The sequence below is a fragment of the Apium graveolens genome, chromosome 4, assembly GCF_009905375.1.
Source record: "Apium graveolens cultivar Ventura chromosome 4, ASM990537v1, whole genome shotgun sequence".
NCBI lineage: Eukaryota > Viridiplantae > Streptophyta > Magnoliopsida > Apiales > Apiaceae > Apium > Apium graveolens.
In genome coordinates this window covers 201,372,171-201,444,259 of record NC_133650.1, presented here as the reverse complement: position 1 = coordinate 201,444,259, position 72,089 = coordinate 201,372,171, and the positions used below count along the sequence as shown (strand labels likewise).

The window sequence follows — 72,089 nt, the reverse complement described above, 5'->3', positions numbered from 1 at the left end:
TCTTCTGAAGTTTAAAATTCTTTTCACTTTTTCTTTCAGCTTGTGAGGCCATTAATAATGTCAACAGGCCCAAGGAGGGGGAATCTGGCCGCCAGAAAAGGGCCAAGCTAAACAGGGATCCCAGGGGCAAGCCTGATACTCCCACCTTCTTTAGGCATCACGTCCCTGTTGTGGAGCTGGGGGATGACGTGGATCCTCCACTTAAGGCACACTCCTTCAGGCCTAACTGGGGCTTTAGGAGAAGTGACACGGTGGTTGGATCCACCAAGCATGCTAAGGATTGGTCGTACCATTCCATCACTCCCCATGACTTCACTGACATCGTTACGGGGAGTGACATTGAGACTATCGAGCTTCTGGGTTCTCAGGCCCAAGCTGCGGTAGCATTCTACTTTTTTTTAAAAATTCTAACTTTCTTGTTTTTCAATGAACTTGTGTTAACTCATGTTTCTTTGTGCAGAGTAACACCTACTTCCAGGCGACCCTCCATCAGGCTAGGTCTTGGAAGGGTAACTCCGATGAGTTTGAGAAGGAGATGAAGAAATGGGAGGAGAGAGCTAAGGTCCTGGAGAAGAAGCTAGACACAAAGAAGGAGGAACTAGCTAAGGCTCATTCCGAGCTGGTGAAACTTAGGAGTGATAAGGAAAAACTCATCGATGATTACATGGCTTCTGATAAATTTAAGAATCTCATGGAGATTCATGATGAGGGTCTTTATTCCCTACAGTTTACCCAGGGATGGGATGCGGCCGTGAAGGCGGTTTTTGAGAGGCATCCGACTTAATCGACCCTAAGGACTTTATAAGTCCTGAGCAGGCTGAGACAGAGGACAGCATAGATGCCCTCTTCAACTCCCCTCAACCGGATGATCGCATCTTGGATCCTAACACTACTTCTCCTCCTGCTTCTCCCGCGAAGAATGCTGAAAAGGATGGTGCTGAAAAGGAGCAGGAGAATGAAGGCTCCCACATGGAGGAGTAGCTTTTCTAGTTTGTAATTTTTATTCGTAACTTATTGTTGAACTTTATTTGTATCTGGTACTTATTACCCTTCGGGGTTAATTTATGATGCATACATTTCTCCTTTAACTTTCCAGCACTTATTATGCTTTTAACGTTAAATGACCTGAACTACTTAGCCCTTTGTGCGACAAGCACTCTTTATGATAGAAGAATTCTTAAAGTCTTCTTCTTTTAATGATCAAAACATGATCTTTGTTAAAATCACATGAAGTATTACCACAACTTAAATATCCAAAGGTTGAAATAATTTCAAACTTGCTAATATGAAGTCTGGTTTTCCAAAACCTTACATAGCATGGGTTCGACCCTTAACAATAATGACTCGATAATGTAAATTCTACTGGAATTAAAATATAAAATCCTACGCAAGCAAAGCTTCAAGGTGCTTTTAAACCTACTTGTCGTTTTGACAAGTGAGAATCGCACTCAACTGATTTACACATTGTAAACCTTCAGGTTTTGTGCATGACAAGTTCTCGGCACTTCAAAACCATCCATAGTCTCTAACTTATAGGTTCCCCTTCCTTGAACGCTCTTAACCTTGTACGGCCCTTCCCAATTCGGAGCGAGCTTTCCTTTCTGCCCAACGCCAGAGGCTTCCACCTTCCTCAAGACTAAGTCTCCTTGCTTGAATAAACTTTCCTTAACCCTTAGATTGTAGTAGAACGAAGCCTTTTTCTGATATTCTACTATCTTCGCATGTGCTTCATCTCGTACTTCATCAATTAGATCCAGGGCTAATCTTTGCCCTTCCTCATTTTCTTCAGCGTTAAAGGCTTGAATCCTGGGAGACGAATGTGATATCTCTACAGGAACAACCGCTTCAGCTCCATATGCCAACATGAAGGGAGTGGCTCCGGTAGTGACTTTGCAAGTAGTTCTATAAGCCCATAGTATTGGGAGTATTTGATCCACCCAGTTATTCCTCGACTTTTCAATCCTCTTCTTTAGTCCATCCAGGATTATTCGATTCGCCACTTCCGCTTGCCCATTGGCTTGTGGGTGAGCCACAGAGGTGAATCGTAACTCAATTTCATTCTCCTCACAATACTTCTTGAATTCCTCATTACTGAACTGTGTTCCATTGTCAGTGACTAGGATGCGGGGAATTCTATACCAGCACATGATATTTTCCCACAAGGAATTGTGCAACCTGCTTAGTTGTGATCTTGTCCAAAGGTTTGGCTTCAATCCACTTAGTAAAATAGTCAATGGCTACAATCAAAAACCTCCTCTGTGTCGGGGCCATGGGGAAGGGCCCTAGTATATCCATTCCCCACATAGCAAAGGGGATGGGTGAGTTGATGGAGGTCAACATCTCGGGGGATTGTCTAATGACAGGTGCATGCTTCTGATAGCGGTCACACTTCCTCACATACTCTTTGGCATCAGCCATCATTTCTGGCCAATAGAAGCCTAGACGAGTTATCTTATGAGCTAAGGCCCTGTCCCCCAAGTGTTGCCCACAAATACCTTCATGCACTTCTTCAAGACACAAACTGTAATAACCCCAATTTTTGGAAATTTTTGAAACCCTTATGAATAGTGTTTTTGCTGAATGAGAAAACTGTTCATGCCACGCTATGTAGGGGTTCTGTTATTGATCTTATGGGATATTATTATTACTCTATGAAGTATATAAGTGTATGTAAAGATCGTCAGAATCCAATTCCGAACACTTTGGTTTTTCCCGGAAATCCACAAGATACGGAGAGAATTGAGTATAAGGTAACAGGATAAAAAGGATTTAAATTAAAGGATTATAATAGAGGATCATAAAAAGGAATATAATGTATTGAGAAAGGTTAAGGGAACCTAAGTAATAAGATCCCGGGTGTGATCCTTCAAACGGTAAACGAGAACGAAAGTTAAGCGAACCGTATAACAGATCAGCGGTCATTAGGCAAACGATTAGGAAGTTAATCAAAGGGATTAGTGGGAATGATGTCATCCAACAATAGAAAGAGGACAAGGAAGGGAGGATGACATCATGAGGATGACACAAGCATGACAAGGGAAGGAAGAAGGTGTGGTTGAATGAGAACCACACAAATTCAAGGGCAAGAAGGTAATTGACTAAAGCAAATACAAAAACCTAGCAACTAAGCAAAACAAATCACAAAACACCAAATCCTCCATTTCTTCATGAAGCTCTCGGCTTCTTTCTTAAGAAATGGGAAGTCCAAGCTCCTCCACTTACTATTTAGCAAGGTAATTATCTAAGCTTCCCCATGGATAGTTACATACTTCCTATAAGTTTAAGCTTCTAATTCCAAGCCAATCTTTTTCTATAAATCATGAAAGAAGATGGTGAATAGTGTTTTCAAGAACTAAAATTTGTGTTCTTGAAGTTTTGTTTAGATTAAGCTTGGATAAGGGCTTTAAAGGTGATTCCAAGCCATTCTCTTGATTCTCCACTCTCCAAGGAAGGTATAAACTACAAACCCTAGCTTTAGTTTTGAGTAATTAGGATTGAATGTGTTTGATATAGCATATGTGAAGCATGATGCTTGATTGGTTGAAGTTTGGTTGAGTTTGTAGAGATTAGTTGGGTTTGTTGCATTGTTGGAGTTGTAAATCTTGGTAATTAGTTAAAGAACCTAAGTAAAGCTTTTAGTTCATGTGAGGAATAAGTATAAATGGTTAATGTGGATTTGTTGGGGCTGTTATGATGTGGTTTGGAGGGATATTGGTTGTATGATTGAATTGGGGTTGATTTGTGGTTGGTATTGAATGGTTTAAAATTTGGGAAATCGCGTAAACATAGCCGTCGTAACGTCCGATTTTCTGTAGACTGTTTTTGTGCATAACATTAGGACCCGAGAACCCCCTGCTAGATTATGACCACTGCCATGTTTAGATAGCTCATGTTACGAGCTTCGTTTTGATATGTAGTTCGTTCGATTCCGATGCACGGTTTAGGAGAAACGACCGTTTCAAGTAACGGCGTTTCGCGAACGAAACTTTTCCCCTCGCCTTACTTTGAAACATAGGTTAAAGACCAAAAAGGGTTAATTAATGTATGAAACATTTATGGTAAGTGTGTTAGGCAGTTGGTAAGACACTCGCGAAGGAATCGCTTTAAAACTCGTAAAGGTTAAATTATTAAAAATGGTGGAGCCGAGGGTACCCGAGTGACTTAAGCGAATCAGTGAGCGCAAAACAAGCGTTAGAGTCTAAGTTAGTTAAAGTATAGATTTACAAGTGATTTTGGTTTAATTCCAACTTACTTGTTGTTTATAGGTTACCAGACTCGTCCCGAGCCTTTTATCACCCCAAGTCGCTCAGGCAAGTTTTCTACCCGTTATACTGTTGTTGTGATGTAAATATATGTATATGCATTATCTTGTGATAAGTGCATGATTGTTATTAGCAATTCTTGCGATATATTGTAGCATGTGATATGGTATATATGCATGCCTGTTTCATATTCTTGAAATATATATCTGTTGGTTCAGTTGATAATACCTATGCTAGAGGATAGCGGTATCTTGCATATACCCTTAGTGTAGGGACCCAAAGGTGAAATTTTTTTTTTCTAAAACCGGGAGTCGAGGATCCCGAGTAGATTTTGTATATATATGGATATGGATATATATATATATATTTATATATATATATGGTTATAGTTTTCCAAACTATTAATCGAATAAGGTTTATTCGATAACTTTAAACTTTATTTTATTTAATGAATATTATTACGAATATTCATTCGAGGACTTATGACTCCTTTTATTTTATTATTTGAATATTATTTGAATATTCATTCGAGGACTTATGACTCAGTTTATATTATTTAATGAATATTATTTGAATATTCATTTGAGGATCTATGACTCCGATTATTTGCTGAGATATATTCTGTATTTTATTAAAGAATAATGTTTCGATAATCAAACTTATTTTCGGTTATTCAAATGAAGATAATACTTTCATATAAGTATATCTTTGGTTATTTAATACTCGTTTCAAGTATAAATTTTAATACTTCTACTTCAATTATTTTTATAAAGATTATTCTTTATGGGAATATTATTTAATTAATAATATTCAGTCATTTTCTAAATATTCTGGGGACTGATTTACTTCATTAAATCAGCTTTACTCCAAACACTCTATAAAGTGTTTTCGAGTCTTCAAAATGATTTTTAAAAGTTAGAGCGGATCCCAAAACTCATTTTTATATTTAAGATCTTCCTTTTTAAGGGGATTTAAATACTCGCTTAAAACCTGAGGGATCCGGCTCTGTGGTGTATTTTATATTCGCAACAAGGTTGCAGTTTTGGTAAATGAATTGATTACTTACCCAACGTTCGGGAAGTAAGTCCATCTATTGAGTCGGCATAAGCAACATGGGCTCAGTGGGCGTCCATGATAGTGTAAGTGGCTCAGTGGGAGTCCATCAAATGCATAAGTGGCTGAGTGGCAGTCCAGCATAGGTCCTAATGCGGCCAGGGTGATGACCAGTGGGGAATTCGTCCATCTACTAGTAGAAAAGGTTACTTATGGGTATCTTTGCCTGATCAGCAAGATATCTGGTTTATGCCAAAATTCTTTTCCTTTCCAAAATTCATTGGATGTTTCAAACTCTGTTCATACTTTACATAACAGAGGTTCCAGGAAATGTTTAAGAGATATATATATGTGGATATATATATATCGGGACTAAATAAAGTATCTCGTAACTTTATTTCATTCAATAATATTTCAAAGATTGAATCTATTCAAATCTTGTCTTGTAGTCTCATCTATGTGATGAACTTTTGAAACTGATTATAACTTGAACGGTGGTAGTTCAAGTAGTATTGGGAAAGATATAAGTATATTGGGGTATTTGGTAACCTCATCTTTTAAACTTATATCTAATTAATAATTGTCTTATGAATGACAAAGATTTTCAGAAAAACGTTGAGACAAGGTTAGATATATGAGATCACCTTGCAACGATATTTTTTTTATACAGTTATACACTGGGACTTTGTGTATATTATGCATGGAAGAGGACTTCCAATATTTTGAAAAGTATATATGTATATATACTGAATATTTTGCGACTTCATCGCATTAAGATATCAAACTTGGTTCATTTCTTTTGACCAAGACTTTCATGAGTATTATGAGTAGGCTCATATATTGTAAATCATTATACATATTATTTTGGTGGGCTTGCTGCTCACCCTTGCTTTATTTCTTCATCACACAACAACAGTTAGGAAAGATGGCCAGACTCCAGCAGACCCAGCGCAAGCGCGTGGGAAGCGTCCCGCGTCTTCCCGTTGATGTTGTAGCTGCTATAGCTGCAGAGGTAGATCTATTGTAGATCAGACCATCTACTTTTGAGAATCAATTATGTACAATTATAACTTGTGGCAGATAATGGCAATTAACTGTAAATTTATCAAGTAATCATTTTGGGTTGTAATAACTTTTAAATTGTGGATTCAAAGACTTGTACTTATTTAAATTTCATCTCTGAGACTATAACGGGTTATGGTGTGTGTTAGTGTGGGGTCACAGCATAAGGTTATTTATTATTAATTAAGTGAAGTGATATTGTGGAAAGAAAGACCGTGACGACCCGGATCCCCGACCCCGGATCTGGGGGTGTTACAGAAATGGTATCAGAGCTAAGCGTTATAAACCTCAGAGATGATGGGACGTTAAGATAATAAGTTCACTAAGATAATAAGAACTCTTGCCAAGTTCATAGTCGGGCTACCTAACGTAGTACTGACAGTTAAAACCCTTATGGGAACCCTTATAAATATCGTGATAGGAGCGTAGTTTGTTATCGTATATGGTAGCGGGACTCCGAACCCTGAGGTTGAGGAGCAACATGGCGATGATATTTTATTACTAATTGGAGATCGGATTGTGGATCCGATAGAGTGTCCTAATGCAGGACCGGATGATGTTGATATTGAGGATGTAGCGGTTGAGGATGTTGTCCTAGAAGGGATAGTTGTTGAGGAGGATCCCATGGAGGATCCTGACAAGATTGGATAAAGGACCACTGATGAATTGATGACCATGGTTAGGTCGACTACCAGAGGTAGGATTGGCCGGTCACTACCGGAGGTTCGTTCAAGTTTGTAAAGATAGTAATCCCTTTAACGCGGCTTACTCGTAAGACTGAGAAGTTCGAATGGACAGAGAAATGCGAGAACAGCTTTCAAGAACTGAAGCAGAGGTTGGTGATGGCCCCTATGCTGGCATTGCCGGATGGAAAAGGAGATTTTGTGAAGTGTAGTGACGCTTCGCACAAGGGCTTAGGGTGCGTGCTTATGCAGCACGGTAAGGTAATCGCGTACATGTCAAGACAATTAAGGTAATATGAAATTCGATATCCCCGCCCATGAGCTTAGGCTCGTGGCAATAGTTTTACCCTAAAGATTGGAGGCACTACTTGTATGGAGAGAAGTGCGAGAATTACCTAAGCCATAAGTGCTCTAGTACATTTTCACGTAGAAAGAGCTCAACATATGCCAGAGGAGGCAGTTAGAGCTAATCAAGAATTATGATTGGGAGATTCTTTATCATTCGGGGAAAGCCAATATGGTGGCTGATGCCCTTAGTAAAAAGGAGAGACTCAAGATGATAATGTCTTTTGGAGAGTTTATAAGAGATTTTGAGAAAATGGAGATAGAAGTGAAGGTAACCGGAGCCGGTACCGAAAAGCTGTTTGAGATTGCAATACAGCCCGAATTATTGGAAAAGATCATATTGTGCCAGAAAAAGTTATGAATGAAGGCAGAGAGCCAACAATTAGATAAAAGATTAATATCGAGAAAGATGATAAGGGAATAATGAGGTATTCCTATAGAATTTGGGTTCCGAAAGTTCAAGAGCGTAAGGATGAGAACTTAGATGAGAGCCATAGTTTGAGGAATAAGATTTAGAGCAAACCCTGAACGTGATAGTCAGGGAGGTCGCCATCAAGATAGAAGGAACCCATGACATAATGGAGTGGAAAATGAGGATTTTAAATTAAAAAAAAAAATGACCCCAATTATGGGGAGTAGGATGAAACATTTCATACTAAGGAAACTGAAAGTCGAGTAAGGAAAGGAGACCCGAGACGGTACTCCTATACGGCAATTCATGGACCTGTCTAGACAGAACTTAGACTATTATCCCCAACCACCACCTTGAGGAAACAATGCGATAGGAAATTCTTTCAGGACCTTTAAGTCTCTAAGCTCTCAGAGTTCCAAGGAACAGGTTGACCTAGTCGAGGCAAGAGCCTGGCTAAAGGAAATAGAGGAATCATTTGAGATTCTGAATGATTGACGAACCACAAAAGACTGTTTTTGTCACTTACCCTCCTAAGAGAGAGACCACCCGCTGGTGAAAGACCAAGAAAGCACGGAGCCAGAGGTTAGAATAAACTGATTAAAGTTCAGCCAATTGTTTTCGGGAAAGTAATTCCCAAGGTTATGGAATAGTGTAAAAGCTTTAGAGCCAGAACAAAGGCAGACGAGTATGACGAATTATGAATCTAAGTTGTAAAAGTTATCAAGATTCGTTCTGAAGACACGAATCCAGAATGACGGGATGTTTGAAATCAATGCTTATGTTGTGTTGGTTCATGAAATAACGATAAGAGAAAGGAATATAAAGGCAACAGAGTTTGAGGAATGATAAGGGAATTGGGTATGAGGAAACCCTAAAGACTCGTAGCAATAGAAATAGATAAATATGCATTCGTCAGGATGAGGGTGATTCACCATGAGTTAAAATTGATGGGTGAAGGCATAAGAGATGCATATATTTTATCCCCTTTAAGTTGGGAGGATTCGAGGAAACATTGAGATAGTTCGAAGGATAAATAGTGAGACGCGGATAGACTGAGGAGACAAGGAAGTAAGAAATTAGGAAAATTGGATGAAGGAAGTGACCTTCAAGAATGTGAAGTGTAAGACCGGTGGCATGATACCCAGGAAGGGAGACGCCAGGTATGAAAGATATCCCAACATTGAGATGACTGTTGAGATAAACAACAAAAGTAAATAAGGATTTATTAAGAAGAAGTTCACGTTGAACACGACCAATATCTTCCAGATCATCCATGTTATCATTACCAAATCAGGAAAGAAAAGCGGATGACCATTGTTATCTTTTGGAGGCCATATGGATTGACCTCAATTTGAATAAGGATGCTATTATGAAGTTAGGTATAGACTATCGAGGTGGGAATGATGAAGAAGATAATCTATCAAGGATATATGACTTGGTTTATCCATGGATGGATGCATGTACCTTTTTAAAGGTGGAATTAAGGATAGAACATCGATAACTTAAAACGAATCCTAGGGGAATGCATAAAGGTTTGCATTTCACCCTTAATAGGGATAGTATGAGTTTTGACAGTATGAATTGGAAAGGGTTAAGGTAATAATAACCTTTAAGGATCAGTGGAGAAATTTTTCAGAAGTAAATAGACAATGGTTCTAGTATCAGTAAATGGTATTTGATATGCCCTGTATATAGGGAATACAGGAGGAACGATTGAAGGATAACCTTAGAGGTTTTACAAGGAGAAAGGAAATATTCGAAATTCTCAAGAATAAAAATGTTGATAAAGGAAATATGACATAATTATAATATTGCCAAGTGGGGCACGTGTTAAACCACGAGAAAGTATGGATCGAACCAGTAATGGTCGAAATTATTCAGGGCAATTAGGACTTAAGATAAAAGATGTTCTAATTATGATTGAGAGTCAGTCATGACAGTGATTAACCTCTAAAGACTGAGGCAACAACTTATGGAAAAATGGTGGTTTTTTTTCTACTTATCAGATGTTAAGGAAAACATCTTCACATAAGCTGTGATTGAAATGAGGTAGAAAATTTAGTTGAAGGTGGTTAAAAGACATTGATTATAAGGAACTATTACTATCAGGGAAGGCCAAAGAGGTGGCCAACACTTTAAAGGTAAGAGGATAATTATAGGCGCGTGTGCCAAAAGAATATAGTGATGATGGTTAAAAATGTGAAGGTTGAATTATGGTTAGGAAGATTGTCATTCCTTCTGATGACTGTGCAATACCCAGCCGTAATAGTAGTTGGTAAAGGTTTAATTCGTGTAATCGCCATGAACGGGCTATCTATCTTAGAAGGTCCTATCTTGAGATAAGCCAGGACCATGTTTCAAAAAGGACTAGATGAACCCTTGAGTTAATTCTTCTATTTAGGGCGTATGATTAAGAATGGTATTAACCTGCTATCGTTGCTTTGATTGAAACTCTTCTGCACTTTTATCTGCTTCATGTCATGTATGTATGTCAGGATCAGGAGTGTTCTTCATGAATCAGGAATGGTGATTATGTTACCTCCTTGAAAGGATTAGATACGATATGTATGGACTCCGTATGGTTAGCTATTAAGACTTCATGGAAAATGAATGACTACAGTAGGTCAGTGGTGGACCATGGTAAGGCAGCAATGATTATGCGAGTATTGAGCTGATTACAACCGTGAGAGTCGTATTGGAATGGGTGTTGAGATTGAGTACCACTAATCGGGTCGTGGTAGTGTATAAGTTATCATTGATAGACTAATTAAGTAGAGTATCTACCTATTGTATATTTATTCTTTCTTATCAATAGAGAGTCGTATTATTATACGAGGAAGGTTGCGGTGCAAGCATAGAACTCTAGTAACGATGAGGTCTAGAATGAGATCCCAGATTTGATTTTCGATATCGAGGGAGTTTCAAAGGTGATTGTGTATAAGCTCGAGGAAGAGCATGGGTCCATAGAATGATGGACGGAATGGCGAAAATATTTAGGCACGTGAAATGCGATGCTATAATACTTGATGTTGATATAAATACATATATGTTTTGTTCTTCTATGACAAACCTCTATAGTTCAGAGGTAGATTCCAAGCCAGATATTTTATGGCAATAAATTTTTTTTATGAATATACAATTCTCTTCAATTCGTTCTTTTCTCTTCTTTTCATTTCATGTAAGCTGAGAAGAACAACCCTTCCAGAAGGGGAGGTATTGCCGAATGACTATCTATCTGTGTGATAGAAGCCGAGTAGGATACCAACTATTGTTTAATTGCTTGTCAAGTACTAAAGGCTGGCCACCTTCTGTACTAACTATGCGATATAACAAGTGTTCATGATCATAGTGATCTCTCAACAAATTCCTTTACTTCTATATGATTAATCAAATTTTGGAAAATAGAAGCAACTGAAAAAGGAGTAATAAAGTGGTGGTAGTATGCGGAATGGGAACACATTCGTGATACTAAGGTTGACGTGGTTATTAAAAGGTTATAGAACGCTAGCGAGCAAAAGTATAACCCGTATAATATTAGGAACGGAAGGTAGTAGCGATTACGAACTGGAAAAGAATGGGTATTGAGAAGCAAGAGCTCTAATGATTGGAAGCTATGATGAGAGTCTGTGTAATAGACTTGAAAGAATTTGGAATGATCACTTAATTCGGATTGAGTTATCTTACGACAATAGATCATATGTCATTATCGAGATGTCGCCTTATGAGATCCTTGAGGGAAGACAATGTCGATCTCCCTTATGTTAGGATGAAGTTGTAGAGCGCAAGATGCTCGGACCCGCAGTAGTCCAAAGGACCAAGGATATGATAGATCTAATCAGAGGACGGCTGGTAGTAGCCCAAGATGGTCATGATAAGTATGTTGATTTGACACGAAAGGATAAAGAGTATGAAATAGGGGACCTAGTAATGTTATAGGTATCCCTTGGAAAGGATTGATGAGGTTCGGAAAGAAAGGAAAGCTAAGTCTACAATTTGTTGGACCCTTGGATATATTAAGACGTTTGGGAAGTTAGCATATGAGCTAGCCCTACCCCCGAACCTGTAGCAAGTTCATAACGTGTTCCACGTATCAATGTAAGGAAGTGTAATTCAGATGCCAGATAAATAGAGGCATATGAGCGCATAGATATGCAACCCGACGTAACCTATATGGAGCAACCAGGAAGGGTTATAGAGTGAAAAGGAACAAGTGCTTAGGAGAAGGATTATCAAACTAGGCAGAGTTTGATGGTAGAACCACAATGTGGGAAAATTGACTCGAGAGTTAGAAAGTGCAATGCTAAGAGAGTATCCCTATTTATTTTCAATTTGATTCCGGGACGGAATCCTTTTAAGGAGGGGAGACTGTAATAACCCCAATTTTTGGAAATTTTTGAAACCCTTATGAATAGTGTTTTTGCTGAATGAGAAAACTGTTCATGCCACGCTATGTAGGGGTTCTGTTATTGATCTTATGGGATATTATTAGTACTCTATGAAGTATATAAGTGTATGTAAAGATCGTCAGAATCCAATTCCGAACACTTTGGTTTTTCCCGGAAATCCACAAGATACGGAGAGAATTGAGTATAAGGTAACAGGATAAAAAGGATTTAAATTAAAGGATTATAATAGAGGATCATAAAAAGGAATATAATGTATTGAGAAAGGTTAAGGGAACCTAAGTAATAAGATCCCGGGTGTGATCCTTCAAACGATAAACGAGAACGAAAGTTAAGCGAACAGTATAACAGATCAGCGGTCATTAGGCAAACGATTAGGAAGTTAATCAAAGGGATTAGTGGGAATGATGTCATCCAACCAATAGAAAGAGGACAAGGAAGGGAGGATGACATCATGAGGATGACACAAGCATGACAAGGGAAGGAAGAAGGTGTGGTTGAATGAGAACCACACAAATTCAAGGGCAAGAAGGTAATTGACTAAAGCAAATACAAAAACCTAGCAACCAAGCAAAACAAATCACAAAACACCAAATCCTCCATTTCTTCATGAAGCTCTCGGCTTCTTTCTTAAGAAATGGGAAGTCCAAGCTCCTCCACTTACTATTTAGCAAGGTAATTATCTAAGCTTCCCCATGGATAGTTACATACTTCCTATAAGTTTAAGCTTCTAATTCCAAGCCAATCTTTTTCTATAAATCATGAAAGAAGATGGTGAATAGTGTTTTCAAGAACTAAAATTTGTGTTCTTGAAGTTTTGTTTAGATTAAGCTTGGATAAGGGCTTTAAAGGTGATTCCAAGCCATTCTCTTGATTCTCCACTCTCCAAGGAAGGTATAAACTACAAACCCTAGCTTTAGTTTTGAGTAATTAGGATTGAATGTGTTTGATATAGCATATGTGAAGCATGATGCTTGATTGGTTGAAGTTTGGTTGAGTTTGTAGAGATTAGTTGGGTTTGTTGCATTGTTGGAGTTGTAAATCTTGGTAATTAGTTAAAGAACCTAAGTAAAGCTTTTAGTTCATGTGAGGAATAAGTATAAATGGTTAATTTGGATTTGTTGGGGCTGTTATGATGTGGTTTGGAGGGATATTGGTTGTATGATTGAATTGGGGTTGATTTGTGGTTGGTATTGAATGGTTTAAAATTTGGGAAATCGCGTAAACATAGCCGTCGTAACGTCCGATTTCCTGTAGACTGTTTTTGTGCATAACATTAGGACCCGAGAACCCCCTGCTAGATTATGACCACTGCCATGTTTAGATAGCTCATGTTACGAGCTTCGTTTTGATATGTAGTTCGTTCGATTCCGATGCACGGTTTAGGAGAAACGACCGTTTCAAGTAACGGCGTTTCGCGAACGAAACTTTTCCCCTCGCCTTACTTTGAAACATAGGTTAAAGACCAAAAAGGGTTAATTAATGTATGAAACATTTATGGTAAGTGTGTTAGGCAGTTGGTAAGACACTCGCGAAGGAATCGCTTTAAAACTCGTAAAGGTTAAATTATTAAAAATGGTGGAGCCGAGGGTACCCGAGTGACTTAAGCGAATCAGTGAGCGCAAAACAAGCGTTAGAGTCTAAGTTAGTTAAAGTATAGATTTACAAGTGATTTTGGTTTAATTCCAACTTACTTGTTGTTTATAGGTTACCAGACTCGTCCCGAGCCTTTTATCACCCCAAGTCGCTCAGGCAAGTTTTCTACCCGTTATACTGTTGTTGTGATGTAAATATATGTATATGCATTATCTTGTGATAAGTGCATGATTGTTATTAGCAATTCTTGCGATATATTGTAGCATGTGATATGGTATATATGCATGCCTGTTTCATATTCTTGAAATATATATCTGTTGGTTCAGTTGATAATACCTATGCTAGAGGATAGCGGTATCTTGCATATACCCTTAGTGTAGGGACCCAAAGGTGAAATTTTTTTTTTCTAAAACCGGGAGTCGAGGATCCCGAGTAGATTTTGTATATATATGGATATGGATATATATATATATATTTATATATATATATGGTTATAGTTTTCCAAACTATTAATCGAATAAGGTTTATTCGATAACTTTAAACTTTATTTTATTTAATGAATATTATTACGAATATTCATTCGAGGACTTATGACTCCTTTTATTTTATTATTTGAATATTATTTGAATATTCATTCGAGGACTTATGACTCAGTTTATATTATTTAATGAATATTATTTGAATATTCATTTGAGGATCTATGACTCCGATTATTTGCTGAGATATATTCTGTATTTTATTAAAGAATAATGTTTCGATAATCAAACTTATTTTCGGTTATTCAAATGAAGATAATACTTTCATATAAGTATATCTTTGGTTATTTAATACTCGTTTCAAGTATAAATTTTAATACTTCTACTTCAATTATTTTTATAAAGATTATTCTTTATGGGAATATTATTTAATTAATAATATTCAGTCATTTTCTAAATATTCTGGGGACTGATTTACTTCATTAAATCAGCTTTACTCCAAACACTCTATAAAGTGTTTTCGAGTCTTCAAAATGATTTTTAAAAGTTAGAGCGGATCCCAAAACTCATTTTTATATTTAAGATCTTCCTTTTTAAGGGGATTTAAATACTCGCTTAAAACCTGAGGGATCCGGCTCTGTGGTGTATTTTATATTCGCAACAAGGTTGCAGTTTTGGTAAATGAATTGATTACTTACCCAACGTTCGGGAAGTAAGTCCATCTATTGAGTCGGCATAAGCAACATGGGCTCAGTGGGCGTCCATGATAGTGTAAGTGGCTCAGTGGGAGTCCATCAAATGCATAAGTGGCTGAGTGGCAGTCCAGCATAGGTCCTAATGCGGCCAGGGTGATGACCAGTGGGGAATTCGTCCATCTACTAGTAGAAAAGGTTACTTATGGGTATCTTTGCCTGATCAGCAAGATATCTGGTTTATGCCAAAATTCTTTTCCTTTCCAAAATTCATTGGATGTTTCAAACTCTGTTCATACTTTACATAACAGAGGTTCCAGGAAATGTTTAAGAGATATATATATGTGGATATATATATATCGGGACTAAATAAAGTATCTCGTAACTTTATTTCATTCAATAATATTTCAAAGATTGAATCTATTCAAATCTTGTCTTGTAGTCTCATCTATGTGATGAACTTTTGAAACTGATTATAACTTGAACGGTGGTAGTTCAAGTAGTATTGGGAAAGATATAAGTATATTGGGGTATTTGGTAACCTCATCTTTTAAACTTATATCTAATTAATAATTGTCTTATGAATGACAAAGATTTTCAGAAAAACGTTGAGACAAGGTTAGATATATGAGATCACCTTGCAACGATATTTTTTTTATACAGTTATACACTGGGACTTTGTGTATATTATGCATGGAAGAGGACTTCCAATATTTTGAAAAGTATATATGTATATATACTGAATATTTTGCGACTTCATCGCATTAAGATATCAAACTTGGTTCATTTCTTTTGACCAAGACTTTCATGAGTATTATGAGTAGGCTCATATATTGTAAATCATTATACATATTATTTTGGTGGGCTTGCTGCTCACCCTTGCTTTATTTCTTCATCACACAACAACAGTTAGGAAAGATGGCCAGACTCCAGCAGACCCAGCGCAAGCGCGTGGGAAGCGTCCCGCGTCTTCCCGTTGATGTTGTAGCTGCTATAGCTGCAGAGGTAGATCTATTGTAGATCAGACCATCTACTTTTGAGAATCAATTATGTACAATTATAACTTGTGGCAGATAATGGCAATTAACTGTAAATTTATCAAGTAATCATTTTGGGTTGTAATAACTTTTAAATTATGGATTCAAAGACTTGTACTTATTTAAATTTCATCTCTGAGACTATAACGGGTTATGGTGTGTGTTAGTGTGGGGTCACAGCATAAGGTTATTTATTATTAATTAAGTGAAGTGATATTGTGGAAAGAAAGACCGTGACGACCCGGATCCCCGACCCCGGATCTGGGGGTGTTACACAAACGTGCCTCATCGGGATGGAGACATCTTAAGTAAGGAACCACGAAAGATCTTTTGTATAGGATTCCAACTATCAAAGAGTATCTTAGTGCTCGAACAGCCAATTTTTGTGCTTCGGTAGCATCGTTCGGCAACCAACCGGTTTGAATGTGAGTCTTAATGGGATATATCTATGACGTCCTCAGGCCTATAGGAGCTATAAGCTTGACATCAATACTTCGTGTCTTCAGAACGCGGAAGTACACACTTCCTGAACTTTCCTCTATCTCAGATGAAGCAAACTTTGATAATGCATCTGCCTTAGCATTTTCCTCCCTCGGAATGTACTCAACATGGCATTCATCAAATTGGGTCATTACAGCCCTTACTAGGCGAACATATTTAGCCATCGTATCATCCCTTGCCTCAAACTCTCCCTTCACCTGGGATATTACCAACTTCGAGTCCCCAAAGACTTTTAAGTTCTTGACTCTAAGTGTCCCTACTAAGCCAAGACCAGCTATCAGGGCTTCATATTCTGCCTCATTGTTTGTGGTTGGGAAGTCTAACTTCATGGCATACTCAATTAAGAACCCATCAGGGCTTTGCAAAACCAAATCTCCTCCACTTGAATTTGTTTTTGATGCTCCATCAAAATAGAGAACTCAGTATTCTTTCTCCTTATCCATCTTTTCTTTATCCTCCTTATCAACTTCCTTGTCTTGAGGTATGGTATCTTCCTGCCCCCTGACTTCTTGATTGGGTATGGTACATTCCACCACGAAGTCAGCCAACTCCTGAGCTTTTATTGCCGTTCGTGGCTTATACTTGATGTCAAATTCTTCCAGCTCTATTGCCCACTTGATCAACCTCCCACTAGCCTTAGGACTATGAATGATATTTCTCAGGGGCTGATTTGTTAGAATCTCAATTTGATGAGCCTGAAAGTAAGGACGTAACTTTCTTGAAGCCATCACCAAAGCTAAAGCAAACTTCTCAATAGTTGGATAATTCAACTCAGCTCCATGCAGAATTTTGCTGGCATAATACACGGGTTTCTGGATTTTCAGTTCCTCCTTAACCAATACAGCGCTCAAGGCACTCTCTGAAACGGCCAAGTACAAGTGCAAGACTTCATTCAAAGCTGGCTTAGCCAACAACGGGGCATGGGCCATATATTTTTTTAATTCCTCGAATGCCTTCTGGCTTTCCTCACTCCATACAAAATCCTTAACCTTCTTTAAGGACTTGAAGAACGACAAACACTTGTCCCCAGACTTTGAGATGAATCGTCCCATTGCAGCAACCCTTCCGGTGAGCTGTTGAACATCTTTGATAGTTTTTGGGGGCTTCATGTCCAGGATTGCTTTTATTTTATCGGGATTGGCCTCGATTCCTCTCTTGGAGACTATCAATCCCAAAAACTTTCCAGACCCTACTCCGAAAGCACACTTCGTAGGATTTAACATCATCTTATGATATCTCAGGACCTCAAAAGCTTCCCTCAAATGGGTTATATGGTCAGTCTTCACTAGACTCTTGACTAACATGTCATCAACATAAACTTTCATGGTCTTGCCAATAAGATCCTTAAAAATTTTATTTACCAACCTTTGATAGATGGCTCCTGCATTCTTGAGACCAAATGCCATAACAAGATAACAATAAACACCGAAGTCAGTGATGAATGATACCTTTGGGATGTCGCCCTTGTGCATCTTGATCTGATTGTATCCACTAAATCCATCCATGAAGCTCAGCATCTCATGCCCAGCAGTGGCATCTATCAAAGTATCTCTCCTTGCTAACGGGAAACAGTCCTTAGGGCATGCGTCATTCAGATCAGTGAAGTCCATACACATCCTCCATTTTCCATTGGCCTTCTTCACCATTACAGGGTTTTCTAACCATTCGGGAAATTGTATCTCCTCGATGAAACCAGCCTCTAAGAGCTTCTCTACTTCCAGTTTTATAGCTTCTTGCCTCTCTGGAGCAAAACTTCTTTTCTTTTGCTTCACTGTCTTCCGATTTGGATCCACATTCAGCTTGTGAGTAATCAATTCTGGGTCTATGTCTGGCATATTAGCTGCTGACCATGCAAACACATCACTATTTTCTTGCAAAAATTTCACCAACTTCCCTCAAAGGGGCTCCTCCAGTGTGGCTCCAACGAAAGTCACCTTCTCAGGATCCTCGGGAACTAAAGGAATTGAAACCAAGTCTTCTGCTGGCTTCCCTCTTTTCTCATCATTTTCTCGGATATCCAGATCTTCAATAGGCAGAACTTGCCCCCCAACTCCATTTGCCCTCAAAGAGGCTACATAACAACTCCTAACCATTTTTTGATCTCCTCTCTCTTCTCCAATCCCATTCCGGGTGGGAAACTTCATAACTGAATGGTAGGAAGAAGGGACTGCCTTGAAGGCATGTGTCCCTGTTCTCCCCATGATAGCATTATAAGTTGAACTAGCCTTTACCACCACAAAGTCCAACATCTGTGTTGCTTGCCTTGGTTACTGACCTATGGTGGTTGGCAGCTTGATTATCCCTTCCACGGGGCTCTCTACTCCAGCAAATCCATATATCGGCATATCGGTCGGGGTTAGTTGAGAATCAATATAATCCATACTTAAAAAGGTGTCATGGAGCAAGATATCCACCGAAGCACCATTATCCACTAGGACTCTCTTGACCGGGCTATTTCCTATTATCGGTGTTATGACCAGCGGTTCGTCATGGGGAAATTTCACACCCTCTAGGTCAGAATCATCAAAAGCCAATGTTACTTCTATCCTGGTCCTTTTCGGGGCTTCTCCAACAATATGCATAACCTCTCTAGTATATGCTTTCCTGGAGTTCCTGGATAATCTAGCAGCAGTTGGTCCTCCAAAGATTGTGTTTATCACAGGCCCTCAAGGTCGCGACCCTCCAAAAATTGCATTTATAATCGGTCCTCTAGGTGGGGGATTCCGCCCCTGATCGTCTTGGTCCCTTCTACGATCTTCAAAGTTCTTTCTTCCATTATTATTCCTATCCCCTCCTTCTCCAGTGTGTTTGTTCAATCTTCCTTTTCGAATGAGGAACTCAATTTCATCTTTTAGTTGTCTACAGTCATCGGTGTCATGACCAACATCTTTGTGAAATCTGCAATACTTGCTCTTATCTAGCTTGGCAGGATCAGCCTTCAAGGGCTTAGGCCAACGAATATCTCGATCTTTCTCGATTTCCATCAAGATTTGTCTGCTAGGAGCATTCAGCTTAGCGTATTCAGTGAACTTTTGCCCAGGTCCTCCTTTCTTGGGGTTGAATCAGGGTTTTGCTCAGTTCTAGGATACTTGTCCTTAGCGATATATTCCAGGTCAGTTTTCCACTTTTTGCCTCCAGCGGGCTCATTACTCACTACGGTCTTCCTCATGCTCTCTTCCACCTTGATGTACTTTCCGGCCCTATCTTGGAGCTGCAACATGCTTTCAGGGGGGCTTTTGGCCAAGGACATCTTGAAGAATTCATCCCTAGTTCCCTGTTGCAGTGCTATCATGGCTACCTTGTCATCAAGGTCCGGGACTTTTAAAACCTCCTTTGTAAAACGATTCAGGTATTCTCTCAAGGATTCCTTTGCTCCCTGTACAATGCTCATGAGGGATGCTGAACTTTTCTCATGCAATCTCCCGCTGATGAACTGCTTAATAAAAGCCTGACTTAATTCTCTGAAGGATCCAATAATATTCGGGGGTAAACGACTATACTACCTTTGATCCATACCCGACGGGGTTTGAGGAAAGGCCCGACACTTAATAGCGTCATTCACGGGCTGTAGCAACAGTGCATTGGAGAATGTCCTGACATGATTGGTGGGATCTCCAGTGATATCATAAGCTTTAATAGTGGGCATCTTGAACTTCCTTGAAATATGGGCATTCATTATTTCTTCAGTGAATGGTGGGGTAGGATCATCAGGATCTCCAAGGGGAAGAAGATTGCTTGGATCAGCCCTTGGGACAACAACCCTTCTCTGTGTTGGACCATCCAGGTCTATGATAGGGGGAGGATTCCTCCCCCTTGGAGGTAGTGGGGGTCTGGTGTTCTGATGCGCCTCCAAGTCGCGCTTCAGCCTTTGAATCTCAGCTTCATGAGCCCTGATCCTTTCCTGCACTTCTTGGGAATTCGTCCTTTGGGTGCTCCTAGGGCGTTGACGACTATCAGCCATCGGCTCTTTTCCAGCACGCCTCCTTCTTGGGGCCACTTCATCATCTGAAGATTCGGAGTCTCTCTCAGTGTAAGGACCAGAAAATTCCTGATCCTCAAGGATGGGAGCCAAACCTTGTATATAGGGGGCGATCGCCCTCGTGCTTCACTCCGCCCAGCATATCCGCTTCCTCCAACCTCGGGGTAAAGGGGCATCCCATATGGGGGGTTAGTAGTCACAATAGTTGAATACTCATACCCAATGGGTCGAGAATTCACAGGTGTTTGTAGTTGTTAAACTTGGGGATTCGTACCTTGAGTAGCCGAGGGAATCGTCCCTTGTGGCTGAGGTTCAGTTGCCCCTATCTGGGCTTCTCCTTGCGTGGCTGCATAAGTTGAATGAGGAGGTACCTCCGCAGTTGATGAAATCACTTAGGTTGTCCCCATTGGTGTTCCTCCTTCAAGGGCTCTAATTGTTCTCTGTGTTCTCGCCATGGTTGTTGTTGTTCCCACAGTCGGCGCCAAATATTATGGATTAAAAACGGGTTTTATATCAAGTCGGCCACCCGATTCGTCAAAATATCTCACTTAGACCACCATTTCCCACGGCGACTCATTTAAACCATTAAAAAACTAATATATATCACGCCGTTATATTAATAAAAAAAAAAGTTAACGGTGATGCTGATGTGTCAGCTGACATGGCTTTGAATAAGCAACGGCTAGCTTGACTGACTTCACTTTGACCTCTGTATATATAGCAGACATACAAAAACAGTATGGACTTCCAAAATCCAGGAAGACGTTTCTGGAGTTGTGGTAAAATCAAGGTAAATGATTACCTTATCGAATGATGTTAAAGAGTGATAATTGGTGTCCATATTTTGTTGAAGATAGATACGATTGACGATTGGATGATGGTTGATAGTGACGATTGAATGAACACGCTGTTTAGGGTTTTTGTTTAGCCCCAAATTAACCCGCCAATATGTCAGTTTATTTGTTTATTCGGGTTATTTGTTTAATTTATTAGGGTTTCTTTCACTTGTGTTGTGTCACTTGATAGTTAGTCCAATATGGAACATACATGGACTACCAGCTCACCACTTCTGACTGTTTCTGCTTGAACTAACAGAAATTTTAAAAAATTAACATTTTCTGTTAATTTTTTTAGAAAAGGATAACAGCGTGATATATATTAGTTTTTTAATGGTTTAAATGAGTCGCCGTGGGAAATGGTGGTCTAAGTGAGATATTTTGACGAATAGGGTGGCCGACTTGATTTAAAACCCGATTAAAAACTAAGGTATATAATTGTTGTATTTATTACTAAGGAACGTGAGCTTCGAGGCTCGATTTGACTGCTCTTGTGTTTCGTGACTCAATCTGGCTTAACAAGATGCCTACGTACCTTACTGATTGCCAAGGATCAAGTCAAAAAACGTAGTTCTGATTTGTGGGGTGAGGCCCCTTATATAGATGTTGGGAGTCCTTGAATTGGACTTGTTATAGGAGACTTGGTGGTCAAGTCTCTGAATTAAAATGGATTTTGGAGTCCTAGGAAGTAGGAAGCTGATTTCTTATCCCATGAGGTTCCTTGGAGGCCAATCTACAAGGATTTATATCTCCACTAGAACTCATCTTAATAGCTGTTTTTCTCCCTTATTAATTAATTACGAAATTAATTAACATTCAGGGTTTTGGGCCTTCTTTGTTCCATCAGGCCTGATCTGGTCCATCAAGCCTGATCAATGTGTTAACCTTTTTGGTCTGAATGTCATACATCTTCTTATTTGGCCTTATAGCTCAATTCATGTATAATTAATGTAATATTAATTACGTAATCAGGATTTATTTACTCCCTATCATATTTTATTTTATTATCTTTTATAAATTTTTTATTTTTACAAAAATCATTATATAAATAATAATATTATGTTATAATTAGCCCGTGAATTACACATGTTATATCTTTACTATATATTATATATACTATAATAACCGGAATGAGGTATAATTTGTAGTTTGGTTAACCCTTCATTTTGGTTATCCCTTTCCATCTTGACCGTTGGATCTTCTTCGTCAAATAATCAGAGCCGTTAGATCCAAATACAAAAAAAATGAACTACACAAGTTCTCATGTTCGAATCCCGTCAATAACAAATATTTATATTATTACTTATAAAAATATATATAAGTTCTCCAGTTCGAATCTCGTTAACAACAAACATTTATATTATTATTTATAAAGATACATATAAGTTTTCAGGTTCGAATCTCACTAACAACAAACATTTACATAGATCTCATCAATCATATATTATTTATGTTATTTAAACTTAACTTGAAATTATAAACAATCAAAGTATACTTATATAATCATTATTTAATATTTAATTATTTATATAGAATTTTAATAAAATTACATTAAATAAAAATAAAAATATATAAATATTAAACAAGACTCGTGCATCGCAAGGTTGGTAAGCAAATATATATGACACATGATAAAGGATAAATTTGGGTGTCCCTTCCCTTGTTCTACATTTTCTGAAATAAAACTATATTTTATGTATATTTTACCATTCTCATTCTTCAGTCTTTTAAAACATGTTCATGATAATATACTATTCTCAGTCTCCACTCTTTCAAAACAGGTTTATGATCTGACAAGTAATGATCGTAACCCGAAAAAATTTCGCATACAGTCTAATATAGATTTTGATGCGAATTCGTGGATCACGTCAAACTTAATTTGGATATTAGACATTAGAGTTTATGCTAGAGTAAGTCAGTGTTTGCTGTTTCCCATTAACGCACTATTTTCAAATAGTAGAGTGAAATATATTTAACAAGGTTTAATTTGATTTGGCTGTAGTGTATCTGAATTAATTTTGTTTTGTTCATGTATAATAAATCTATTGATAGTTTGATTAGTGTTTGTGGCAAATAAGTAAAGGTGAGACGGAACAGACAAGATTCCATGTGTAATACGTGCAGCATATTAAAAGACAAGGATTTTGTTCACCTTACCCTCCTCCTGCAAAGATCTTATCAACTTCGCTTTTGGTTCCAATTTCGGACAACAACACTAGCAGAAATTGTAGGACGACAGTGCAGCATACATATTGATATGCACAATCCCCTCCATAACTTGCCCCATACATTCTTCTCCCCCCTTCCTACAAAATCTCCGGCACCACCAACACTATCTCCTTTCTTCTTTTGACTCAGAGATCATGTATACCAAATTTATTCCAAATACATGTTTGCATCTAAATCACTTTTTCAAAATATTCTAAATACTATATGCCTTCTAGACCAAAGGAAATCGTATATTACAACTTCCACGAACTATCACATTTTCAAACAAATTCAAAGTACTATATGCATTCTAGACCAGAGGAAATCGTATATTACAACTCTTAATTAGTATATGTTAATAACATCATTTTCGGATCTTTCTCTACCACCTTAAAATTGGTTACTTCATGATATCAGAACTCGGTTTAGGGAGTCACTCGGGTTTGAGTCCCACCACCCCATTTATTTAATTTAAATATTTGTTATTGATATTGGTATTGGTTATATTTGTCATTGTCAATCATAGCGAAAAATATTGTACGATTTAGGGGGAGTGTTAATGAGTATAAGATCTTATTCAGGTCTTTCTAGCGTTTCTAGCGTGATTAACAACAGCTTCCACGGGCTGTAATTCTAAAGGCGGATTGTTCGAATGTGCATAACCTAATAGCATAATCGAGCAATGCACATAAACCAATATTATCAAACTAAGACCTCTGGTGTGTGGGATCCCAATTTTCTTTTAGTTATGTACAATAAAACCCCTCTAAACTCTAAAGTAAGTATGATTCGGACATGAGGGAAATTAAAGCCATCGCAAGAAAATGAAAAAATATAAAAATTTACTTCTGGAAAAATCAATTCTAACTAAGAATGGACATTCAAAGAAAAGGGACAAGATATCAAGTAGAAATAAATAGGTAGCACAAGAAACATTATCTCGATTGCAAGTCTCCATCTCCCACAACAATATGACTGACAATTCCAACAATGCATACAGAGATCCATACCATACATACATTAAACAAAGATTGGGAGGCATTTCATTTATAGGGGAGATAATATCAACAAAATGGAAGTGGAGCATTTTTATAAAAACATGGACGCGTATAATGTGGAACTGCAGCAACTCATCCATGTAGCATCTGCATTGCCATTTGTGTCTTTTGGGACATATCACAATGGGCATGCAATGTCCAATCAATGGACCCCTATACATGCTTCCTCTTGTCAATTCTCTTCATTTTTTTTTTTAAGTTCTATCTCTTCATAAGTCTGTATTTAGAACCAACATTTTCGCTTTGTGTAAAGCCAAGAGTGTTGGCTTTTTTACCAAAGTTCAAAGGTGATAGGACCAAAATATCACATTTGACAAAGATGTACGTTTGAACACATACCCTTGTGTGTTATGGCAAGAATCAAAACTGGCACAACAGATTTAGAGGCTGACATAGTAACCCCTCAAGACATAGCGATAAACTTCGAAATTTCATGTTACACATCACATTTAGTTAATCTCTATGTAGATCACTAGATGCATAGAGTGTAAAAATGAGTAACTAGCCGTATTGTGCCAATTTGACACTTTAATGTCCAAATTGTAGCTGCTTTGTACCTTCGAATGAGTAGATACCTATTGTTGCTTAAAGATTTGCAATTCTGTATTTAAACATACGACAACCAAGGGATCCGGGTTGCAAAATCAGACACTAGAAGTACAAGTTTAGAGCTCGACACGAATAAGCACAGAACATGATATAATTACATTATCCCAGTAAGATAAAAAGGCCAGTCTTTGATTTGCATACTAACTCATGTAAGGAACAGATTTGCCTATCCAATAGAGTAAAAGCCGTGGCACATGGTATTGCATGTTTCTAAAGTTTTTCTTAAGATGTAAATATCACAAACACAACAGACATGGTTTTGAGCGTCTTATTCTTATACGCTTTACTTGCTTCGAATCTCATAACCAAAATTCAGGTTGCTCCACTTTTATTGATAATTGTGCTCCATGCTCCTACTCCATATTCTATCTAATCTAAAATAAATGAAGTTCAAGACATTTGTCTATTTTGGAACAGTTAAGCACTGTTTGATGTTTGATTCAGGAAACACGCAAGGAGAGGGGACAAAAAATATATGTTATAATTATTTTCTTTTCCAAAACCAATACACGGAGGTGGCCAAGTTATCAATTCTTACAGAATACACCTGTAATACAGAAAGACTATTGCTTCTGTAATAAATTAATAATCATGGAACCTAGAAATCATAAGATGCACCCCTGCAGATAATATTCTACTTAATTTATCATAGGCACATCCCAAATTGCTATTTGATAAATAAAGAAAGACCTTGAGACTACATTAATCAAGTTATATATGTAAGATTACAGTACCATATTTTATCATGTATAATAAAAACGAGAGTGTGAATAATAATGAGCACTATTATTCTACCACCGAGTTTCAATAATATTTTCATCTGTTTGCTAAGTTATTGTATTTTTAAAAAGTATATCAACGATGAAAACAAGATCTGGAAAACCACCTGCAAGTAAGGGCATTCTACAACTACTGCATCTAGATATATTCTATGGCTTTTACCGACTCCTACTCATTTGCCAGACCTGGGTATAAGATGTGATTTGCTAATTCTTTCGACCACCATCCAATTTCAAGATTATAGAACAGGTGTATCACTACAGAAGTGGGTGGTGAACTTGACTACGTAGCGTACAGATAAATACCTTGAACAAAACTTTGATAATATTCATCCAAAAGATTTAGAGCAAAATATTGTTATTTAAGTTCACAATCATTGTTCTCCCACAGACTTGCATACTTAGAAAGAAAAGAAATAATATCCATGACTAGTTCAGACCTTTTTTTACTTCTGTCAACATGTAACATCATATATTAATAAGAACATTACATTGAAGCCCGAATGGTCATTAATGTCTTCAACTAATCATAAACTTGTTACTCTCTTCTATCCAAAATTAGAGATACATTTCTAAGAGGAAGACCATTGATGATATAATCAAATCAAAAAAATGATTTCTACCATTTCTTATGTGAAACGTACTTGTAGGGCAGTGATAGTACTCAATTTACTTCAAAAATAAATTCATCCACAGAAAAACTTGAAACAGGTAATGGCACGTGATGCTGCTCACGAAATTTTATAGTGCTATAAAACTTTTCTACAACTTTCAAAGAATACAAAAAAGATTAACTGATGTCAAATTTCAGACTAAAGGAAGTACACGTCATGCTTACTCTTGTAAGAAAATAACTGGACCTGCCAGCGTTGACCGCCATCAGTTGACTATTGCTGTTCCAAAATACAAGAAGATTCTCTATAAAAAAACATAAAACTTAAAAGAGCAATATTTAAATACGTAGTGATATAATACCTCCATTAAAAGGCTAGACCATCCTAAATTCCTAATGAAGATCACTAACAACTGACATCATAAGTTATTTGTGTAAGCTACAAACAAGAGATAATGGAACCAGAGGTTTTTAAAATTTTTAACTACTACCCTATGTTTCACTAGAAATACATTTTCTCATATCTTAAATAAATGAGTATACCTCATGGGTAACACAAATAAAGGGAAGGAAATATACCTTTTCATATAAACTATCAGAAATGCAAGTATGCCAGATGCAGCCTAGATTGGCATAACCATATTTGTTCAAAGAGAAAATTGGAACGGAGAACAAGGGGTTTCCAACACTCAAGCGCAGGTTTAAAGCGAAGAGCGTGCTTTACAAAAAGAAATATAAATAGTATAACATAATAAATATTCAAGCATTGACACAACTTATAAGCAAATAATATTTTTTTAAGATAAAGAAGTTCAATTCAAGTAGTCAGCAGTCAACAATAAGCAACTTTTTTTCATGATAGTACGAAAAACTCTAGTCCTGCTGACATCAAATTGTGCAAGTGTATTAAATTCCCAAACATCTTCTTGAGAATTACAAATCTTCCGTATAATCGGTCATTCTTATTTTTGTTGATCCAAAATTGAACATTACAATACTAAGATCAACTCCTTATCTCAAAAGCAGTGTAAATAGCCTGGAAACAAGCAGTTAGCACTTCCCACTTATTAGCCTTAAAGCGGCTTCTTCAAAATGACCGAGCTTTCTAATAGCAAAGTGCAAACCCAGTGCTTCAATATTAGCACTAACTTTAATAAATTAATAATACATTTGAATGAAAAACTTCTCTTTAAAGTTTCCATGCATATTTGTATAGAAAATCTGGAAAACAGGTAATCAGTCACCTAGATTATTACAAAATGTACACTCCATTAGTTTCTTCAACTATGCAAAGACCTAGTGCAGTTGGCGGCAAATATCACTTTCACAGTTGTCGAATTCAAGATTATATGTAAAATTATTCTACGAATCATAATCATGAATATTACTTGAACAAGTATCTGGACCAGAAAATATATCTAGACAGACAAACAATGTGTTGGAAATTAAAGAAAAAGAGGAATCAAACAAAAGCACAAAAAATAAAAACAAATTGGTGATGCTGAAGCTCTAAAAAGATACATTTCAATGAAACTTGAGAACAAAAAAACTGGATATCTGGAAGAGGAAAATTTTGATCATGGCAGATAAGAAATGCTCACTGAATCTTTCATCTTTTCTGGGCTAAGTAATTGCTCAACAGAAATTAGAAAAAGAAGAAAAAAGCGTAGAAGTTTAAAAAATACTTTTCACTGTTTATTTTATCGATCGGACATACACTGTTTCATAAAGTTATCATAAAATGCTTTATTTTTATGCTTGCCTTGGGCTCTCTGCAATCTGCATACTTAGGGTGTAGTACATGATTAGATAGCATATACTGAAAGACAGGATAAGAATTCAACGTCCTTTCTTTGTTTTAAGCTCCAATTTAGGCCAGACAGGTACCCCGTCAGATTATGAACCATTAATAGAAGTCATTAAACATTTTTAGTAATTTAAACATAACGTCCTCAGAGCACATGGAGTAACACGATACAATCATTGAAATGCAAAAACAGTTTTAGGTAGATGTCTACAATACGAGGAGGACTTGCACTAAATAAATTAACCAATCCTGCAATGCAATGATACTGGAACTTAGTTCAAATTATAATACAAAAGATTTATGTCCTGTACCATACCTCTAAACATAGCAATTTTCCGAACATTTGAGACGGCGCTAAACCCTTTAACAAACACGGCACAATTTTTTTTTTAAAAGAGTTTCCAATTTTCTGATAGAGATAAACTGCCAAGTTATTTTCATCACAAGTAGGGAAAAGACAAGGGTTAATGACAAGAGGATCATAGTGGCTTCCACTTAATTTTGCATAATTTACATTTTTAAAACCTTTTTACCTTTACAAATCGCACATTATATATTACTACAATAATAGCAATTACTCTGATAATCTTGGTAAGATCTGTGAATTTTTCACCGGGAATATTTTTAAATGTATACTCTGTTAGCTTCTACCCTATGCAAAGACCAACTGTGGTTGGCTGCAGACACCTTAAAAATGGATTAAAATCATGACAATTACATAAACAAGCGTGGAGTTATGCCCAAAAATTGGTATAAACTTTATTCGGGTCAAAACCGGGTCAATTGGTCAGAATTGGGATGTCGGTGCCTAAAATTAAGGAAAAGATAAGGCATCTATTTTACTACAAAGGAAGAAGGCGCGCCCTACAGGTATGAGGGGGCGCGCCCTTATGCATACGAAAAGAGTAATGCTGGCGCCTTACATAATCAAGGCGCGCCCTCGTTGGTGAAGAAGGCGCGCCCTATTGATATATGAAAAAAGGAGTTCAACTGATTCTTAGAGCTATCCCCTAAGGTATTAGGGCGCGCCCTAAGTGAGAAAAATAGCTTGGATGGGACTTCAACATGGTTACTTGGACGGGTTCTTTGGATGATTCTCGGAAGAGGGAAATTATTATTACTAACCTATTTGATACATGTACTCTATTGAAGAACTCCTTCCTGTAGCATATCTACAGGAAAGGCGGTGTCCCTGGTCAGAGACCTCCAGGGGTATGCCTGGACTGAAGGCCTCCTCCTGTAGTCAATGGGTGTCCTCATTGGGGATGTGGGGTGAAATCTGGTGTGTGCTTTGGGAGCTCTGTCTCTGTAGTCAACGGGTGTCCTCGTTGGGAGACTTTGGAGTATCCTGCATTTTGCACCCAAAAGCTTGGGATCACTTGTCCTGCAATCTGGTAGGGGCTCCTTATCGGGGGACAAGGATGCGTCCAACATTTGGGGTGAACCACGGCTATACCTGCGTCCGCGGACTAGAGAAACAGCTGGTAGCGAAGGGTTATTCTTGGCCAGGGAGATGCCTTATCCGTGAAGTCTCGAAGCCGCGGACAAGCCTTGGGCCTTTGTGGTTGGGCCTCATCGGCAGACATTCCTAAAGCTAGTAGAAGACGGTTTCCAGTAGGTTTCCTACTGGGCCTCGGGATAAGAAACCTAAGCCCATTAGGTTTCTTGTTCCCCAAGAACTACGTGGGCTTGATCCCCTATAAATAGGGGTAAGTAGGCAGATTGTAAGGGGGGAGAAGCGAGAGCCTAAGGAGCCACCACTAACCCTAAGCAATCTCAGCCCCCAATAATCAACACCACCAAACAGTGTTCATCTTTTCCGACGAATACTGTTCATCGGATCCACCGACTACTGTTCACGTTTCCGACAAAGAACCGCCATCACAGATCTTGTCTCCGGCTACGAACTCAAACTTTGTTGACGGCTACGAACTCAAACTTTGTTGATACCAAATTCCTCCGTCAACAAATTGGCGCTAGAAGGAGGGGCTAATCAAGATCAAAATCTCAGGAGGAAGAGATGTCTCGTCACGATGAAGGTTCTTTGATGCAAGAATTGAAGGATAGCCACGGAGGAGTTGCATACAACGGCCACGAAGTAGATCCGTGAATAACTGTTTTCGGCAGGGGGGTCAAAGGAGATTTGGGTGTAATATCCGCGGCCACGAGGGAGATCCATGGATGATGATATCCAGCCATGGAGGTTGAAGTTTGCAGCCATAGCCACGAAGGAGCGAAGTTGGATGGCAAATTCGGATTTGATGGATTAAGCGATTTGCTTACACTGTTTGGGTCGTATCTCGAGTCCTGTAAGTCAGATTTGAACGATCTTACAGTCTACGCGAAGCTTGTTGAATTCTCTTTAATTCGGAGATGATATGATTACGAGAATAAAATTTGAGCAGTTCGAAAATAGAGGAAAACAGTAGCTGCGAATTTTTCCAAAAAATCCTATTTGGTTTAGAAGATTGGGAGAACCCTATTTGGTTTAGAAGATTGGGAGAAACCTATTTGGTATTGAAGACTGCAGTATCCTATTATAATTAGAAGATTGGAGTATCCTATTCTAATTTGAAGATTGGAGTATCCTATTCGATATATAAAATTGGGGAATCATATTCTAATTAGAAGATTGAAGAATCTTATTCCATTAAGGAGATTGGAGAATCCTATTCCAACAAGAAGACTGAAGAATCCTATTTGATTTAGAATATTTGAGAACACTATTCAGTTTAGAGGATTTAACCAGGAGCAAATCTGAGGAGGATCAGGAGGAGAACACTTCAAGAAGAAGGCATTACTACCATGAGCTAGTCATCGCCGTTTAAGATGATTCCTCGGGATAACACTCGACTAGTTTTGTTGTGTTTTCCGTTAATTGTTTCTAGGACTTGTGCAGGGAGAATATTGTGAAAGAGATTTAGCACGGCGGAGACCCCCACAAACACTTCGAACGCGCCTTGATGAAGACATCTGAGGCCCAGGAGACTTCCAACATATTTCAGGAGAGTTCGCTGATTGGACACGTCCGTCCCTCTAGGACACGTCCGTCCCTCTAGGACACGTCCGTCCCTCTAGGACACGTCCTCCAGGTAACATTTAAAGTTCCATATTAATTATATTTCTTGCAGGTGGGAAATATTATCTGGGAAAAATCTCATGATTTGCGAAGCACAGTATCACAATCTATTAAGGCGCGCCCTCTGCATGTGAAACATTCAGTGGAGAATTGCCCTCCCAGGGCGCGCCCTCAGAAGAAAAATGGAAGTTTTCAATGAAGATGTCTTGATGATCAGATGAGTCATAGTCAGTACTTGAAGAATGGCTCGACTAGAACTAATTTCTTATCTTTCAAGACACGTCCTTTCTTTAAGGCGCGCCCTCAGAAAAATATTGAGAGTGAGATGCCCTTTATTGGATGACACTTCGTGAGATGCCCAAGAGATGTTTCTACATGAGATGGTTTCGGCATCCCTTGAGCTTTGTAGAAGATAGAAGCCTTCTAAGAATATTGATCTTTGATTTGGTTTAATTACATGAAGATTCTGTAGAAGACCCTTGTCGAGGTAGATGCTCCTGTTACAGTGGACGCACCCTCCAAGGATGATTTCCCTTGTCGAGCTAGATGCTCCTGTTACAGTGGACGCGCCCTCCAAGGATGATTTCCCTTGTCGAGGTAGATGCTCCTGTTACAGTGGACGCGCCCTCGACAAGATGATTTCCCTTGTCGAGGTAGATGCTCCTGTTACAGTGGACGCGCCCACGACAAGATGATTTTCCTTGTCGAGGGGGATGCGTCTCTAACAGAGGACGTGCCCTCCAAAGATGATTTACCTTGTCGAGGTAGATGTTCTTGTTACAGTGGACGCGCCCTCGACAAGATGATTTCCCTTGTTGACTTGGATGCGTCTCCGACAGAGGACGCGCCCTCCAAGGATGATTTCCCTTGTCGAGGTAGATGCTCCCCTTATAGTGGACGCGCCCTCCAAAGATGATTTCCCTTGTCGAGGTGGATGCGTCTCTGACAGAGGACGCGCCCTCCAAGGATGATTTCCCTTGTTGAGGTTGATGCGTCTCTGACAGAGGACGCGCCCTCCAAAGATGATTTCCCTTGTCGAGGTAGATGCTCTTCTGACAGAGGACGCGCATTCGACAAGATGATTTCCCTTGTCAAGGTAGATGCGTCTCTGACAGAGGACGCGCCCTCCACGAATGAATAGCCTTGTCGAGGTAGATGCTCCTCTAACAGGGGACGCGCCCTCGACAAGATGATTTCCCTTGTCGAGGTAGATGCGTCTCTTCCAGAAGACGCGCCCTCCAAGAATGAATACCCTTATCGAGGTAGACGCGCCTCTTACAGAGGAAGCTCCCTCCAAGGATGATTACCTTTATCAGGTTAGACGCGCCCTCCAAGGATGAACACCTTTTTTAAGCAAAACGCTCCTCGTCAAGAGGACGCGCCCTCTAATTCACAAATAATTTTATTTGAAGAAGACGCCGCCACTATAAAGGGCGCGCCCTCTAAAAATATATGATTGTAGAAGATCGTAAAGTTTTTGACTTTGAGTTAAAATGAATCACACTACTTGTGGAAAAGACGAGATCAACGATTTAGAGTTATGATTTGACAAGGAGCAAGAAATCGAATATGGAATGGTATTGTGTTGTTCATGGAAGGATCACTCTCACCAACAAAACACGTCCTCCTTTCATCAAAGATTACTTATTATTTGAAGATCAGAGAACTGGTCTTTTATTCTGGTTATGCCTTCCCTTAGAAAGCGCCCTCTAATAATGACCCTTTCTGTTTAAGGTGCGCCCATGAGAAATCAATATTAGGATGCAAAAGTTGGAGAAAACTCTCAAATCTTTGTTAATGGATTGTGTTTTTCCAAGGTAAGTTAGGTGCACACTTTTGTACAATTTCTCTTGTTTCTTACGCCGAGTTAGCTCATGTAAGCTTAGAGATATGGTGCATAAGTGGTAAACCTCTTTAGACACGCCAAGGTTAAAGCTATAAAGATGAGAAGCAGATGTTACGCTGGGGGGTGTAAAAGTTGTTGTATAATTCATGAGACGCGCCCTATTATGTTCAAAGAAGAAATATAGCAGGATGAAGAAAGAGGAATGAATAAGTTCGTAAAGGCATACCCTCAAATTGGTAGATACTCCTACAAAATTTTAAAGTTTGCTAGGGGGGTTGAAAATTCCAATCCCATTTTCAATGGCATATGGAATTTGGGGGGTAGTTGTTATGCCCAAAAATTGGTATAAACTTTATTCGGGTCAAAACCGGGTCAATTGGTCAGAATTGGGATGTCGGTGCCTAAAATTAAGAAAAAGATAAGGCATCTATTTTACTACAAATGAAGAAGGCGCGCCCTACAGGTATGGGGAGGCGCGCCCTTATGCATACGAAAAGAGTAATGTTGGCGCGTTACATAATCAAGGCGCGCCCTCGTTGGTGAAGAAGGCGCGCCCTATTGATATATGAAAAAAGGAGTTCAACTGATTCTTAGAGCTATCCCCTAAGGTATTAGGGCGCGCCCTAAGTGAGAAAAATAGCTTGGATGGGACTTCAACATGGTTACTTGGACGGGTTCTTTGGATGATTCTCGGAAGAGGGAGATTATTATTACTAACCTATTTGATGCAGGTACTCTATTGTAGAACTCCTTCCTGTAGCATATCTACAGGAAAGGCGGTGTCCGTGGTCAGAGACCTCCAGGGGTATGCCTGGACTGAAGGCCTCATCCTGTAGTCAATGGGTGTCCTCATTGGGGATGTGGGGTGAAATCTGGTGTGTGCTTTGGGAGCTCTGTCTCTGTAGTCAACGGGTGTCCTCGTTGGGAGACTTTGGAGTATCCTGCACTTTGCACCCAAAAGCTTGGGATCACTTGTCCTGCAATCTGGTAGGGGCTCCTTGTCGGGGATAAGGATGCGTCCAACATTTGGGGTGAACCACAGCTATACCTGCATCCGCGGACTAGAGAAACAGCTGGTAGCGGAGGGTTATCCTTGGCCAGGGAGATGCCTTATTCGTGAAGTCTCGAAGCCGCGGACAAGCCTTGGGCCTTTGTGGTTGGGCCTCATCGGCGGACATTCCTAAAGCTAGTAGAAGACGGTTTCCAGTAGGTTTCTTACTGGGCCTCGGGATAAGAAATCTAAGCCCATTAGGTTTCTTGTTCCCCAAGAACTACGTGGGCTTGATCCCCTATAAATAGGGGTACATAGGCAGATTGTAAGGGGGGAGAAGCGAGAGCCTAAGGAGCCACCACTAACCCTAAGCAATCTCAGCCCCCAATAATCAACACCACCAAACACTATTCATCTTTTCCGACGAATACTGTTCATCGGATCCACCGACTACTGTTCACGTTTCCGACAAAGAACCGCCATCACAGATCTTGTTTCCGGCTACGAACCTCAAACTTTGTTGATACCAAATTCCTCCGTCAACAAATTGGCGCTAGGAGGGGCTAATCAAGATCAAAATCTCAGGAGGAAGAGATGTCTCGTCACGATGAAGGTTTTTTGACGCAAGAATTGAAGGATAGCCACGGAAGAGTTGCATACAACGGCCACGAAGGAGATCCGTGAATAACTGTTTTCAGCATTGGGGTCGAAGGAGATTTGGGTGTAGTATCCGCGGCCACGAGGGAGATCCATGGATGATGATATCCAGCCATGGAGGTTGAAGTTTGCAGCCATAGCCACGAAGGAGCGATGTTGGATGGCAAATTCGGATTTGATGGATTAAGCGATTTGCTTACACTGTTTGGGCCGTATCTCGAGTTCCGTAAGTCAGATTTGAACGATCTTACAGTCTACGCGAAACTTGTTGAATTCTCTTTAATTCGGAGATGATATGATTACGAGAATAAAATTTGAGCAGTCCGAAAATAGAGGAAAACAGTAGCTGCGAATTTTTCCAAAAAATCCTATTTGGTTTAGAAGATTGGGAGAACCCTATTTGGTTTAGAAGATTGGGAGAAACCTATTTGGTATTGAAGATTGCAATATCCTATTATAATTAGAAGATTGGAGTATCCTATTCTAATTTGAAGATTGGAGTATCCTATTCGATATATAAAATTGGGGAATCCTATTCTAATTAGAAGATTGAAGAATCTTATTCCATTAAGGAGATTGGAGAATCCTATTCCAACAAGAAGACTGAAGAATCCTATTTGATTTAGAATATTTGAAAACACTATTCAGTTTAGAGGATTTAACCAGGAGCAAATCAGAGGAGGATCGGGAGGAGAACACTTCAAGAAGAAGGCATTACTACCATGAGCTAGCCATCGCCGTTTAAGATGATTCCTCGAGGTAACACTCGACTAGTTTTGTTGTGTTTTCTGTTAATTGTTTCTAGGACTTGTGCAGGGAGAATATTGTGAAAGAGATTTAGCACGGCGGAGACCCCCACAAACACTTCGAACGCGCCTTGATGAAGACATCTGAGGCCCAGGAGACTTCCAACATATTTCAGGAGAGTTCGCTGATTGGACACGTCCGTCCCTCTAGGACGCGTCCTCCAGGTACCATTTAAAGTTCCATATTAATTATATTTCTTGCAGGTGGGAAATATTATCTGGGAAAAATCTCATGATTTGCGAAGCACAGTATCACAATCTATTAAGGCGCGCCCTCTGCATGTGAAACATTCAGTGGAGAATTGCCCTCCCAGGGCGCGCACTCAGAAGAAAAATGGAAGTTTTCAATGAAGATGTCTTGATGATCAGATGAGTCATAATTAGTACTTGAAGAATGGCTCGACTAGAACTAATTTCTTGTCTTTCAAGACGCGCCCTTTCTTTAAGGCGCGCCCTCAGAAAAATATTGAGAGTGAGATGCCCTTTATTGGATGACACTTCGTGAGATGCCCAAGAGATGTTTCTACATGAGATGGTTTCGGCATCCCTTGAGCTTTGTAGAAGATAGAAGCCTTCTAAGAATATTGATCTTTGATTTGGTTTAATTACATGAAGATTCTGTAGAAGATCCTTGTCGAGGTAAATGCTCCTGTTACAGTGGACGCACCCTCCAAGGATGATTTCCCTTGTCGAGGTAGATGCTCCTGTTACAGCGGACGCGCCCTCCAAGGATGATTTCCCTTGTCGAGGTAGATGCTCCTGTTACAGTGGACGCGCCCTCGACAAGATGATTTCCCTTGTCGAGGTAGATGCTCCTGTTACAGTGGACGCGCCCTTGACAAGATGATTTCCCTTGTCGAGGTGGATGCGTCTCTGACAGAGGACGCGCCCTCCAAGGATGATTTCCTTTGTCGAGGTAGATGTTCCCCTTACAGTGGACGCGCCCTCCAAAGATGATTTCCCTTGTCGAGGTGGATGCGTCTCTGACAGAGGACGCGCCCTCCAAGGATGATTTCCCTTGTCGAGGTAGATGTTCCCCTTACAGTGGACGCGCCCTCCAAAGATGATTTCCCTTGTCGAGGTGGATGCGTCTCTGACAGAGGACGCGCCCTCCAAGGATGATTTCCCTTGTTGAAGTTGATGCGTCTCTGACAGAGGACGCGCCCTCCAAAGATGATTTCCCTTGTCGAGGTAGATGCTCTTCTGACAGAGGACGCGTCCTCGACAAGATGATTTCCCTTGTCAAGGTAGATGCGTCTCTGACAGAGGACGTGCCCTCCACGAATGAATAGCCTTGTCGAGGTAGATGCTCCTCTAACAGAGGACGCGCCCTCGACAAGATGATTTCCCTTGTCGAGGTAGATGTGTCTTCCCCCTCCAAGAATGAATACCCTTATCGAGGTAGACGCGCCTCTTACAGAGGAAGCTCCCTCCAAGGATAATTACCTTTATCAGGGTAGACGCGTCTTATATAAAGGACACGTCCTCCAAGGATGAACACCTTTTTTAGCAAAACGCTCCTCGTAAAGAGGACGCGCCCTCTAATTCACAGATAATTTTATTTGAAGAAGACACCGCCACTAAAAAGGGCGCGCCCTCTAAAAATATATGATTGTAGATGATCGTAAAGATTTTGACTTTGAGTTAAAATGAATCACACTACTTGTGGAAAAGACGAGATCAACGATTTAGAGTTATGATTTGACAAGGAGCAAGAAATCGAATATGGAATGGTATTGTGTTGTTCATGGAAGGATCACTCTCACCAACAAAACACGTCCTCCTTTCATCAAAGATTACTTATTATTTGAATATCAGAGAACTGGTCTTTTATTCTGGTTATGCCTTCCCTTAGAAAGCGCCCTCTAATAATGACCCTTTCTGTTTAAGGTGCGCCCATGAGAAATCAATATTCGGATGAAAAAGTTGGAGAAAACTCTCAAATCTTTGTTAATGGATTGTGTTTTTCCAAGGTAAGTTAGGTGCACACTTTTGTACAATTTCTCTTGTTTCTTACGCAGAGTTAGCTCATGTAAGCTTAGAGATATGGTGCATAAGTGGTAAACCTCTTTAGACACGCCAAGGTTAAAGCTATAAAGATGAGAAGCAGATGTTACGCTGGGGGGTGTAAAAGTTGTTGTATAATTCATGAGACGCGCCCTATTATGTTCAAAGAAGAAATATAGCAGGATGAAGAAAGAGGAATGAATAAGTTCGTAAAGGCATACCCTCAAATTGGTAGATACTCCTACAAAATTTTAAAGTTTGCTAGGGGGGTTGAAAATTCCAATCCCATTTTCAATGGCATATGGAATTTGGGGGGTAGTTGTTATGCCCAAAAATTGGTATAAACTTTATTCGGGTCAAAACCGGGTCAATTGGTCAGAATTGGGATGTCGGTGCCTAAAATTAAGAAAAAGATAAGGCATCTATTTTACTACAAATGAAGAAGGCGCGCCCTACAGGTATGGGGAGGCGCGCCCTTATGCATACGAAAAGAGTAATGTTGGCGCGTTACATAATCAAGGCGCGCCCTCGTTGGTGAAGAAGGCGCGCCCTATTGATATATGAAAAAAGGAGTTCAACTGATTCTTAGAGCTATCCCCTAAGGTATTATGGCGCGCCCTAAGTGAGAAAAATAGCTTGGATGGGACTTCAACATGGTTACTTGGACGGGTTCTTTGGATGATTCTCGGAAGAGGGAGATTATTATTACTAACCTATTTGATGCAGGTACTCTATTGTAGAACTCCTTCCTGTAGCATATCTACAGGAAAGGCGGTGTCCGTGGTCAGAGACCTCCAGGGGTATGCCTAGACTGAAGGCCTCATCCTGTAGTCAATGGGTGTCCTCATTGGGGATGTGGGGTGAAATCTGGTGTGTGCTTTGGGAGCTCTGTCTCTGTAGTCAACGGGTGTCCTCGTTGGGAGACTTTGGAGTATCCTGCACTTTGCACCCAAAAGCTTGGGATCACTTGTCCTGCAATCTGGTAGGGGCTCCTTATCGGGGGACAAGGATGCGTCCAACATTTGGGGTGAACCACGGCTATACCTGCGTCCGCGGACTAGAGAAACAGCTGGTAGCGGAGGGTTATCCTTGGTCAGGGAGATGCCTTATCCGTGAAGTCTCGAAGCCGCGGACAAGCCTTGGGCCTTTGTGGTTGGGCCTCATCGGCGGACATTTCTAAAGCTAGTAGAAGACGGTTTTCAGTAGGTTTCCTACTGGGCCTCGGGATAGGAAATCGAAGCCCATTAGGTTTCTTGTTCCCCAAGAACTACGTGGGCTTGATCCCCTATAAATAGGGGTACGTAGGCAGATTGTAAGGGGGGAGAAGCGAGAGCCTAAGGAGCCACCACTAACCCTAAGCAATCTCAGCCCCCAATAATCAACACCACCAAACACTGTTCATCTTTTCCGACGAATACTGTTCATCGGATCCACCGACTACTGTTCACGTTTCCGACAAAGAACCGCCATCACAGATCTTGTTTACGGCTACGAACCTCAAATTTTGTTGATACCAAATTCCTCCATCAACACCTGGAGCTTGGGAAATTTATTCAAGAAGTTGAACAGTATTCAAGAAATCGTAGAAAAAAGAAGAATCAAAGAAAAGTTTCCAAAAGATGGGAATGGCAAAGCCCCGGAATTTTTTAACTGAATTACAAAAAAATGGAAAAGGAAATATATAAAATTGTGGCCGAAAAAAATGGTCACTGAAACTTTGCGTTTTCCTTTTCTGGGTTAAGTAATCGCCCAATGAAACTTTAAATATTGTTCCATAGTAAATTTCATCCATCAGACACAAACTAATACATGCATGTTTCATTAAAGCTATCAAAACACTAGCTGTTTTTTCTGCATTGTGCTCTCTGCATACTTTGGCTAGCATATTATGAGATAGCATTGACAGAATAAAAATCGCACATTGTATATATGCTTTGAGCTCTGATTTAAGCAGAATGATTTTCTAACACACGCTGAACACCGCATAACAAAAATAAGAATAAAAGAACTTATCGCACCTAGTAATACAAAGAATTGTGTCAGAAACAATACCTCTAAACATAGCAATCCCCTAAACAGTTGAGACACTTTTGAACCCTGTCATCAAAACTCGCAACAATATCTATTAGCAAAAAAAATAAAAAAAAAATCCCAGTATCAAATAAGAACACAAACATATAAACATAATTGAATAAAAGAAAAGTAAGGAGAAGGGGGGGGTAGTAACTTATTTCCATCACAAGTAGGGCAAAGACAGGGGTTAATAACAACAGGATCATAGAGTGGTGACCATTCTATTGTTGATTTTCCTTTGCATAGTTTGCATTTGTAAAACCCCTTTCCTTTACATACCCCACATTCTTTCCCATTTCTAATCTGCACAGTTCAATTTTTAAACTATATTACAAAAAAAGAAAAACAAGGAAATAATTCATAAAATGAAGTCGAAGGGATTGACCTTGTGCTTCTGGTAATTGATTTTAATGGCAGCGGAGACCAGAGCTGTAGTGACAACTCCGGTAATAACAACCCCAGTAGCTTTAGCTAGTATAGGAATCAAACTACCAGACATAACTTGTGTGTTTTAAGGTTCTGATGGGCGTCCTATAATTGGATTGTTGTCGGACCATAAGAACCAGGATAAGAATTTAGTTTCAAGTTTCAACAAGGCAGTGGCATTTTGTACGTACATATTTCAAAGTTGTGATGTCCCAGATAAATGCCTAAATGCGTGCACCGGACGGGATCTAGTATTCGGTTGTTTCGGTCATAAATTTAACCAAATAAAATTATTCAGTTGTTTCGGTTATAAATAGAATCAAATAAAATTAACTGAAAATTAAAATTAGATTTTTTTCCCTAACCGAATCGAAATAAACTTACGCACAAACCGAATCAAATTATTTCGGTTTATTCGATTCGATTTATAAAATTCCAAATATTTGAAAATTTTGTTAGAATAATTTGAAGAGGAAATAAAAAATTATTTGAAATTTTAAAATAACAAAGATGCAAATTGGATTCACATGTCATGATAATTAAGTTTTTAATTTACAAACTAAAACACGGAATTATGACCTTTTTTTTTTTTGAAAAAATCGTACTTGCAATAATCAAATACTATCAAGTTGCAGTACATGAGAAATAAAATCGGGCGGAGTGACATGCCACTCTCCCACATCTGACATAGAATATGTAGATTTTGCTAACTCGTGCGCTACAGTATTCGCAGACCGATAAGCAAAATCGACTAGCACGTGATCAATGTGCTTCATTATATGGATACAATCCAAAACAATAGTACCAAAGTAGGCTTCTCCTGGTTTCCCATTACATGCGGCTGCCAAGCTCTTCGAATCTGTCTCAAAAACACAGTGGTTGATGTTCATTTCCTTCACCCACGACATGGCTTCTTTCAAACTTATAGCCTCTGCCTCCCTTACTTGCCATGCCCCAACCATTTTCCTACATCTTGCACTCAAAAACTGGCCAGAAGAATCTCGTATGATACTACCTATACCAATACTCCCATCCTGAAAAATTGCAGTGTCAACATTTATTTTCACCCATCCTTCTGGTGGACTATTCCAAATTCGGACCCCTGATGCAATCTTTGTACTCGCCTTTCTACCATTCTTCTGTGCCTCACGCCAATCCTGCAGTAAATTCATTGTCGAAGCTCTAACCCCAAACGCTGACCCGTTTGCTTTCTCCCAGACCCAGTTATTCCGCCTGTTCCATAAGCCTCAGCATATCATTCCTAACAATACACACTGCTCCCTTGTACATACATCAAACGCCTTCATGATGATCGATGCTGCCGTGTCACCCTATGATATTTGTACAAACTATTGTAAACCAGCACTGAACCACACTGTACGAGCAAACTCACAAGCAAACAATACATGAGTATCGGTTTCTACATTACTATGACACCAAGGGCACCTTGCATCCACGTTTCCTTTCTTCATTTGTAACGCCTGCATAGTCGGTAAACAGTCCCTGCAGACTCTCCAAAGGAAATTTAGCACCTTCCCAGGCATTCTAAGAGACCACAAACGTTTCCAGAACTTTAAATTTCCAGTATTATACTCACCTTGCAACCACCTATAACAACTTCGAACTGAAAATTGCCCACTTTCTTCTAAAAACCAAAACCAAGTATCCTTACATTTGTTCATAGGTATTGGGATTCTCCTAATAAGTTCCATATCTCTATCATTACAAAACTCACGAAGAACATCCATATCCCACTCTCTCCCTTCCATATCCATGAGGTTATAGATTTTACTCTCCCGTAGTTGATCTGACATGTATGAACTTAAACACCCATTCACCGCATCAGGCAACCATTGTACACCCCAGACATTTGTATCCATCCCATCGCCAATATTTCTTCTTGTTCCTCCTTTAATGACTTCTTGTGCACTCATAATGCTCCTCCACACATAACTTGGATTCGATCCCAACCGTGCATTCAGGAAATCAGTATTCGGGAAATATTTCGCTTTCATAATTGCCGAGACTAAAGGATTACTTTCACGTAAGATTCTCCAGCCTTGCTTAGCCAACATAGCCAAGTTAAACTTCTTTAAATCCCGAACCCCCAGCCCTCCAACTGCCTTTGGCCTGCACAGCTTATCCCAAGCTGTCCATTTCACCCCCTTCCCAGTTTTCCCATGCCCCCACCAGAATGCATTCATTCTACGCTCCATGATCTCGCACAAATTTGCTGGAATTAAAAACAAACTCATCCAAAAGTTTGGTATACTTTGTGCAGTAGATTTTAACAGCATAAGTTTGCCTCCTTTCGATAATTCTCTATTACTCCACCCTTGCAACTTTTGCTCAACCCTATCAACCAGAAACCCAAATACCTCAGTTTTATTCTGCCCTATACACATCGGCATGCCCAAGTACTTACCAGGCTTATCACTTTCCTGAACTTGCAATCGTTCACAAACACTTACTCTATCCTGTATAGAAGTATTAGGACTGAAAATAACACTGGACTTATTATAATTAATTGCCTGCCCTGATATCTTCTCATACCGCAACAATATATCTTTCATGATGGATGCCTCTGACTGTGATGCTCTAAAGAAAAAATAACAATCATCTGCGAACAACAGATGTGATATACTCGGAGCACCTCTTGCCACTTTACACCCATGTATCAACCCTGTTTCTTCATACCTTCTAATACTCGCACTCAATCCCTCAGCACATAGAATGTACAAGTATGGTGATATGGGATCTCCCTGTCTAATCCCTCTCTGTGGAATTACTTCAGCAAATACATTACCATTATGCAAAAAACTGTATGACACAGTCTTTATACACGTCATGACTCTGTCCACCCATGTAGGATGAAACCCAAATTTATTCAACATCTGCTCAATAAAATTCTATTCCAATCTGTCATACGCCTTGGACACATCGATTTTCAGCCCCGCCACACCTTTCTGTCCCTGTGTTTTCCTCTTGATATAGTGGTTTATCTCGAAAGCAACTAAGGCATTATCAGTCAAGAGTCTACCCTCGATGAACGCACTTTGTTTATCTGATATTATATCCCCAAGACATGGCTTCAGCCTATTCGCCATAACCTTCGATAGGATACGCATTAATACATTACAAAGAGATATCGGCCTTAAATCCATCATCTGCTTCGGGTGTTTAACTTTAGGAATAAGACAAACAAGTGTACTATTCACTCCCCTCGGCAACTCGCCTGTATCAAAAAATTTCCTGCAAAACTCAATTACATCGCCTCCCACAATACTCCAATACATCTGGAAAAATGCCGGGTTTAATCCATCGAGACCCGGCGCCTTCTCCTAGTGCATAGCAAAGACAGCTGACTTCACTTCTTCTTCCGTAACAGGCAATACCAGATCTTGATTCTGCTCCTCTGTAACCGTTTGGACTTTATCCCTTTCGGACACTTGTGTAGACACTGTCGAGGCACGAAATAAGTTGTCAAAATATCATACAATTACTTCTTGTACTTCCTCATCATTTTCTCTCCACACTCCTTGCTCATCTTTTAGTTTTTTAATCCTGTTATGCTCCTTCCTAACTGATGCATGCTTATGAAAAAATTGAGTATTTCTATCTCCCTCACGAAGCCAGAATTGTTTCGCCCTTTGCTTCCAATAAATCTCCTATTTTTCCAATAATCGTAAGTACTCCCATCGCACCTGGTTATACTTCTGAATCCCCTCACTATCTCTTCTCGACCGAAACTTTCTCAAATCTTTCCTGTAATTTGCTAATTGAGTCCTCATCTCCTTAGCCATTCCTCCACCCCACTCTTCCAACTTAGCACAACATTCAAGCATTTTATCGATGATATCATTTACCCCTTCTTTACTCCAGCATTCTTGTACAATGTTCCTGCATTCTTTCTCTCTAATCCACATATTTTCAAATTTAAATCTACGCGCTTTTGGCACATAAACTTGTCTATTCAATTGAAGATACAAAGGCAAATGATCGGATGTAGATACCTTCAATACTCGAACTTCTGCATCGGGAAACAAATCTCTCCATTCCTTATTTACCAAACCCCTATCCAGTCTTTCCTGAATCCACCTATCAGTACCCCTCGATCTTTCCCATGTATATTTTTCTCCCGTATAGCCAAGGTCCATTAACCCACAATCCATCACAGCTTCAGAAAAACCTTCCAGACGATACCTAGGTCGGCTTCTACCTCCTTTCTTCTCCTCCATTACCATTAAACCATTAAAGTCCCCTATAATGCACCAAGGTAACGTTGATCTTCCAGCTAACTCTCGAAGCAAATTCCATGAGTCCACCCTTCTATCGTTTTCTGGATACCCATAATACCCCGTGTATCTCCATCTCCCCAAACTCTCATTGACTACTTCAAAATCGATGAAATTACTACAACTATCAAGCACTCGAACTCCACCATTATTCTTCCATAAAAGAGCAACACCTCCCCCATGGCCTTGAGCATCAACTACACAGCAACCAATAAACCCTAATTGTTTACATATTTTTTCTATTTTTTTTAACTAATATCTCACTTAAAAAAATAATACTCGGCCTATATTGGCTTGTGATTTCTTTCAGAAATCGAACTATTCATAATTACTTAATCAACAATAAGATCCGCGACATTCTCCACACTGACAAAGTCTTCTTCTTTAGTTTCTTCTGAAAGAATAAACTCGTGAAGGGAAGACTTCAATTTCTCGTCTTGTTGAAAAGATTCAAATTCCAAAGCAAGATTGCATACATCATTAAACGAGATATATGGACTTGATTTAACCTTTCGATAAATAGGCAAATTCAATCCACGAATAAATCTTCCAATTTTAATTGTTTCCGTCTCCTCCAAGTCATAAATAAGGCGCAATCTATAAAATTCAGAAGTATACTCAGAAACACTCATAGTACCTTGAGAGAGAGATGTCATCTTCATTATTTATTCGAATTTATAATGCAAAGGAATATATTTTGCATGAAGTTTCTTCTTCAGAGATGTCCAAGTCATAATCTTTTCTTTTCCAGATCTAACTCTTTTTGTGTTTAGATTATCAAACCACAAGCCTGCCTTCTTTGTAAGTTTAAGCGCTGCAATCTTGAATATTCTCATCTCAGTCCAACCTGTATAAGCAGAAATCTTGTCGACTTGTGTAACCCATTCAACAAAATCATCTATGTTACCCAAACCTGTAGAGTAACCAAGCTCTATGTTAGGTCACACACACACTGTAGAGGGGGTGAATACAGTGTATAGTACACTCAAATCGAACTTTAAGAACTTAAGTAACAGAAAACAAACTTTATTGAAACAATAAACTCTGTTACAGTATGGAAGTGTTACCTCTCAGTGATGAACAAATATCACGAGAGCTGCAAGGGTTACAATGAATAATCTTTTCTAATAATGATAACACTTTTAGTGTAAACCCTATGTCTGTGTTTATATACTACACAGTTACAAGATAATCGCTAATTGATATGGAATATAATTCTGCTTCCTAAAATATATCAATCAGATATCTTTTCTTCCAAGTATTCCATTCTTCACGGAATTCCTTTTTCATGCATATCTCTTCTTATGTTTATCTCGATCTTCTTTCCTTTAATCAGCTACTGTCCTTATCTGATTGTCCTTCAACACTTAAGTTCTGATATCTATCTTCTGATGATTATCTCCTGATAATATAAGTACTGATATCCTTAAGTCCTGACTTCCAGTATAAGTACTGATCAACAGTTAAGTACTGATTTATCCTGTTCACGTAAGATTCTGAAAGCTAAACATAAAACATATTAGCCATGACATTATCAAATATATCTAACAATCTCCCCCAACTTGTAAATTAACAAAATATACAAGTTTAACAGATATTTGATGATGTCAAAAACATTAAGTACAAATGCATGAGAAATAGACTAGATAACTACAACTTACAGTCCTTAAAGTTTTACCAATTTCAACTTCTGATAACAACTTCAATCTGTATAACTATCAGAATTTAAGCAGTTGTAGATCTTCGACCTGGCTTCTTCATTTTCTGATCTCTCTGATGTCAGGAGTTGTTCTGAGATAGTTCTTCAACAAACATTTCTCAGCATATCTTAGTTCATCAATCATTCTCCTTTTAACATCTTTAAGCTCTGCAGTATCTTCACCAGTTTGAAAGATTGCAGCTCTGAGATCATTAATCTTTGCTTTTCTCAACTCCTGATCTAGTCTTATGACATAAGCTTTGTCAGACTCAAGATTGAATTCAAGTCCCTTAATACCAAGATATGTTCTGATCTGTGCAGTATTAGGCTTCATATCAACAATATCACCATTGTAATCTCTGTACTTTGGAACATATATGCTGTCAGACTTAACAGAATAAAGCCTTTTCTGTCTCTGAATCTGTTCTTTTAAGTAGTTTGCAGCAGTCTCTGTTATTCTGTCATCCACTTGAAGTAAGAAAAGTACATGCTCCAATTCTTCAAAATACTTCAAAGGAATGGCATTTTGTCTTATATGATAAACCCTACCATCTGTCATGAAATACAACATGATGTATTCTTTCAAGTAGGTATGGTAAACCATCTGTACAGATTCCAGTTGATTCAATCTCTCAAGAGTTGCTCCAATACCTGGTTCACTCAAGGAAGTTGGATCATTGGTAGTGTTGTGTACTCTTCTTTCATCAGCACTTCCCAGTCCAGTTTTATCTCTAGCTTCCTTTCCAGTAACTACTCTTGCTTCAAAACCGCTTGCAGTAGTCTTCAAAGATTGAGTCTGTTTTGCTTTAGTGAATCCTGGTAGGAGTGTCTTTGATCTATTTTCTGATATCAAGTTAACTTGAGCTCTGTCAGAGGTTACTTGCTTCTTCTGAATATCAGAACTTACAATTTCTTGACTCTGAACAACTTGAGCCATGTCAGAGGTTGTTTTAAGAACTTTTCTTGAAGTCAGAGCAAGATCATCTTTTTCATCAGCAATTTTTTCTTCCTTAGGAGGTACATAAGCCTTGATAGGTTCACCAACCTTTTCTTTACCCTTGGATCTTGGATCTGTCTGTGGTTGTGATCTAGCCAATGTTGCTTCAGTATGTGTCCTTTCTTTGATCACAATGCCTTTAAGTTTTGGAAGTGACTTTTTACCAGAAGCTTCAGATTTAGATGTGACTTTCTCTGATTTAAGTCTGGCTTCTTCTTCCTTTAAACTTTCCAAGTCCATTCCTGGATTTTCTTGAAGAAATAACTGTCTTGACATTTCCTCATCAAGATCTAGAAGTTCATCAGAACTTATCATTTTACCAGCAGCAGAACTTATTCTTTTCCCAGTATCAGAACTTGTTCTGTGACTAGCTTGTCTTGATGTAAACCTTCTACCTTGACTATGACCGCTACCCATTCCAGAGTTTCCTTGGTCATCTTTTCCATCATCCTTTCCTTGCAGTGTCTTGTTGGTTTGGCATTTGGACTTAATTACCTTCTCCCCCTTTTTGGCATCAGCAGGTAGTAAAAGAGAGATAAGTAGTTCCACTGAGGTCTGGATTTCAGTAAGTTGCGATTGCTGAGAAGCTTGATTTGTCAGAATTTGATCAATTTGAGCTTGTTGTTGCTCTTGAGTTTTCTCAATATAAGCAATCTTGTCAATGGTAGGTTGAAAGAACTTTTTCTTATCAATTTTCCAAACTTGTTCCTGTTTGATAAAGTTCTCCTGAATCTTGTGTAGCTCTGCATGAGTATTTGAATGAAGACCTTGTAGATGTTTAGTACTCAATGTAGTGACTCTAAGCTGGGTTTTAAAATCATCAGAATTTAACATTTCATCAGCTTTAGTCAAGTGCTCAGCAAGATGTAAAGCATTTGGAACACATGAAACTGAGTTCCAGTCCTTAGTCCACTCCTGACCTGCAGGAGTTTCACTCCAAGGCACTGGTGCATCCCTGATAACAAACTCTTTTACCAGTTCAGACTTAGGAAGAGTCGGTGGTGGAGTATGTCCTGAAGGACCTGCTTCATCAGCATCGACAGTTGGAGCAGCTTCACCAGTATCTCCAACATTTGCAGCATCAGAACTTAAAGAATCAGTATCTTCTGATAAGACAACAGTGTGAGTAGTAATGGAGGCTTCAGCATCCTCTAATTGCTGATCTGATACTAAGTTCTGATCAACAGCCATATCCTGATGCAGAGAAGGTGTTGTTGATAACTCTGATGTTTGAACAGCATCAGTAACAGGTGTTGTGGAAGGATTATTTGCTGTTGGAGCTTCTAAGAAAAGTATTTCAGGCACAACCAGGTTCTGAATTTCAATTTCAGCACTTGTACCTGGATCAACAAGAGACACAGATGGTGAATTAGCCTTGTCAGATACAGCATTCTGAGATGGAGTTGATGGAGAAGAAGTGACTGGAGCAAATTCCTTGTCTTGTGAGATCAGAGATTCCTGATCCCCTTCCTTAGCTGCTTCCTCCTCATCATCTGAAGCTGGCCTTTGTGCCCTCTGTTTCTTGTACTTCCTTGTTGATTTGGATTCCTTGGAAGTTTCAGGAACTACCATTCGTCTAAGCCTCTTGAGAAGCCTAGAACCCCCAATTGCAGAATCCTTTTGAGAAGTTGCTTTCTCAGCTTCATTTTCATTTTCTGATGCTCCCCCTGAAACTATGTTCTCTGAGTTGGATTCTTCAGCACTATCAGAACTTGGCTTATCAGAACTTGACGAATCAGAACTTGAAGAGCCAGATGCATGTTCTGATGTTTCTTGAGATGTGGTAGGATCTTGAGTATCCCCCCCCCCGCATAGGTGCATCTTCCTTTAACGTAGTCACCACAGTTTCAATAACATCAGAGTTTAATCCATCAGAGTTTGCAGTATCAGGACTTAGACTGTCAGGATTTTCAGTATCAGAATATGAGTCTTCATTTTCAAATCTCAGCTGATCATGGTCAATGAAATCTTTAAGACCAGTGATCTTCTTGTCATCAAAAGAGACATTGATAGATTCCATGACCACTTTTGTTCTCAAATTATAGACTCTGAAGGCTTTTGTGGAAAGTGGATATCCAACAAAGATTCCTTCATCAGCTTTTAGATCAAACTTTGATAGCTGTTCAGGATGAGTCTTGAGAACAAAACACTTGCATCCAAATACATGAAAATATTTCAGATTTGGCTTCTTTTTCTTCACCATCTCATATGGTGTTTTTCCATGCTTGTTAATGAGTGTTGCATTTTGAGTAAAACAAGCAGTCTGCACAGCTTCAGCCCAGAAATAGGTTGGAAGCTTTGCTTCTTCAAGCATTGTACGTGCAGCTTCAATGAGAGTTCTATTCTTCCTTTCAACAACTCTATTTTGCTGTGGAGTTCCAGGAGCAGAAAATTCCTGCTTTATTCCATGGCTTTTGCAGAACTCTTCCATTATCAAATTCTTGAACTCAGTGCCATTATCACTCCTTAAAATTTTCACAGAATCTTTGACCATTTTATCCAGCTGTTTGACATGATCAATCAAGATAGATGCAGTTTCACTTTTTGTGTGCAAGAAATACACCCATGTGTATCTGGTGAACTCATCCACTATGACCAACGCATACTTCTTCTTTGCAATAGACATGACATTTACTGGACCAAATAGATCAACATGTATAAGATGATAAGGCTCAAGAATTGATGAATCAGTCTTGCTCTTGAATGAAGATTTTCTTTGTTTGGCTTTCTGACATGAATCACAAAGACCATCAGGAGTAAATACTGTGTTTGGCAATCCTCTCACAAGATCTTTCTTGACCAGTTCATTTATATTGCTGAAATTTAAATGAGAGAGTTTCTTATGCCAATTCCAGCTTTCTTCAATTGATGCTCTACTTAACAGACAGATTGCAGAACCATCAGTACTTGTTGAAAGCTTAGCTTCATAAATGTTACCACGTCTGTATCCTTTCAGAACAACTTTGCCTTTAGATTTACTCACAATTTCACAGTGTTCTTCAAAGAAATCAACATGATAACCTCTGTCACAGATTTGACTTATACTCAGTAGGTTGTGTTTAAGTCCTGAGACCAGAGCTACTTGTTTAATTATGACATTTCCAAGATTGATATTGCCATATCCCAATGTTTTTCCAATGTTGCCATCTCCATAAGAAACACTTGGGCCAACTTTCTCCACAAAGTCTGATAGCAGGGCCTTATTTCCAGTCATATGTCCTGAACATCCACTGTCCAGAACTAGAATATTTTTCATGTTGCCCTGCAATCACAAAGACCACTAATTATTAGTTTTAAGGACCCAGACTTGCTTGGATCCTTTGGCCTTATTAAGTTTGTTAACATTTGCAGCGGATTTAGCATCAGAGTTTATGTTAACATTTTTCTTATCAGAACTTACACTATCAGACTTTGAATCAGAATTTACACTAGAAGGAACAATGGAAACTTTCTTCAAAGAAGGTTTTATTTGATAATAATCATAGTACAAACTATGATATTCCTTACAAGTATAAATGGAATGCCATAAACTACCACAATGAAAACAAGGATTTTGTGGTTTGTATCTAACAGACTGACTCTTAACTCCCGATTTTGAAGGTAAGGAGTTAATATTCTTATTCTTCCTGCAAAAAGAAGCCAGATGGTTAGAACTTCCACAGTTATGACATGTTTTCCTAGGAGCATCAGGAACAGGTTTATAATCATTGCTTTTATTCACACCTTCCTTTCCATTCCTATTTTTCCTAGGTGATTTTACCTTGTTTGCATTCTTGACATCTTTCAGCTTATGTTTAAGCTGCTTCTTTGTCATTAAGCCTATGTTCACTTCAGCTGTCTTTTCCTGTTTTAGTTTGTCAGAAGTTAATTCCTCTTTAACTTCTGATTTCTCATTTTCAGACTTTACAGTTACAAACTTAACAGGTTTAAACTTTGGCTTTTGCTTAACAACAGGCTTAATTTCTTCAGTTCCTTTATCATTCTTATCTTCTCCATAACCTAAGCCCTCTTTCCAGTTTCCACTACTTAGCAAGTTTTGAGTTGTTTTGCCAGAGTTAGTCCAAGTCCTGATAATCTCTCTTTCCTTTTCTAACTCAGTTTTTAGAGATTCATTTAATTTTAGCACTTCATTCCTAACATAAAAAGCATCATCTCTATCCTTCTGAGTTTGATGGAACATGACTAACTCTTTTTCTAAGAAATCATTCCTTTTCTTAAATGCAAGATTTTCAGAAGTTAATCTTTCACATGTTAAAGTTTGATCTCTATAGCTAACAAACATGGTTTTAAGATATATTCTCAACTCATTAATTGTTATTCCTAGAGGACTAACAATGAGATTTACAGAAGGGGGGTTGAATGTAAATCTCAAAACTTTTTCAGGTTTTGAGAAGTTTATTAAAGCAGTGTGTTCTAGATGAACAAGTGTATGAATTGCTTTGAGCTAATGCAGACAGATATATATTCAAACACAAAATGTAAAGAACACAACAAACTTTAAAAACTTTTCTGGTGGATTTGTTGTTCCACCAGAGATGGTATATTAGAAAATCTGTGTTCAACAATGTTGATCACAGCTGCATCCTAGTACAAACTAGATGAATTTTCTCTCAAGATATTTCTTAACAGCTCTGGAAAATCTCTCTCTAATTACTAGCTTCTTCTTGGTTTTTATATATTACCAAGTGTACAAGTGAAAAACAATATAAAATTACAATAGTAAAATAAGTTCTTCACTTGCTTCTTTTCCTGTTCACTCAAGTACTTTGTTGACTATTGCAACTTTGTACTAAAGAAGAACGGCTGCTTTTTCTGTTGATCCTGAAATTCGGCTACCACATCTCAGGTTTTCTCTGTCAACCCACGTGCCTCTGTTTGTAGGTACAACTACCACTTATCAACGGCTAATTAGCAGAACATCCGTTGAAGCTTTCATCCGTTGATGACTTCATCCGTTGAAGGATGTTATCCGTTGAAGCTTTCATCCGTTGATGTTCTCATCCGTTGAAGGATGTTATCCGTTGAAGCTTTAGAGACATCCGTTGAAGCTTAGCTTCTCATCCGTTGAAGGTCTTTAAGTCATCCGTTGATACCACTTCATTTATACAAAATTACAAGGCATGAAATATTTACAATTGGCCTTCCTATCTGCATATCATCTAGTAGTCAACATGACTCATAGTTTCTCTCAACTTCTAAGAATTACATTTTAAATACAGAGACTGAAATATGCTACAATACTAGACTTATTTCTAAGTAAAGCTACACCATCAACGGATAGCCAAAGTGGTCTTATCCGTTGAGGCTACAGACACTAAATTTCTACTTAAGTGTTTTGTTAAACATATCATCAAACTAATGCACATATATTCCTAACAATCTCCCCCTATTTATGTCTATAAGAACTGTAGGCATAAATTCAGGGTTAACTTGATGATAACAAAACACTTAACAAATATTTGAATTGAAACTAAGTAGAAATATAAAAAGTGCTGCAAAAGTGTATGTACTAGGAGGTAATTGAAGATTTACAGTATTTCCAAGGGTGCTCCTCTAGCCTGAGCAAATCATCATTTTCTTCTTTGTTCCCTGGTTTTCTTTCCTAGCCCTTTGTCATTTTCCTCAATTTGGAGTTGGAGTTGTCTGAAGAATTCAGCTTCATCTTCATCACTGATATCCAACTTAGATTGCATTTCCTTGAGAGTTTCATTGCTGGCAATCTTGAGTTGGTCTTCAAGTCTGAAAAATCTTCTGACTCCTTTGTCATCTCTAAATTCCATCAACCAATGAGGTGATTTGTGAATTTTAGTTCCCCTTTCTTGTATGAGTAAGGTTCTGGGCAAAGCATTTGGTTCCCTCCAAGTCTTCCTTATGTTGGCAATCTTGTTGAGAATTTCAGTCTTGGCTGTTCTGGTAAAGCCAGAATCCTTTTTGATGGCTGAAAAGACTCTGATCAAGGTAGAGTAGCCTTCATTTAGAATCCTGTAGAGAGGCCATGTTCTTTCCCCAGCTCCCTTATATCTGAAAACCAATCTCTCTGGTAGCTGTCTGTAGGCAGCTATTCCCCTTACTTCCTCCAGCTCATCCAGATAGAGATTAATGTCTGAAGCTTCTTTTATGTCACAGATGTGAACATAATCATCTTTAGAAATGGGTGGCTTAGGGTTAGGTTTTTGTTTTTGAGTGAATTTCTTAGAGGTTAGGGGAGGTGTAGATTTAGATTTTCTTTTCTGTTTCTTTGGTAGTGGTATATTGGTTACAAAGGTAGGCAATGTGATGTTGTCCCAATCAATAGGTTCCTCTTTTGGAATGATTGGTTCACCATGGATATTTATAGAGGGATCAGCAACAAAAGGTTTAGGTATGGAAGGTAGTGGTTTAGATATAGATTTGGTATCTTCAGGGTTATCTTCACTCCTTCTGTGTGCCTTGGCCTTTCTTCTGTTTCCCTTCTGCCATTCCTCTCTTTCCTCCATATTTTCACCAAATATGCTCCCAAGAACCTCATCTAAGTTAGCAATCTTTTCTTCACCCCTGACTTCAATTCCTTTCATTTCTTCAACTTGGCTTGACTTTAGCTGTTTTTCAAGCTTTGCTTGTGCTCTTTTGTCAGCCTTGAGTTTTACAGCTTCTTTCTTCAACCTTCTGGTTTCTTCCCTTTTAGCCTTTAGAAATTTGGGATGTCCTTGCATCACACAGATACTCTTTCCCTCTCTATAGATAAAGGCCATGTTCATTCTCTCACCCTTGTCCTTGGTCTCCTTCTTCTTTATGATGCTTGCACTTAGAACTTTGTCTCCATCAGGTTTTGGAAGAGGAAAGTCTACTTCCTTTATCTGAGCAAAGTCTAGGGGATTCTTTGTGGAGTCCATACTGGATCTAGTGTTAGGCTTTAGAACCATAGGTTTTAAATTCTTGAAAGAAGTCTCTCCAACCTTATTTCTCCCTACTGGCTTGAGCTCCATGTTGATTGGTTCAATCTTTGTGCTAAATTTCACAGATGTTGATTTATTTTGTGTAGAACCAAACACCAATTGTAACCTTTCATCAATTTTCCTCCATTGTTCTTTCATTTGTATTTCAGCTGCTGCTAGCTGAATCAAATCAATTCCATCAGGTTTTCCCTTGATTTGAATGATTGGAGAGGTAGTGATGGCAGGAACTAGCACTTTAGATATCTGAATCTTTGTAGAGGGCTCTCCTTCCCCTTCCCTTTTATTCTCCCCCTTTTTGTTATCATCAAGGAGAGGGGTCAAGCCTTGTGCTTTTGCCAGCTGCATTAGGAGATTGGTTTGAGATTGTTGGTTGAGAAGAAGGGTGGCCACAGAGTCTTCAATTCCTTGAACTCTGTCTTCCAACTTGGCCAGCCTTTGTTCAGTAACTGATTCCTTTTTCAATCTCGAAACCAAGTCCTGCAAAGTACCATAGGGCATGACTGAATCCAATTTTTCTGAAGTGAAGGATTTCAAGTCAGCAATATCTTTCCTGAGATCATCTAGACTCATATTTTGCTTTACTTTCTGCAACTTCATGAGATGCAGTGAGTCCAGGTGAGCTTGGAGGATAGCCTTGATATTTGCATTTGAAGTGTTCTGAATGGCCTGTTGAATAGTGATGATTTGTTTGACCAAGTGGACATTGAATTCACCTGTTCTATGCTCCTTAGTCAGGGCCCATTCAGGTAGATTAGGAATGGAACTAGGGTCTTCATCTCCCCCTATGTTCATGCTTCCATCAGAAGAAATAGAGTCATCATCATCAGAATTTACTCCAAATTCCTCAGATGGCTCACCAGCTGTAGAAGGCATCCTGTTAATAGCAGCTTTATCCCTTTGAAGAGATTCTGTTGTGTGCACTAGATGTAGTGTCCTTTCTGCCTCCTCATTGCCCTGAGCAGTCAACATTTGATAGGCTGTCACAGGATGAGTAAAAGTGTCAGCATCCAAGGAAATGTTATCAATTACAGCTTTATAATGTTGCTGAAATTGTCTTTCCTTTTCAGCATCATCCACAATCATTGACTCATGAGCAATGGCTGGTTTCACCCTTGTATCAACTGTACCTGCTATTCTCTCTTTTTCTCTATGTTCTTGCATCAGGGGCTCCCCCTGGCTCACACATCTCACTCCCTCACCTTCACCTTCTAAGGTGGTACTCCACTCACTGACTTTTGCCATGCTGGAAGAAATAGCATGCATTTTTGTGCTCTCAATCTCTCCTTTTGCCTGGGAGCAACCCAGCCTCTCACTCAAATTTTCACTCCCTGCCCTCAATCCTAAAAGTGATTGCACAGTATTCATGTCTTCTACACTTGGAATCATTTCAGTTATTTGTGTAGAGACTATCAACGGATGTGGAATATCCATTGAAATTGAAACTGTTGTTATCAACGGATAACTGCTGTTAAGCTTATCCGTTGAAGAGCAACCACTTGTCAACGGATGAGTGATATCCGTTGAAGAAGGAAAAGAAGATGAAATTGAAAGTGATATAACTGTTGAATCTGTATAGATTGATTTGATATGTGTTGATACAGATCCTTCAATTATATCTGAAAGAATTTGCGGGTGATCCAACAAATCATCTAAAAGATGATGATCACCTGTATTTGAGTGGGGCTCCTCCCTGAGTTGTAAAGAGGGAGAATCAGGAATTGATGGGAATAACATATCCACATCCAGAGATGGTGAAGAAGTATTTGGTGATTGATGTGTAGTTATTGTGAGAGAATGGGGCTGTAACTCCACATTTATTTGAGTCACATCAAACTGAGTTTGAGAAGGCACAGAGACAGATGGATGTATCTGTGCAGTGTGTGCACTCTGTGTAGAAGATTGGGTTCTAGCCTTCTTTCTTCTAATAAAAGCTTTTGTAGGTGAGTGTTTGGCTTTAGTGTCCCTCCCTCTTTTGTTCTGTGTTCCTGGTTGGGAACTCTTTTCAATAGTAACATCCTTTTGGGAGGATGCTACTAGGGATGTGCTAGAAACCTTTTCAACCACCACAGCTTTTTGAGAAACTGGGGCTTGGCTAGCTTGGGAAGCACTCAACTCTCCTTCCTTATCCTGGGGGTTTCTTTGATGTTCACCCCTCCCCTCACCACTCACACCCTGATCACTTCCCTCAGGGTTAATGGTTGTTGTTACAACTGTTGTCTTTTGAGAAACAACAGAGGTGGTTTTCTTTGTCTTGGATTTTGAAAGTTTAGATTTGGTGACCTTGGTAGAAATCTGTTGGGGCATTGACACAGATTTCATGGCCACACTAGAAGATAAAGAAATAGAGGGGTTGGAAGAAGTAGGAGTTGTAGAAGCAATTACCTCACCTACCTGGGGTGCATTCATGATTGGTAAATATACCAATTGCACACTGCTGTTGAGATCCATTCTCAATAAGTCTGCAAGAACTCTTTTCTCTTGTGCCCAGCACTTGAGTTTATTATTCTCATTGATAATGACTAAACCTTCAGCAACATGGTTAGCCAATAACATAAAGAATCTAGCATAATAGATGTTATTAGGTCTATTAGCTTTGTTACCTAATCTAGTACCTAATTCTAGCATCACATAGTTGCTAAAGTTAAAGTACCTATCAGAAACAAGCATATAGAACATATTAACAAGAGATGAAGTTATGGCATCAAAATTACTAATTTTCCCAGAGAAAACCTTTATGAAGGCATCCCCAAGAAAACTCCATTCTTTCCTAAGGCCTTTTCGTCTAATACCCCCTAAATTAGCAGAGTTAAGAGAGTAACCTATGGAATCTAACATGCTGGATACATCACTATCAGTGTGTGGTGTCATGGCATTGTTCTCAGGTAATTTAAAACATGCTTGTAAGTCATCACAGTTAATACAGTGATTTTTACCTTTGAGAGTGAAGGAGATAGTCATATCCATGGAGTTGAACTCAGCAGTTGTCCAAATCTCCTCAACTACTTCACAGAAAATCGTTGGGGCTTCCAGCATTGCATAGCTAAGTTTACAGTTTTTGATGAAGTCCATCATTTTGTGATAATCTGAGTGGGCTTCATTCTTTTCTACCAGAGCTATGAAATTGTTCTTCTCGTAGATGAACCCAGATTGAGACATAATCTTCACGACTGGTGCCATTGTTGTGAGTAGAAATTGCAGAGAATAACTTGAAGGTTTTGCAGAGAGAAAATGGTAAATGCTTGAAATTCTAAGAAAGCGTAAAGTAATAATGAACAATCAGAAGGGCTTATATGCTTTCAAAGAAAAAGAAATAAATAAAGGATTAATCAATAAATAGGTGTTAGTGAATTTCAGCCGTTTAAGAATAAACTGTAAGTATTCTAATAACTACCTTTAAAACCAATACATACAGATGTATGTATGGTATCAACGGTTAAGAAAATAGAATCAACGGCTGTGAAACACCTCAAACGTCTGATGTGACATTTCAACGGATAATATAAATTGTCATCCGTTGAAAGGTACTTCAGCTTTATCCGTTGACGGATAAAAGTTCCAGAGATATACTTGTCTTTCAACGGATAATGAATATCCGTTGATAGAGCAATTTTGACTTTCAACGGATAGAAAACATCCGTTGATAGAATAAACTTTGTTAAAAGTCAAATTTGTTCTAGCAACTAATATATTTCAGGCTTCACATCAAATTGCAAAGAAGACATGAATTTTAAGAGTAATTAAGCATACCTAGCTCACTTACCAATCTTGTGAATGTTGATTCATCAAGTGGCTTGGTAAATATGTCAGCAATTTGTTGTTCACTTGGAACAAAATGTAGTTCCACTGTACCATTCATGACATGCTCCCTGATGAAGTGGTACTTAATATCAATGTGCTTGGTCCTTGAGTGCTGCACAGGATTCTCTGTTATGGCTATGGCACTTGTGTTGTCACAAAAGATAGGTATTCTATCAACATGAAGTCCATAATCAAGGAGTTGATTCCTCATCCATAACATTTGAGAACAGCAACTTCCAGCAGCAATGTATTCAGCCTCAGCTGTAGAAGTAGAGACTGAATTTTGCTTTTTGCTAAACCATGATACAAGCTTGTTTCCCAGGAATTGGCAGGAGCCTGTTGTACTTTTCCTGTCTATTTTGCAACCTGCATAGTCTGCATCTGAATAACCAATTAGATCAAAGCCAGATTCTCTAGGATACCAAATTCCTAAATTTGGTGTACCCTTGAGATATCTGAAAATTCTCTTGATAGCAATTAAGTGAGACTCCCTAGGATCAGCTTGAAATCTAGCACACAGACATGTAGCAAACATTATATCTGGTCTGCTAGCAGTTAAATATAAAAGTGAACCAACCATGCCTCTATAACTTGTAATGTCCACAGACCTTTCAGTCTTATTTAATTCAAGTTTGGTGGCAGTGGCCATGGGAGTTTTTGCAGATGAACATTCCATTAAGTCAAACTTCTTTAAAAGATCATGAATATATTTAGTTTGACTAATGAAAATTCCATTACTAACTTGTTTAATTTGTAAACCAAGAAAATAGGTTAGTTCTCCCATTAGGCTCATTTCATAATTACTTTGCATTAGCTTAGCAAACTTTTTACAAAGTTTATTATCTTTAGAACCAAATATTATGTCATCTACATAAATTTGAACAAGTATACTAGAGCCATTAACATTTCTAAAGAAGAGAGTTTTATCAACAGTACCTCTAGTGAAGTGATTCTCCAAAAGAAATTTTGATAATGTTTCATACCAGGCTCTAGGTGCTTGCTTCAGTCCATAGAGTGCTTTCAACAGATAATACACATAGTCTGGAAAATTTGGATCTTCAAATCCTGGAGGTTGACTTACATAGACTTCTTCCTCTAATTTCCCATTTAGAAATGCACTCTTGACATCCATTTGATAGACTTTGAAATTGGCATGGGTTGCATAGGCTAGAAAGATTCTGATAGCTTCAAGTCTTGCAACAGGAGCATATGTCTCATCAAAATCTATTCCCTCTTGCTGAGAATAGCCTTTAGCAACCAATCTGGCTTTATTCCTTATGATAATGCCATTTTCATCCATCTTATTTCTGAATACCCATTTTGTATCAATAGGACTCTTGTTCTTTGGTTTGGGTACTAGCTTCCAAACTTGGTTTCTCTCAAATTGGTTTAGCTCTTCCTGCATAGCTAATATCCAATCTGGATCCAATAAGGCTTCTTCCACTTTCTTAGGTTCCTCCTGAGATAGAAAACTACTATACAGACATTCATCTTGAGTAGCTCTTCTTGTTTGCACTTTAGATGATGCATCACCAATGATCAGTTCAAAGGGATGATTCTTGGTCCATTTCCTTTGAGGTGGAAGATGAGCTCTAGATGAGGTGATCTCAGTATTGTCATGATGTGAGATAGAGTTTTGATTAGTTGAAACTCCCCCTGAGTTGTTGGTCCTTTGCAGGGAACTTGGAGTTCCATCAATTAATGATGTAAATTGATTATCAGTTGATGAGCTATGATCAACGGATGCTTCATTAAGTACTTCAACGGATGATGCACAATGTCTTTCAACGGATGCTGAATTTTGTGCATTATCCAGGGGCAAATTTTGTATTCCTTTTGAAGTGTCGTCTCCATCAATCTCTTCTTCACTATCATCACAATATATTTCAATATTGTCAAATTTGAGTCTCTCATAATGTTCCTCATCTGTTAGTCCATCAATCTTTTTATCATCAAACACAACATGCACAGATTCCATAACAATGTTGGTTCTTAGATTGTAGACCCTATAAGATTTTCCAGCTGAATAACCAACAAATATTCCTTCATCAGCCTTTGCATCAAACTTCCCTTTATGGTCAGATTGATTCCTCAGTATAAAACATTTACATCCAAAGACATGAAGAAAGTTTAGAGTTGGTTTTCTTTTCTTGAACAACTGATAAGGAGTCATGCCTTTAGCTTGATTGATCAAAGAAATATTTTGAGTGAAACAGGCACAATTAACAGCTTCAGCCCAAAAATATGTTGGTAACTTTGATTCTTCAAGCATTGTTCTGGCAGCCTCAATTAAAGATCTGTTCTTTCTTTCAACTACCCCATTTTGCTGAGGTGTTCTTGGAGCTGAGAACTCATGCATGATTCCATTTTCTTCACAGAACAGCCTTAATGTCAAATTCTTGAACTCAGTTCCATTGTCACTCCTGATGTTTCTTACCTTCAAGTCAGGATGATTATTGACTTGCCTGATGTGATTGATAATGATTTCACTTGCTTCATCCTTTGATCCAAGAAAATAGACCCATGAGAACTTTGAGAAATCATCTACAATCACTAAGCAATATCTTTTTCTTGCAATTGACAATACATTGACTGGTCCAAACAAATCCATATGTAGCAGCTGTAATGGTTCATCAATTGTTGTTTCAAGCTTCTTCTGAAATGATGCTTTCCTTTGTTTGCCTTTCTGACAAGCATCACACAGACCATCCCTTGAGAATTCAACAAGAGGAATTCCTCTTACTAAGTCCTTTTTGACTAGATCATTCATTGTCTTGAAATTCAAATGGGATAGCTTCTTGTGCCATAGCCAACTCTCAACTGAACTTGCTTTGCTGAAGAGACAAGTAATAGATTCTGCATCTGTAGAGTTGAAGTCAGCTAAGTACACATTTCCTTTTCTAACTCCAGTTAGAACCACTTTGTTGTCTTTCTTACTAGTGACAACACAGGCTTCAGAATTGAAGGAAACTGTATTCCCTCTATCACATAGTTGACTGATACTCAGTAAGTTGTGCTTGAGACCATCAACTAATGCAACTTCTTCAATGATGACATTCCTTGTTGAAATCAAGCCATATCCCATAGTAAACCCTTTGCTGTCATCTCCAAAGGTTATGCTGGGGCCAGCTCTCTCTTTAAACTCTGTGAGCAGGGAGAAATCTCCAGTCATGTGTCTTGAACAGCCACTGTCCAAGTACCATAGATTTCTTCTATTTTCCTGCACACCACAAAATCAATCAATTTGATTTTGGTACCCAAGTTTCCTTGGGTCCATTCTTGTTAGCCTTTCTCCTAGACTTCATTCCTCCTGCATCTTTAGACTTAGGTGACTTTGAGTCAACCTTGGTCTTAGATGTGGTTGGTTGAGGTGTAGGGTTAGTCACAACATTATCCAGCACATTTATAGAATTATTAGGCATGGATTGTGCATACATGTTATTCCACATTGGCATATTGTATGGCAATTGAGGCATACTGAATGCAGCAAGATAAGGATTGTTAAAATATGGCATGTTTGCAAAATGTGCATAAGGATTTTGTTGAGACATAACAGGCATAGCATGTAGAGGTGATACAGACATGTTAGGCATGGAAGAGGGTACAGTTATGGGAGATTTCTTAATAGATTTACAATTAGCAGATAGATGATTAACACTACTACAATGCACACAGCTTTTTCTAGGAGCATACTTATCAGGTGTGTAATTGTTATGTTTGTTAACTCCTACCTTCCCATTTCTGTTGGATTTCCTTTTGGATTCCTTTTTATCCTCAACCATCTTGAGCCTATTGTTTAACTGTTCTAAGGTCATGTGCCCTACATTCACCTTTCTGACATCTTTGGATGTGCTTGCTTCTTCTTTGACAAAGTTCTTTGAAGTTGAACCAAACTTTTTGTTGAGTTTCTTTAGATTTTCTCTTTTAGAAACATCTGCCTGTTTTAATTGAGGAACCTTCAACGGATGTTCCTTTTCTTCCTTCAACGGATAACTTTCATCATCCGTTGATTCCACATCCGTTGACAGTCCATCAATTAATTCCAGTTTCTTTTTATTTTTATCCCAGGCAGTTTCACAGAATGATTCAATTCCTTGGACTTTGGCAATTTGAGCACTTACATCCCTAGATGTTTTCCAGGCTTTAATCACCTCTTGCTCTTTCTCTAATTGATTGGAAAGTATTTCTACTTTCTTAACAGATTCAGCTAGTTCATTCTCAACAGATATACAATGCAATTTGGTTTTCTCTAGGTCAATCAACTTATTTTCTAACACAGTATTTCTATTGCTTAAAAACAGATTGTTCTCTTTGATCCTACTATTTTCTTTAGCAAGAGATTTAAGAGACACACACAAATGATACAATTCAGTAGACATGTCATTGAAAGCATCATTGCACTCTTCTTTAGTAAGCTGTGTTAAATCAGTAGTGATTACCTGATTGCTTGATGAACTAACTTCGTTTTCTTCAGAATCAGCCATGAGAGCAAGGTTGACATAATCCACATCTTCATCCTCTTCATCTCCATCAGCTGCCCAGTCCTTTTCTTGAGTAATGAAAGCCCTTTCCTTCTGTTTGAGCAGATCAAAATATTTCTTTTTGTAATCTACTTGTTCAAATTTCTTCTTTTCAGAGGTTGGCTTTCTGCACTCACTTGCAAAGTGTCCACTTATACCACAATTAAAACACTTGAACTTGGATTTGTCCACCATGTTCTTATAGGGTTTAGTGGCTCTAGTGTTTTTCCTGAACTTCATCTTTGCAAATCTCCTGGACAGAAATGCAAGATGCTCATCAATACCATCAGAGTCATCTTGACTGGAGTTGTCTTCATTTTCAGCAACTTGCTCTTTACCCTTGTCTGATTCTGGATTTCTTACACCATCTTTGGAGCTTGATGTAGATCTCACAGTTTCTTTTCTGCATGCTTTCTCATTTTCAGCTACCAATGCAACTGAACCTCCTTTCTTTCTCCCCCTCTCCAATACCTCATCCTGTTCCAACTCTAGTTCATAAGTCTTCAAGATTCCATATAATCTTTCAAGAGTAAAGTCCTTATAATCCTGAGAGTTTCTTAAGGAAACAGTCATGGGTTTCCATTCCTTTGGTAAGGATCTCAAAAATTTAAGATTTGAATCCTTCACCTGGTACACTCTACCATACAGCTTCAGTCCATTCAACAGCTTTTGGAATCTATTGAATGTGTCATTTAAAGATTCATTCTCTTCAAAATGAAAGTACTCATACTGTTGAATGAGAAGCTGCATTTTGTTCTCTTTTACTTGTTCTGTACCTTCACACAGCAGCTGAACTGTGTCCCAAACCTCTTTGGCAGTTGAACAATTTATCACATTATCAAACATATCCTTGTCAAGACCATTAAACAAAATGTTCATAGCCTTCTTATCCTTGTGGACTTCTTCTGTGTCTTCCATTGTCCATTCTGCTCTAGGTTTTGGAATGGATTGACCAACAGCAATTGTGGCCGTAGCAACTGTGGCTACTTTGTGGGGAATGTGAGGACCATTCTCAATGCAGTTTACATAACCTTCATCTTGGGAGAGTAGATGAAGGTGCATTTTCACCTTCCAGTGGTGATAACTGTCTTTGTCAAGAACTGGGATCTTTACTCCAATATCCTTCTTACTCATCTTTGTTAGATTCCAAGATCTTTAAACTCTTTGTGTGTCAAGAGCTTGCTCTGATACCAATTGTTATTCCTAGAGGACTAACAATGAGATTTACAGAAGGGGGGTTGAATGTAAATCTCAAAACTTTTTCAGGTTTTGAGAAGTTTATTAAAGCAGTGTGTTCTAGATGAACAAGTGTATGAATTGCTTTGAGCTAATGCAGACAGATATATATTCAAACACAAAATGTAAAGAACACAACAAACTTTAAAAACTTTTCTGGTGGATTTGTTGTTCCACCAGAGATGGTATATTAGAAAATCTGTGTTCAACAATGTTGATCACAGCTGCATCCTAGTACAAACTAGATGAATTTTCTCTCAAGATATTTCTTAACAGCTCTGGAAAATCTCTCTCTAATTACTAGCTTCTTCTTGGTTTTTATATATTACCAAGTGTACAAGTGAAAAACAATATAAAATTACAATAGTAAAATAAGTTCTTCACTTGCTTCTTTTCCTGTTCACTCAAGTACTTTGTTGACTATTGCAACTTTGTACTAAAGAAGAACGGCTGCTTTTTCTGTTGATCCTGAAATTCGGCTACCACATCTCAGGTTTTCTCTGTCAACCCACGTGCCTCTGTTTGTAGGTACAACTACCACTTATCAACGGCTAATTAGCAGAACATCCGTTGAAGCTTTCATCCGTTGATGACTTCATCCGTTGAAGGATGTTATCCGTTGAAGCTTTCATCCGTTGATGTTCTCATCCGTTGAAGGATGTTATCCGTTGAAGCTTTAGAGACATCCGTTGAAGCTTAGCTTCTCATCCGTTGAAGGTCTTTAAGTCATCCGTTGATACCACTTCATTTATACAAAATTACAAGGCATGAAATATTTACAATTGGCCTTCCTATCTGCATATCATCTAGTAGTCAACATGACTCATAGTTTCTCTCAACTTCTAAGAATTACATTTTAAATACAGAGACTGAAATATGCTACAATACTAGACTTATTTCTAAGTAAAGCTACACCATCAACGGATAGCCAAAGTGGTCTTATCCGTTGAGGCTACAGACACTAAATTTCTACTTAAGTGTTTTGTTAAACATATCATCAAACTAATGCATATATATTCCTAACATTAATATCATCAGTATGAAAAGCATAAGTAGTCTGAGGTACCTTTGTTTCAGCAGCTTCGGAACTGCTCTCAGCACTTTCTTTATCAGCATTTGCCATCAATGCATAGTTCTCCTCACTTTCAGAATCTGAGGTGTCTGTCCAGCTTTTCTGCTTTGTGACAAGAGCCTTGCCTTTGTCACCCTTTACCTTCTTGCAGTCAGGAGATATGTGGCATTTCTCACCACAGTTATAGCATTTAACATTGGTGTAATCTCCTCTGTCAGACTTTCCTCCTCTGCCTTCAGATCTTCTGAAATTCTTCTTATCAGAACTTATGCTTTTCCTGGAAAACTTCTTTCCCTTCCTGAACTTCCTGTATGCAATCTTTGTGATTCCTTTCACCATAAGAGCACACAGCTTCATCATCTCCTCATCAGCATCAGTCTCAGGCAAGCTTTCAGAATCTGAGTCATCATCACTCTCAGAACTTGATGACTCAGTATCAGACTTTATGAAAAGAGCTTTACCCTTGTCTTTCTTTGAGGAAGCTGCTTTGGGGAATTCTTCTTCAGCCTTAAGAGCAACTGTCCTTGACTTTCCTCCTTTCCTCTTGCTTCTTTGTTCCATCTCCAGCTCATGAGTCTTGAGCATTCCATAGATTTCGTCAAGAGTTGTTTCATCAAGATTGTAGTTGTCTCTTATTGTCGTTGCCTTCAAATCCCAGCATTCAGGAAGAGCTAACAAGAACTTAAGGTTTGAATCTTCAAGATCATACTCTTTATCAACCAATGACAAATCATTCAAAAGTTTGACAAATCTATCATATAAATCATTCAATGACTCATTAGTCTTTGAGTCAAAGTGTTCATACTCTTGAGTGAGTATTGTCTTCCTGTTCTTCTTAATTGTGTCAGTTCCCTGACACCTTGTTTCCAGAGCATCCCATATCTCCTTAGCAGTCTTGCAGTTGATTACCCTGTTTGACATTACATTATCAATGGCACTATGCAGTAAGTGTCGTACCTTAGCATCCTTAGCAATTGATGCTATGTCCTCAGCAGTATAATCACTCTTCTCCTTTGGTACGATCTTTGCTGCTTCACCTGCAACTGCAACAGCGAGTTTGGTTGGTTTGTGAGGACCTTCCTTGATTCTATCAAGGTATTCTGGATCTGTTGCTTCCAGGAACATGGTCATCCTTACCTTCCATATGGGATATTCAGATGGTCTCAGTATGGGGACTCTGATGGTCTCATACCGACTCTGAATTTGTGTCTTTGGTGGTTCCTCAGTTGTGGTAGGCTTAGTTGGAGTTTCTGTGTCCGACATGATTGTGTTTGGATCTTTAACTGTATGTTTGTTAACAGATAGGCTCTGATACCAATTGTTAGGTCACACACACACTGTAGAGGGGGTGAATACAGTGTATAGTACACTCAAATCGAACTTTAAGAACTTAAGTAACAGAAAACAAACTTTATTGAAACAATAAACTCTGTTACAGTATGGAACTGTTACCTCTCAGTGATGAACAAATATCACGAGAGCTGCAAGGGTTACAATGAATAATCTTTTCTAATAATGATAACACTTTTAGTGTAAACCCTATGTCTGTGTTTATATACTACACAATTACAAGATAATCGCTAATTGATATGGAATATAATTCTGCTTCCTAAAATATATCAATCAGATATCTTTTCTTCCAAGTATTCCATTCTTCACGGAATTCCTTCTTCATGCATATCTCTTCTTATGTTTATCTCGATCTTCTTTCCTTTAATCAGCTACTGTCCTTATCTGATTGTCCTTCAGCACTTAAGTTCTGATATCTATCTTCTGATGATTATCTCCCGATAATATAAGTACTGATATCCTTAAGTCCTGACTTCCAGTATAAGTACTGATCAACAGTTAAGTACTGATTTATCCTGTTCACGTAAGATTCTGAAAGCTAAACATAAAACATATTAGCCATGACATTATCAAATATATCTAACACTCTATACCAGGATCATAGACTTCATCACTATCTTTCACCTTAACTAAAATTTTATCCAATTCATCAAACCTCGATTCCGTTGAATTAGCAAGCTTTTGAGTACGTTTATCAATCTCATCCAATTTTCCAAGTAATTTTCTGAGCAATTCATCTGTAGCCATAAAAAAAATCTGTTTTTTTTAATGAATAGTACCCGTGAACAGTGCCGATGAACAGTGCCCGTAAACAGTGCCGGTGAACAATGCCTATGAACAGTAACCCGTGAACAGTGCCGAGGTACAGTACCCGTGAACAGTACTCGTGAATAGTAATTTTTTTTTTTTGAAACCTAGATCTCCCAGCAATTAAGAAATTGGAGAAAAAACTTTGGCTCTTGCTTAGATCAATCCAGAAACTAAGTATTTCGAATCTAACCTTCAAAACAATCCAGTAATTGAAATTTAGATGAAAGAAAAACTACTCATAGTCTATCTCAAAACACAAGTTTTATATCATCCATTGTCTCCCCTAAAATTTTATATGAGAAGGGTATTTATAGGCTTAGACCATAACCCAAACCCAATAGGATTCCAAGAGAAATTCAATATCAGCTTGAATTAGCCAATATCTGAATCCTTCCAGGAAACAAATTTAAAAACCAAATCCGAATAGAAAAAAGATAAAAACCAAATCCAAATAGGAAAATAAAATCCTAAGTGCTTAAAACAAGAAAAACCCTTTCAAGTGAAAGGTAAAAACTTGTAAGCAAAATTCGAATTAATAATTATATAATAATCAGCTACTTGTCCAACTTCATGCACCGCTCCTTTATTTCTTGTTGTCCAAGTAAGCTTCATAACCCATCTTTGCATCCTCTCCAATTGAGCATCACCACAAGTACACATAACCAAATCCAAATTAACATATTCATTCCTTGATCCTCATCATTCTCCTCTCCTTTGAAGAAAACTCGTCCTCGAGTTCTAAAGTATTTAAGAATAAGCACACAACGAGGTGATTTCCCGTAGAACTTGAAAGCCTTAAATTTCAATTCCATCAGCAATATATTTGGAAGTAAACTCGAAAGAATAAGATAGTTTGATGAGATAGGTGCATTCAACAAGTTCTCTACCCCCAAAAAATCAATGTGTTCCACTTGGATGATGTTGTTTTCCTTGTCCACAACCTCTTTAGTTTCAAACTTCTCCTTTAGTATCTCTTGTCCATCAACAATGTCATCACGCATAAATTTAGGAGATGCATCTATCTGATCTTTTTCAACAACCAAGACTTTCTCAACAAGTGACTGTCTTTCTTCATGCTTCTCTATCATAGCTTCTTTTGTAACTGGTTCATCCTTTTCATCCAAACTTGATGTAGTCGCCACATGTAACACATGGTAATCAACAATAAGATCCGCGACATTCTCCACACTGACAATTTCTTAATATAGGCCAATATAGTTCGATTGACTTATGTCTTCGGAGTAAAATAAAAGTTAAGTTGTTGCAAATTAGACTTTAATAAACGATCAAATGGGTAGTAGATCTGGATTATGTTGAAATTGAAACAGACTGTTTGTGAGTTGTGAATTGTGATTTGTTAGAATTAAATTAGATGATGGTTATTTTAGTTGACTATATGTATTCTTTTCTATATATTTATTATATTATATAATATATAAAAAAATATAATTTAATAATATGCATACTTCGGTTAATTCGGTTAAACCGAACTGATTTTTGGACAAACCAAACCGAACCAATATTATTTCTATTCAAATCGAAAAACCGAATTAATCGGAATTTTTGGAAAAACTCAAACCAAACTGAACCGAAATTGTATGGTTCGGTTCGATTTTTCAGTTTCGGTTAACCTTATAAACATGAATACTTCGATTGCATTTTTTCACGAACGTCGCAAAAGAATAAAGTCCCTGAGGTCATTTCGTAAAATTATATTAGATAATTAAAATTTATAAAGTCCACTTTTTTATTTGAGTCCTCGGAGTTTATCTATATTTTGTAAATAAAATCTATATTAAATATATACTATATACTATAATAACCGGAATGAGTTATAATTTGGTTCAACAGTTATCCCCTAATTTTAATTATTAAATAAATAAATAAATAGTGTTATATATCCGCTAAACTACTAAATTGTTAAACCACTAGAGATAGTGCGCTTATCCTATTAAAAGTCGACCACAATTTATCCTATTATTAAAAAAATAAATAAATAGTATTATATAACCGCCAAACTACTAAATTTTTAAACTACTAGACATGGTCTATTTATCCTACTAAACTACGATCACATGTTATCCTACTATTTTTTTATAAATTTATAATTATTATATATTTATATAAATATTTTAAAATTATAATATGACGGTATAAATAAAATATTTAAATATTAACGATGCACGGGATTTAAGCTAGTATCTTGTAACACGTATTATCTTGGAAAACATGTTTTACAAATATCGTTACTTCAATAAAATCATTCAAATCTCATACATTTACAAGTATAATATGTATGTTCTGCAATTTAACATGTATGTTCTGCAAACTAAGCATATTTTCTAAAATAATATATTTTATAATGTTCTATTTATAAAATGTATGCAATCTGCAAGATTTTCAATAAAAGAGTGATGTTTGTAAAACATCATTCGAAAAATAATATGTTTTGGAATATTTTAAGCTATATTTTACTTGCAGAATATATATGAACTCCAAAGACTCCAATGAAATAGTGGACTCCATAGAATTTAACTCTTAGATATATACTTAAATGCATTAATATTATATAAAAAAAACTTTAAAAATTTTATTTTTGATTTTCGATTTTCGATTTTCTATTTTCTTTACTCCATCCTAATTATTTGTTAGAATATGACTTAAATCGATAAATGCCCCAAACGTTGTGACTTCAGGGGTTTCACTGCCCAGTCTGCGAGTCGGGATACAAGGGCGAAGCGTCCTTTCTTATCTTTTACGTTAGGGTTATCTGTTTTGGGCCTATTTTTCTAGATTTTTCTGTAACCGCATAGAGAATATTATATAAGCTATCTAGGGCATAACCTCGTATGTTGTAATATGTATCCTCAAGATCAATAACATTTTTCTTTTCTGCCTATTTATATTTATTTACTTTTATTATAATTTTTCTTACTTCCGTTATAACATTATTAAATAATAAAATAATGTAAATAATAGCGACTATATAAATGTGTTTTCTAATTCCTAATTACCTTTTAAAGAAAATATATACAAGAGAATAAATTTCTAATCGAGACAAGTTATATTTTAACTAAAACATATTATGTTTTGTAAATATATCTAAAAAATCAATCAGTATATCTATATAAAGGAGAACAAGGAGGCGATGACGTAACTCATATCATCACAATCTATTTATCAAAGTTTCTCAATTATTTGAATTATTAAATATTATATCAATCTACTTATATAAAGGTGAATTCGGAGACGTATAAGTGGCGCCTCTTATATCGTCTCAATCCATTTTTCTTAATTTTTTCAATTTTTCAATTATTAAATATTATAAATTACAATTACCTTGTATTATTCTACACTTTATCCTTAATCAAATTGTTATCTTAATATTCTTCCAAAATAATCCCTAATTTTTAGATAACAATAATACTAATAACAAAAAAATAACAAAAAAATAAAAAAAAATAAAAATTAATATTTTAAATTTAATTCGACTAATGGGCCTAAAATTTGGAACAGATTTTTAAATGGATAACTTGTAGGTTAAGAAATTAGGTTTTGTAACATTATAAATATATCATATTCGCATTTCTCGTCTTGATTATAAAATTTGTAGGGCTTTTATTCGTAAAAATCAGCAGTCTTGTAAAATTTGTAGTAAAATCATCGTAAGTCGTAATTCGTTGATTCTGAATTTTTAGAAAAGGTCTTTTCATTCTCTTCAACTTTTGTGTTTCGTGTTTTTCAAAAAAAAATCGTCGTTTAGAGATTCAAAAAGGCTAAATAAGTATATGATCAAAATTGAAATAATGGAGATGTTCAAGATTTTAGATGTTTTATTTTTGATGGGTTGTGAATTATTTGTTTGCATAATCGAGGTAAGTATTTTTTTGTTGCTCCGTATTATTTTCAAACATGTTTTATATTGTTTGATTATGTAATTAACTTTTTGTTGTTTTGTATTATTTATTTACCTACGTGTTTTATAAGTAACTTTTCGTTGATCTGTATTTAATGTGTAATGTGTTCTATTATGTTTAATTACACGTTCTCGTATATTTGATTTTGTTATCATGAATAAGATATTAATATGTGATTAATAAGAAAAGAATTTATATTCAAATCCCCCAGTTTTAGTTGTATATCGAATCATATAACCCGGTTACTGGGTAGTGTGATACATAAAATATAGAATTAGTTTATGCACGTTCTGGAACACATAGATGCCTTGTTGAGTTTGTCTTAACAATGGGCGTAAATTGGCCATCATCGAATTATAGAGCCGTGTCATTAGCATAGTGTGGTCGTAATTTAGAATCATGAGATTTTGAAATAAGAATTCGATTATTGAATAAGAATAATTTTTTTGATTATGTGGATCATAGAATTTGTTTTTTGCTTCATTTGATAATTGTTGTAGAACATATCTTGTGAATCTTGTATTAATTGTTATCGAATATTTGTGTGATACTGTGTAATAGATTATATGTGTTAAATCTCTAAAGTGTATTCTTGAAAAAGAATTAAACATTATTTTGAGCCGTTGTACGGTAGTTGCTTGCTTTTAGGTAGGGGTGTGTACACGGATCGGGTTGGGCTGGTTGAGGAAATTTAGCAACCCAATTTAATTAATTCGGGTTTTTAAAATTTCAACCCAAACCGAACCGTTTAAATTTGTAACCCAAACCAATTTCTAATACTTCGGTTTGGATCAGTTTGGATCGGTTTAGTAAATATTTAAAACTAATATTAATAATTATAGAATAAAGTAGAAAGCATCAAAATTTAAAACACTTGAAAATAATTCAACAAAATATTACAATCATCCATGTCATATATGGCTTAAACATTCAAAAGATAGTAATAATATAGTACTTAGTCTTTAAACATTCTTTAAATATTGAGCTCGATAAACGAAAACAGTGGCATATTCTTTAAATATTGAGGACTGATGTAATAAGGTACAGATAGAAGAGCCTATCTATTAGGCCTGGACATATTCAAATTTATAAAATTAACAGATTAACGTGTAAATATTTTTTTAATCGGATTGGGGATCGGTTTAAAAATATCGAAGCCCATAT

At 37.9% G+C, this 72,089-nt stretch overlaps 3 protein-coding genes across 6 annotated transcripts; all 3 read right to left on the bottom strand.

The window, feature by feature from the left end:
• Window positions 1-26,635: 26,635 nt before the first annotated feature.
• Window positions 26,636-40,495, bottom strand: LOC141720548 (uncharacterized). Of its 4 annotated transcripts, none has more exons than XM_074523023.1 (4): window positions 40,256-40,495; window positions 40,025-40,173; window positions 39,850-39,894; window positions 26,636-26,884 (listed from the first exon to the last, which is right to left on the bottom strand). In XM_074523023.1, exons 1-3 carry the CDS (start codon window positions 40,367-40,369, stop codon window positions 39,852-39,854), a joined length of 306 nt encoding a protein of 101 aa, XP_074379124.1. In that variant the 5' UTR covers window positions 40,370-40,495; the 3' UTR covers window positions 26,636-26,884; window positions 39,850-39,851. The 4 variants fall into 4 exon arrangements, with proteins under 4 accessions (XP_074379124.1, XP_074379125.1, XP_074379126.1 ...); XM_074523024.1 differs by lacking the exon at window positions 26,636-26,884 and adding an exon at window positions 27,381-27,709; XM_074523025.1 differs by lacking the exon at window positions 26,636-26,884 and adding an exon at window positions 27,830-27,848.
• A 415-nt stretch (window positions 40,496-40,910) lies between these two features.
• On the bottom strand, window positions 40,911-41,468 carry LOC141719275 (uncharacterized). The gene has a single exon (XM_074521652.1). It carries the CDS (start codon window positions 41,466-41,468, stop codon window positions 40,911-40,913), a length of 558 nt encoding a protein of 185 aa, XP_074377753.1.
• Window positions 41,469-43,205: 1,737 nt separating this feature from the next.
• Window positions 43,206-68,709, bottom strand: LOC141719274 (uncharacterized). The gene is made up of 5 exons (XM_074521651.1): window positions 68,657-68,709; window positions 67,896-68,196; window positions 66,978-67,029; window positions 44,001-44,788; window positions 43,206-43,637 (listed from the first exon to the last, which is right to left on the bottom strand). The coding sequence occupies exons 1-5, from the start codon at window positions 68,707-68,709 to the stop codon at window positions 43,206-43,208; spliced, it is 1,626 nt and encodes a 541-aa protein (XP_074377752.1).
• Between the last annotated feature and the right edge of the window lie 3,380 nt (window positions 68,710-72,089).

What these genes read in the sequence shown, in the direction of transcription:
- LOC141720548 (XM_074523023.1), bottom strand. Translation starts at nt 40,369, where the DNA reads ATGTCTGGTAGTTTGATTCCTATACTAGCTAAAGCTACTGGGGTTGTT. An exon ending in TCAATTACCAGAAGCACAAG is followed by an intron (nt 40,174 to 40,255) that starts GTCAATCCCTTC and finishes TGAACTGTGCAG; the next exon opens with ATTAGAAATGGGAAAGAATG. An exon ending in CCTACTTGTGATGGAAATAA is followed by an intron (nt 39,895 to 40,024) that starts GTTACTACCCCC and finishes TTTTGATGACAG; the next exon opens with GGTTCAAAAGTGTCTCAACT.
- LOC141719275 (XM_074521652.1), bottom strand. Translation starts at nt 41,468, where the DNA reads ATGAATTTACTGCAGGATTGGCGTGAGGCACAGAAGAATGGTAGAAAG.
- LOC141719274 (XM_074521651.1), bottom strand. Translation starts at nt 68,709, where the DNA reads ATGACCTCAGGGACTTTATTCTTTTGCGACGTTCGTGAAAAAATGCAA. An exon ending in CGTGAAAAAATGCAATCGAA is followed by an intron (nt 68,197 to 68,656) that starts GTATTCATGTTT and finishes AGAAATTGTCAG; the next exon opens with TGTGGAGAATGTCGCGGATC. An exon ending in AACACATTGATTTTTTGGGG is followed by an intron (nt 67,030 to 67,895) that starts GTAGAGAACTTG and finishes TACTGTTCATAG; the next exon opens with GCATTGTTCACCGGCACTGT.